Source organism: Triticum urartu, chromosome 1 (assembly GCF_003073215.2).
Source record: "Triticum urartu cultivar G1812 chromosome 1, Tu2.1, whole genome shotgun sequence".
Taxonomy (NCBI): Eukaryota; Viridiplantae; Streptophyta; class Magnoliopsida; order Poales; family Poaceae; genus Triticum; species Triticum urartu.
Window position 1 is genome coordinate 517,105,390 of NC_053022.1, and position 64,912 is coordinate 517,170,301.

The following is a 64,912-nucleotide window of genomic DNA, read 5'->3' on the forward strand; positions in this document are numbered from 1 at the left end:
AATAGTGTTTGCTGATGTCAGCATGACGTCAGCAGTCAACAGGGGGTTGACTGGGTCAAACTGACGTGTGGGTCCCGTCTGTCATAGACACATCACCCTAACTAACAGATTAGTTAGGTTAATTATATATTTTAGGTTAATCACATTTAATTAGTTTAACTAAACATGATTAATTAAGTTGATTATTTAGTTAATTATTTAATTTTATTATTAATTAATTATTTATTATGTATTTTTTAAATTCTTTTTTTTATAAATGATCTGGGGGCAGGGGCCTAACGGGCGTGCGGGCGCACGGGTGTGGTGCCTGTGCCCGAGTCCGACCACGGGCGCGGCCGTGGAGAGGCCGGCCGGCCGGAGCGCGTGGGCGACAGAGGACAGCGGTGGCGGTTAGGGGCGCGAGGGGCCGGTGGCCAGGGGAGGGGCGGAGCGGCGCCTCCTGCAGCACACAGTTGCGGAGCGAGGGGGAGACATGGCGAGTCGTGGGCACGGGACAGAGGCGAGGCCGCCGTGGGCGCGAGCCAACAGGGCTCGCGGACGGCGCGTACAGAGGGCAGTGGTGCGGCAGCTGGGCGCGGGGAGCGGGGCGTGGCGGAAGGCGAGCTGCGGCGACAAGACGGCGCGGGGCAACTATGGGAGGCAAGTGCCGGCGGGGCGGCCCTGGGCCAGTAGCGGGGGAAGCAGAGGGCGACGCGGCAGGGCGAAGCAGGCGAGCATCGTGCGGGGCCGCGGTAGAGCAGAAACAAGGTCGGCCAGGCGTAGGTGGGAAGGCGGGGGCGCGCGCAACGTGCGCTGGGCACGGTAGCGATGCGGGGTTAGAGGGAGGGAGGACGGCCGGGGTTCTCACCGAGGGCGTAGGGTACGGGGCAATGGGAGTTGAGGAGGAGGACGGAGACGAGGCAAGCGACGATGGGGAGGCAGTCCGGCGAATGGCGCTCGGCGGCGGCGGTTCCGAGCGGCGTCGAGGTCGCGGGATCCACGGGCGGCAACGGGCGACGTCGGCGAGGCGCGGTCGGGGTTACGCCCCGATCCAGATCAAGGGGGAGGGGAGCGAGAGGGACGAGAGAGTGGGGAAGTGGTTGCACTGGGGGGTTAGGGTTTTGGGTTAGTGGGGGATAAGGTGGGATGGGGTGGGCCGGTCGGTTGGGCCAGGTGGGTCGGCCAGGTGGGCCGTTTGGCCCAGTTGGACCACGGGAGCCTCTTTGTCTTCTTTTGTTTTGCTATTTTGTTTTCTTTACTTTTTATTTATTTATCCTTTCCTGTTTTCTTTTATTTCTTTAAAGGTTATCGTTTTATAAAATACATAAATGGTTTTTAAATTTGTATTACTATATTTATTACTGCCACATTAATTTGAGTAAATAAATAAAATAGTTTAACATTTTATAAATAATAAAAAGCACTTATCAAATTGGTTATGTTGCTGTTTCATTCACAGTTGAGTATTTAAACACTTTATAAAAGGGTGGTTTCTCCATCATAATTTCCTATGAATTATTTGGTCCACTCCGAACATTTTAGTTTTAACATTTGAAAAGTTTTATTGTTTGCTTGATCTTGAATTTTGAATTTTGAATTTGAAACGATTTAGAACTAACAAGAGATTAGCAACAGAAATCAAAGTGACGTGGCAACATTAACATGGGATTACTATAGCCTAATTAGTTGTGAATTTGAGAAATATTTGTGTTAAAGTTTGTGATTCCCGTAGCATGCACGTATGGTGAACCATTATGTGATGAAGTCGGGGCAAGATTTATTTTTTGATTGTCTTCCTTATGAGTGGCGGTCGGGGACGAGCGATGGTCTTTTCCTACCAATCTATCCCCCTAGGAGCATGCGCGTAATACTTTGCATTGATAACTTGTAGATTTTTGCAATAAGTACATGAGTTCTTTATGACTAATGTTGAGTCCCTGGATTATACGCACTCTCATCCTTCCACCATTGCTAGCCTCTCTAATACCGCGCACCTTTCGCCGGTATTATACACTCACCATATACCTTCCTCAAAACAGCCACCATACCTACCTATTATGGCATTTCCATAGCCATTCTTAGATATATTGCCATGCAACTTTCCACCATTCCGTTTATTATGACACACTCCATCATTGTCATATTGCTTAGCATGATCATGTAGTTGACATCGTATTTGCGGCAAAGCCACCATTCATAATTCTTTCACACATGTCACTCTTGATTCATTGCATATCCCGGTATACCGCCGGAGGCATTCATATAGAGTCATATTTTGTTCTAAGTATCGAGTTGTAATTGTTGAGTTGTAAGAAAATAAAAGTGTGATGATCATCATTATTAGAGCATTGTCCCAGTGAGGAAAGGATGATGGAGACTATGATTCCCCCACAAGTCGGGATGAGACTCCGGACAAAAAAGAAAAAAAAAGAGGCCAAAAAAAGAAAGAAGGCCCAAATAAAACAGAAAAAAAATAAGAGAAAAAGAGAGAAGGGACAATGTTATTATCCTTTTTCCACACTTGTGCTTCAAAGTAGCACCATGATCTTCATGATAGAGAGTCTCCTATGTTATCACTTTTATATACTAGTGGGAATTTTACATTATAGAACTTGGCTTGTATATTCCAATGATGGGCTTCCTCAAAATTGCCCTAGGTCTTCATGAGCAGGCAAGTTGGATGCACACCCACTTAGTTCTTTTGTTGAGCTTTCATACACTTATAGCTCTAGTGCATCCGTTGCATGGCAATCCCTACTCACTCACGTTGATATCTATTGATGGGCATCTTCATAGCCCGTTGATACGCCTAGTTGATGTGAGACTATCTTCTCCCTTTTTGTCTTCTCCACAACCACCATTCTATTCCATAATATAGTGCTATATCCATGGCTCACGCTCATGTATTGCATGAAGACTAAAAAAGTTTGAGAATGTCAAAAGTATGAAACAATTGCTTGGCTTGTCATCGGGGTTGTGCATGATTTAAATACTTTGTGTGGTGAAGATAGAGCATAGCCAGACTATATGATTTTGTAGGGGTAACTTTCTTTGGCCATGTTATTATGAGAAGACATGATTGCTTTGTTAGTATGCTTGAAGTATTATTATTTTTATGTCAATATTAAACTTTTATCTTGAATCTTTCAGATCTGAATATTCATACCACAATTAAGAAGAATTACATTAAAATTATGCCAAGTAGCACTTCACATTAAAAATTATCTTTTTTATCATTTACCTACTCGAGGACGAGTAGGAATTAAGCTTGGGGATGCTTGATACGTCTCCAACGTATCTATAATTTCTGATTGCTCCATGCTATATTATCTACTGTTTTGGACATTATTGGGCTTTATTATCCACTTTTGTATTATTTTTGGGACTAACCTATTAACCGGAGGCCCAGCCCAGAATTGCTGTTTTTTTGCCTATTTTAGGGTTTCGAAGAAAAGGAATATCAAACGGAGTCTAAACGGAATGAAACCTTCGGGGACGTGATTTTCTCACCGAACATGATCCAGGACACTTGGACCCTACGTCAAGAAATAAAGGAGGAGGCCACGAGGTAGGGAGCGCGCCTACCCCCCCCCCCCCAGGCACGCCCTCCACCCTCGTGGGCCCCCTGTTGCTCCACTGACGTACTTCTTCCTCCTATATATACCTACGTACCCCCAAACGATCAGATACGGAGCCAAAACCCTAATTCCACCGCCGCAACTTTCTGTATCCACGAGATCCCATCTTGGGGCCTGTTCCGGAGCTCCGCCGGAGGCGGCATCCATCACGGAGGGCTTCTACATCAACACCATAGCCTCTCCGATGAAGTGTGAGTGGTTTACCTCAGAACTTCGGGTCCATAGTTATTAGCTAGATGGCTTCTTGTCTCTTTTTGGATCTCAATACAATGTTCTCCCCCTCTCTTGTGGAGATCTATTCAATGTAATCTTCTTTTTGCGGTGTGTTTGTTGAGATCGATGAATTGTGGGTTTATGATCAAGATTATCTATGAACAATATTTGAATCCTCTCTAAATTCTTTTATGTATGATTGGTTATCTTTGCAAGTCTCTTCGAATTATCAGTTTGGTTTGGCCTACTAGATTGATCTTTCTTGCAATGGGAGAAGTGCTTAGCTTTGGGTTCAATCTTGCGGTGTCCTTTCCCAGTGACAGTAGGGGCAGCAAGACACGTATTGTATTGTTGCCATCGAGGATAACAAGATGGGGTTTTTATCACATTGCATGAATTTATCCCTCTACATCATGTCATCTTGCTTAAGGCGTTACTCTGTTTTCATGAACTTGATACTCTAGATGCATGCTGTATAGCGGTCGATGAGTGGAGTAATAGTAGTAGATGCAGGCAGGAGTCGGTCTAGTTGTCTCGGACGTGATGCCTATGTACATGATCATACCTAGATATTCTCATAACTATGCTCAATTCTGTCAATTGCTCAACAGTAATTCGTCCACCCACCGTAAAATACTTATGCTCTTGAGAGAAGCCACTAGTGAAACCTATGGCCGCCGGGTCTATCTTCATCATATTAATGTCCCAATACTTAGTTATTTCCTTTGCTTTTTACTTTGCATCTTTATCACAAAAATACCAAAAATATTATTCTATCATATCTATCAGATCTCACTCTCATAAGTGACCGTGAAGGGATTGACAGCCCCTTATCACGTTGGTTGCGAGGAGTTATTTGTTTTGTGTAGGTACGAGGGACTCGCGCGTAGCCTCCTACTGGATTGATACCTTCGTTCTCAAAAACTGAGGGAAATACTTATGCTACTTTGCTGCATCATCCTCTCCTCTTCAAGGAAATCCAATGCAGTGCTCAAGAGGTAGCACCAGTCTGTTTCCAGTAGAAGCACTCAGTCTCAGGCTTAGGTCCAGACTTGGGTTTCTTCTCTTGAGCAGCAATTTGTTTGTCGTTCTTCTTGAAGTTCCCTTTCTTCTTCCCTTTACCCATTTTCTTGAAACTGGTGGTCTTGTTAACCATCAATACTTGATGCTCCTTCTTGATTTCTACCTCCGCAGCCTTTAGCATTGCGAAGAGCTCGGGAATTGTTTTATTCATCCCTTGCATGTTATAGTTCATGACGAAGCTCTTGTAGCTTGGTGGCAGTGATTGAATAACTCTGTTAATGACAATATCAACAGAAAGATTAACTACCAGTTGAGTCAAGTGGTTATGGTACCCAGACATTCTGAGTATATTTTCACTGATAGAACTATTCTCCTCCATCTTGCAGCTGTAGAACTTATTGGACACTTCATATCTCTCAATCCGGGCATTTGCTTGAAATATTAACTTCAACTCCTGGAACATCCCATATGCTCCATGACGTTCAAAACGTCGTTGAAGTCCCGGTTCTAAGCCGTAAAGCATGGCACACTGAACTATCGAGTAGTCATCAGCTTTGCTCTACCAGACGTTCATAACATCTGGTGTTGCTCCTGTGGCAGGGTTGGGACCTAGCGGTGCTTCCAGGACGTAATTCTTCTGTGCAGCAATGAGGATAATCCTCAAGTTACGGACCCAGTCCGTGTAATTGCTACCATCATATTTCAACTTTGCTTACTCAAGGAACGCATTAAAATTCAACGAAACAACAGCACGGGCCATCTATCTACAATAACATAGACATGCAAAATACTATCAGGTACTAAGTTCATGATAAATTAAGGTTCAGTTAATCAAATTATTAAAGAACTCCCACTTATATAGATATTCCTCTAATCATCTAAGTGATCACGTGATCCATATCAACTAAACCATGTCCGATCATCACGTGAGATATGATAGTCTCCGTCGTATCTACTTTTCCAAACACTTTTGCCCTTGTTTTGGACTCTAACTTGCATGATTTGAATGGAACTAACCCGGACTGACGTTGTTTTCAGCAGAAGTGCCATGGTGTTATTTTTTGTGCAGAAATAAAAGTTCTCGGAATGACCTGAAAATCAACGGAGAATTATTTTGGAATATATAAAAAATACTGGAAGAAGAATCCACGTCAGGGGGGCCTCCACCTGTCCACGAGGGTGGGGGCGCGCCTGCCCCCCTGGGCGCACCCCCTGCCTCGTGGGCCCCCTAACGCTCCACCGACCTCAACCTTGACTCCATATATTCACTTTTGGGGAGAAAAAAACTAGAGAGAAGGATTCATCACGTTTTACGATACGGAGCCTTCGCCAAGCCCTAAACTCTCCAGGGAGGGCTGATCTGGAGTCTGTTCGGGGCTCCGGAGAGGGGAATCCGTCGCCATCGTCATCATCAACCTTCCTCCATCACCAATTTCATGATGCTCACCGTCGTGCGTGAGTAATTCTATCGTAGGCTTGCTGGACGGTGATGGGTTGGATGAGATTTATCATGTAATTAAGTTAGTTTTGTTAGGGTTTGATCCCCAGTATCCACTATGTTCTGAGATTGATGTTGCTATGACTTTGCTATGCTTAATGCTTGTCACTAGGCCCCGAGTGCCATGATTTTAGATCTGAACCTATTATGTTTTCATCAATATATGAGAGTTCTTGATCCTATCTTGCAAGTCTATAGTCACCTACTATGTGTTATGATCCGGCAACCCCGAAGTGACAATAGTCGGGAACTCGGGACCACTCCCAGTGATGACCATAGTTTGAGGAGTTCATGTATTCACTATGTGTTAATGCTTTGGTCCGGTACTCTATTAAAAGGAGGCATTAATATCCCTTAGTTTCCAATAGGACCCCGCTACCACGGGAGGGTAGGACAAAATATGCCATGCAAGTTCTTTTCCATAAGCATGTATGACTATATTTGGAATACATGCCTACATTACATTGATGAACTGGAGCTAGTTCTGTGTCGCCCTAGGTTATGACTGTTACATGATCGATTGCATCCGGCATAATTCTCTATCATCGATCCATTGCCTACGAGCTTTCCATATATTGTTCTTCGCTTATTTACTTTTCCGTTGCTATTGTTATCATCACTATAAAACACCAAAAATATTACTTTTTCTACAGTTACCTTTTACCACCGTTACCACTACTATCATATTACTTTGCTACTAAATACTTTGCTGCAGATATTAAGTTATCCAGGTGTGGTTGAATTGACAACTCAACTGCTAATACTTGAGAATATTCTTTGGCTCCCCTTGTGTCGAATCAATAAATTTGGGTTGAATACTCTACCCTCGAAAATTGTTGCAATCCCCTATACTTATGGGTTATCAAGACTATTTTTGGCGTTGTTGCCGGGGAGCATAGCTCTATTCTTTGAGTCACTTGGGATTTATATCTGCTCATCATTATGAAGAACTTGAAAGATCCAAGAACCAAGATATATCCCTCAAATACGAGGGGAGGTAAGGAACTGCCATCTAGCTCTGCACTTGATTCACCTTCTGTTTTGAGTAAGCTTGCGACACCTAGACCTGCTTCTGCTATTAATTCTGATATGTCGCATGTTATTGATGATGCCACTTCTACTATGCATGATACTTATGATGAAACTACTTCTATGCTTGATACTACTGTGCCACTTGGTGAATTTCTTGATGAACAACTTGCTAGGGCTAGAGAGAATGAAATTATTGAAACTGATAATATTGATGAAAGTGATGATGAAGATTCTCCCCCTAGATATGAATTACATGTTGTTCCTGAAGGTTATGTTATGGATGAAGAAACTGCTAGAGTCTTTCTTGCCTGTAATGATAGAAGTGATCTTAAGAAACTATTAGCTAAGCTTAAACAAAAAACTTTGAACGCTAGAATGAAATATGATCCTGCTTATGCTACTTCACCTATCTTTGTTACTAATAAGGATTATGAATTCTCTGTCGACCCTGAGATAATTACTTTAGTTGAATCTGATCCTTTCTATGGCTATGAATCTGAAACTGGTGTGGCACATCTTACTAAATTAAATGATATAGCTACCCTGTTCACTAATGATGAGAAAACTCGCTATTATTATATCCTTAAATTATTTCTATTCTCATAAAGGGTGATGCTAAGATATGATTTAATTCTCTTAATCCTGGTTGTGTGCGTAGCCCCAGGATATGATTTATTACTTCTCTGCTAAATATTTCCCCGCTCATAAGAAACAAGTTGCTTTAAGGGAAATATATAATTTTGTGCAAATTGAAGAAGAGAGTCTCCCACAAGCTTAGGGGAGGCTTCTCCAATTACTTAATGCTTTGCCTGATCATCCTCTCAAGAAAAATGAGATACTTGATATCTTTTATAGTGGACTAACCGATGCTTCCAGAGACCACCTGGATAGTTGTGTTGGTTGTGTTTTTAGGGAAAGAACTGTTGATGAAGCTGAAATTCTATTGAATAATATATTGTCTAATGAAAATAATTGGACACTTCCTGATCCAATCCCTGATCCAATTCCTGAACCAACTCCTGAGCCAACTCCGAAGAAAAGGGGTATTCTATTTCTCAGTCCTGAAGATATGCAAGAGGCAAAGAAGTCTATGAAAGAAAAAGGTATTAAAGCTAAAGATGTTAAGAATTTACCTAGTATTGAAGAAATACATGGTCTTAATTCATTACCTATTGAAGAAACGCACGGTCTTGATAACCCGACACAGGTAGTAAAGGTAAATTCTCTCTATAGATATGATAAAGCTGAAATCCCTCCTACTAAGTTCGCTAGCCAATGCTTAGATGAGTTTGATAACTTTATGGTTAAGCAAGAGGATTTTTAATGCTTATGTTGGTAGACAATTGAAACATAATGCTCATATGATTGAACACTTGAGTGATTATATGGCTAATGTTAAAGGTGAACTAAAACTTATTAGTAAATATGCTTCTATGGTTACCACTCAAGTAGAACAAGTACTTAAAGCTCAGAATGATTTGCTCAATGAATTAAATAGTAAGAAAAATGATAATGTTGTTAGAGTTATGACTAGAGGTGGTAAAATGACTCAGGAACCTTTGTATCCTGAAGGCCATCCTAAGAGAATTGAGCAAGATTCTCAGAGAAATAATATTGATGCACCTAGTCCTTCTAAGAGGAAGAAAAAGAAAATAATATGACTTTGCATGCTTCTAGTGAACCTGTTGTTGACAAACCTGAGAATCCCAATGATATTTCCATTTCTGATGTTGAAACACAATCTGGTAATGAGCATGAACCTAGTGATAATGTTAATAATGATGCTCATGTTGATGCTCAACCTAGCAATGACAATGGTGTAGAGATTGAACCTGCTATTGATCTTGATAACCCACAATCAAAGAATCAACGTTATGATAAGAGAGACTTTGTTGCTAGGAAGCACGGTAAAGAAAGAGAACCATGGGTTCAGAAACCCGTGCTCTTTCCTCCTAAACCATCCAAGAAAAAGGATGATGGGGATTTTGAGCGCTTTGCTGAAATGATTAGACCTATCTTTTTGCGTATGTGTTTGACTGATATGCTTAAAATGAATCCTTATGCTAAGTATATGAAAGATATTGTTACTAATAAAAGAAAGATACCGAAAGATGGAATTTCCACCATGCTTGCTAATTATACTTTTAAGGGTGGAATACCAAAGAAACTTGGAGATCCAGGAGTACCAACTATACCATGCTCCATTAAAAGAAACTATGTTAAAACTGCTTTATGTGATCTTGGAGACGGTGTTAGTGTTATGCCTCTATCTTTATATCGTAAACTTGATTTGAATAAGTTGACACCTACTGAAATATCTTTGCAAATGGCTGATAAATCAACTGCTATACCTGTCGGTATTTGTGAGGATGTGCCTGTTGTGGTTGCAAACATTACTATTTTAACGGACTTTGTTATTCTTGATATTCCCGAGGACGATAGTATGTCTATTATTCTCGGAAGACCCTTTTTGAATACTGCTGGGGCTGTTATTGATTGCACCAAAGGCAATGTCACTTTTCATGTTAATGGTAATGAGCATACGGTACACTTTCCGAGGAAACAACCTCAAGTCCACAGTATCAATTCTATTGGAAAAATTTCAACTATTACTATTGGAGGTTTTGAACTTCCTCTTCCTACTGTCAAGAAGAAATATGATATTCTTATTGTTGGGGACATGCATATCCCCGTTGAGGTAACCTAGTGTTATTCGAAAATTCTCTGGTTCCATGTTATTCGGAATGAGTTTGTTAACAAGACCTGATCAACCTTGTTAGTGGATTCCTTTTGATGAGCATGAGATGGATGAATTTAGAAAACACAACTCTCTGTACCCTCTTTTTACTTTCTGCTATTTATATTAAACAAAGCAAAATTAGTATTTTTTCTGTATGTTTTCTGAATTATCCATACAATAAAAAATACCCCAAAAATAAAAGTTCTCCAAATGCCCTGAAAATTAAATATGATTTTTTCTAGAATATTTGAGAATATCTGGCACTAAGAACACAACAGGGGGAGCAAGCACCTGGCCACAAGGGTCCAGGGCGCGCCCACCACCCCTGGGCGCACCCCCTGCCTCATGGGCCCATGGTGGCTCCCCTCCACTTATTCCAGCTACCATACACTCCTTCTTCCTCCCAAAAACATCACTAGCCAGCTCAAACCCGAGTCCAAGCTCATCTTGCTGCCATTTTCGATCTCCTTGCTCGAAGCTCCATCCACAAAACTGCTTTGGGGGATTGTTCTTTGGTATGTGACTCCTCCAATGGTCCAATTAGTTTTTGTTCTAGTGCTTTATTCATTGCATATTTTTGCTGCTTAGGTGACCTTGTTCTTGAGCTTGCATGTCAAATTTATATGGTCAAAATTAGTTTTAATGCATGATATTTTTAGAAGTAGGAGTAGTTGCTATCAATATTGTTGAGTTTGGTTCACTTTTATTTTTAAGTTACTAAAAATTTCAGATATTTTCAGAAAAAGATGAAGAGATTTTTGAGGGGCTCATCAAGCCGAAACTCGAAGGATAAGCAAAGTGAGGAGGATAAGAGGCCCAAATATAATCTCCCTCGCACCGCGGAAGTTCGGCCGTGTGAATGGCCTTGTGATAATTTCTTGAGAGCAGCCGGGATTTATGATGATTTTTATGGGTTGGCTGAGAATGCAGGCCTCACCGCCTTCCTCCACGACCAACTTGAACATACCTTGTTCCGTCGGAGGCCATTTACGCCTACCGAAACCCCACATCAGCTACAGAGCCAGAGTCGGAAACATAATTTGATCCTCACCGGCAGTCTGTTTATCAGTGGAATCCGGAGGAGATTGCCAACCAATGGCACCAGGGGGATCCTTCTCAGTACGAACCCAGCTATAACTTTGGATATCCGCCAGGCCAGCCGTGGCCATAGACCAACTTAGGCCAAAAGCCTAAGCTTGGGGGAGTATGTATTTCTCACCGACATTACATTCATGTTCACACACTCATGCTAGTTGTCGGTGCTCATACTTTTTCACTGTAATATCCATGCGAGTTTATTTTCCTTTTTATGCTTTCTTCTTGTGTGTCAAATAAACCTTAAGAAAAACAAAAAAAATAGTTGTAGCTTTTAGCTAGTTTACTTTTCATGCTGTAGTAGTAGTAATTAAAAAGAAAACCCCAAAAGATTTCTCATTCTTCTTTTGCTTGTTGGGAGCTTTCCCGTGTAAATAGTTTTTATTTCTTTTCTTGTTCTTTGGGGGTTGAGAGGAGAAGACCATAATGAAAATGTTAAAGTGGCTCTCATATGCATTATTGTTGATCTAACAAAGAGCCCATATTACCTTGTCTTCTCTCTTGAATTGAAATGCTTGCAGATTCCAGCTTAGTCCGATGCACGTGCACTATTATTATTATCCACACTATTCGGTCGTGCGAGTGAAAGGCAATAATGATGAATATATGATGAACTTATTGAGATGAGAAAAGCCGGTATGAACTCGACATCGCTTGTTTTTGTAAATATGATTAGTTCATCGTTCCTGATTCACCCTATTATGAATAAACATGTTTGCAATGAAAATTAGAGATTATAGTTGCTTATGCCATGCTTAATTAGCTAGGAGCTTATAATGGTTTACCTTGCGTGCCAACATGCTATTAAAATGGTTGTGATGTGGTATAATAGGGTGGTATCCTCTTTTGAATGATTCGAGTGGCTTGACTTGGCACATGTTCATGCATGTAGTTGAAACAAAATCAACATAGCCTCTATGATGTTTATGTTCATGGTGCATTATATCCTACTCATGCTTGCATTCGGTGTTGATTAATTTTAATGCATGTTCATGACTGTTGTCGCTCTCTAGCTGGTCGCTTCCCAGTCTTTTTCTAGCCTTCACTTGTACTAAGCGGGAATACTGCTTGTGCATCCAATTCCATAAACCTCAAAGTTGTTCCATATGAGTCCACCATACCTACCTATATACGGTATCTACCTGCCGTTCCAAGTAAATCTGTATGTGCCAAACTCTAAACCTTCAAATAAACATTCTGTTTTGTATGCTCGAGTAGCTCATGTATCAACTAGGGTTGTCTGTATCTTCCATGCTAGGCGGGTTATTCTCAAGAGGAGTGGACTTCGCTCCTCACTTACGAGAAAATGGCTGGTCACCGGGATGCCCAGTCCCATGCTTTATGCAAATCAAACCAAAATAACTGCAAACAAAACTCCCCCGGGACTTGATGTCTACTACACAACCTTCTTCTTGTAGACGTTGTTGGGCCTCCAAGTGCAGAGGTTTGTAGGACAGTAGCAAATTTCCCTCAAGTGGATGACCTAAGGTTTATCAATCCGTAGGAGGCGTAGGATGAAGATGGTCTCTCTCAAGCAACCCTGCAACCAAATAACAAAGAGTCTCTTGTGTCCCCAACACACCCAATACAATGGTAAATTGTATATGTGCACTAGTTCGGCGAAGAGATGGTGATACAAGTGGTATATGGATAGTAGATAATGGTTTTTGTAATCTGAAATTATAAAAACAGAAAGGTAACTAATGATAAAAGTGAGCGTAAACGGTATTGCAATGCTAGGAAACAAGGCCTAGGGTTCATACTTTCACTAGTGCAAGTCCTCTCAACAATAATAACATAATTGGATCACATAAATATCCCTCAACATGCAACAAAGAGTCACTCCAAAGTCACTAATAGCGGAGAACGAACGAAGAGATTATGGTAGGGTACGAAACCACCTCAAAGTTATTCTTTCCAATCAATCCGTTGGGCTATTCCTATAAGTGTCACAAACAGTCCTAGAGTTCGTACTAGAATAACACCTCAAGACACAAATCAACCAAAACCCTAATGTCACCTAGATACTCCAATGTCACCTCAAGTATCTGTGGGTATGATTATACGATATGCGTCACACAATCTCAGATTCATCTATTCAACCAACACATAGAACCTCAAAGAGTGCCCCAAAGTTTCTACTGGAGAATCATGACGAAAACGTGTGCCAACCCCTATACATAGGTTCATGGGCGGAACCCGCAAGTTGATCACCAAAACATACATCAAGTGAATCACGTGATATCCCATTGTCACCACAGATACGCACGGCAAGACATACATCAAGTGTTCTCAAATCTTTAAAGACTCAATCCGATAAGATAACTTCAAAGGGGAAACTCAATCCATTACAAGAGAGTAGAGGGGGAGGAGACACATAAGATCCAACTATAATAGCAAAGCTCGCGATACATCAAGATCGTGCCAAATCAAGAACACGAGAGAGAGAGAGAGATCAAACACATAGCTACTGGTGCATACCCTCAGCCCCGAGGGAGAACTACTCCCTCCTCGTCATGGAGAGCACCGGGATGATGAAGATGGCCACCGGAGAAGGATTCCCCCTCCGGCAGGGTGCCGGAACGGGTCTAGATTGGCTTTCGGTGGCTACGGAGGCTTCTGGCAGCGGAACTCCCGATCTATTGTGTTCCCCGATCGTTTTAGGGTATATGGAGATATATAGGCGGAAGAAGTACGTCAGGGGAGCCACGAGGGGCCCACGAGGGTGGAGGGCGCGCCCAGGGGGTGGGCGCGCCCCCTACCTCGTGGCTTCCTCGAAGCTTCCTTGACGTGGACTCCAAGTCTCCCGGGTTGCTTTCCTTCCAAAAATAAGTTCCGTGAAGTTTTAGGTCAATTGGACTCCGTTTGATTTCCCTTTTCTGCGATACTCTAAAACAAAGAAAAAACAGAAACTGGCACTGGGCTCTGGGTTAATAGGTTAGTCCCAAAAATAATACAAAAGTGTATAATAAAGCCCATAAACATCCAAAACAGAAGATAATATAGCATGGAGCAATCAAAAATTATAGATACGTTGGAGACGTATCAGGACTCTTGTTAGTTGGAGGCACTCGTTGTTTCGAGTAAGCCATGGATTGATGCTTGTTGGTGGAGGGGGAGTATAAACTTTACCATTCTGTTTGGGAACCGCCTATAATGTGTGTAGCATGGCAGATATCGAGATCTCTCGGTTGTTATGTTGACAATGAAAGTATACCGCTCAAAATATTATTCATATCTATTTCAAAACCGAGCTCTGGCACCTCTACAAATCCCTGCTTCCCTCTGCGAAGGGCCTATCTATTTACTTTTATGTTGAGTTATCATCCTCTTATTAAAAAGCACCTGTTGGAGAGCACCGCTGTCATTTGCATCCATTACTGTTAGTTTACATTGAGTATGACTTGACTGGATCCTCTTTTACCATGAATTACAATGTCAAGTCAGTCCTTGATCTTTAAAGGTGCTCTGCATTTATGTTTTGCGGTCTTAGAAAGGGCTAGTGAGATACCATCTTGTCATATCATATCATGATTGTTTTGAGAAAGTGTTGTCATCCGAGATTTATTATTATTCCTCGCTAGTTGATTATGCCATTGATATGAGTAATAATGAGGCCTAAATGTTATTGTGAATATGGTTAGTTCATAATCTTTGCTGAAAACCTGAATGCTGGCTTTACATATTTACAACAACAAGAGCAAACAGAGTTTGTAAAAGTTTTTCTTTATCACTTTCAGTTTATCAACTGAATTGCTTGAGGACAAGCAAAGGTTTAAGCTTGGGGGAGTTGATACGTCTCCGTCGTATCTACTTTTCCAAACACTTTTGCCCTTGTTTTGGACTCTAACTTGCATGATTTGAATGGAACTAACCCGGACTGACGCTATTTTCAGCAGAATTGCCATGGTGTTATTTTTGTGCAGAAATAAAAGTTCTCGGAATGACCTGAAAATCAACGGAGAATTATTTTGGAATATATAAAAAATACTGGAAGAAGAATCCACGTCAGGGGGGCCTCCACCTGTCCATGAGGGTGGGGGCGCGTGTGCCCCCCTGGGCGCGCCCCCGCCTTGTGGGCCCCCCTGACGCTCCACCGACCTCAACCTTGACTCCATATATTCACTTTTGGGGAGAAAAAAACCAGAGAGAAGGATTCATCACGTTTTACGATACGGAGCCTTCGCCAAGCCCTAAACTCTCCAGGGAGGGCTGATCTGGAGTCTGTTCAGGGCTCCGGAGAGGGGAATCCGTCGCCATCGTCATCATCAACCTTCCTCCATCACCAATTTCATGATGCTCACCGTCATGCGTGAGTAATTCCATCGTAGGCTTGCTGGACGGTGATGGGTTGGATGAGATTTATCATGTAATCGAGTTAGTTTTGTTAGGGTTTGATCCCTAGTATCCACTATGTTCTGAGATTGATGTTGCTATGACTTTGCTATGCTTAATGCTTGTCACTAGGGCCCGAGTGCCATGATTTCAGATCTGAACCTATTATGTTTTCATCAATATATGAGAGTTCTTGATCCTATCTTGCAAGTCTATAGTCACCTACTATGTGTTATGATCCGGCAACCCCGAAGTGACAATAGTCGGGAACTCGGGACCACTCCCGGTGATGACCATAGTTTGAGGAGTTCATGTATTCACTATGTGTTAATGCTTTGGTCCGGTACTCTATTAAAAGGAGGCATTAATATCCCTTAGTTTACAATAGGACCCCGCTGCCACGGGAGGGTAGGACAAAAGATGTCATGCAAGTTCTTTTCCATAAGCACGTGTGACTATATTCGGAATACATGCCTACATTACATTGATGAACTGGAGCTAGTTCTGTGTCACCCTAGGTTATGACTGTTACATGATCGATCGCATCCGGCATAATTCTCTATCACCGATCCATTGCCTACGAGCTTTCCATATATTGTTCTTCGCTTATTTACTTTTCCGTTGCTATTGTTATCATCACTATAAAACACCAAAAATATTACTTTTGCTATCATTACCTTTTACCACCGTTACCACTACTATCATATTACTTTGCTACTAAATACTTTGCTGCAGATATTAAGATATCCAGCTGTGGTTGAATTGACAACTCAACTGCTAATACTTGAGAATATTCTTTGGCTCCCCTTGTGTCGAATCAATAAATTTGGGTTGAATACTCTACCCTTGAAAACTGTTGTGATCCCCTATACTTGTGGGTTATCAAGATGGAGTAGTTTTCAATGGTGAACATCAATATGTTGATCATATCTTCTATATGATTCACGCTCCACCTTTCGGTCTCCAGTGTTCCGAGGCCATATCTGCATATGCTAGGCTCGTCAAGTTTAACCCGAGTATTCTGCATGTGCAAAACTGGCTTGCACCCATTGTATGTGAACGTAGAGCTTATCACACCCGATCATCATGTGGTGTCTCAGCACGACGAACTTTTGCAATGGTGCATACTCAGGGAGAACACTTGTACCTTGAAATTTAGTGAGAGATCATCTTATAATGCTACCGTCGATGTAAGCAAAATAAGATGCATAAAAGATAAACATCACATGCAATCAATATAAGTGATATGATATGGCCATCATCATCTTGTGCTTGTGATCTCCATCTCCGAAGCACCGTCATGATCACCATTGTCACCGGCGTGACACCTTGATCTCCATCGTAGCATCATTGTCGTCTAGCCAACTATTACTTCTACGACTATCGCTACCGCTTAGTGATAAAGTAAAGCAATTACAGGGCGATTGCATTGCATACAATAAAGCGACAACCATATGGCTCCTGCCAGTTGCCGATAACTCGGTTACAAAACATGATCATCTCATACAACAAAATATAGCATCATGTCTTGACCATATCACATCACAACATGCCCTGCAAAAACAAGTTAGATGTCATCTACTTTGTTGTTGCAAGTTTTACGTGGCTGCTATGGGCTGAGCAAGAACATTTCTTACCTACGCATCAAAACCACAACGATAGTTTGTCAAGTTAGTGATGGTTTAACCTTCTCAAGGACCGGGCGTAGCCACACTCGGTTCAACTGACACCCGCCAGCCACCTGTGTGCAAAGCATGTCGGTAGAACCAGTCTCGCGTAAGCGTACGCGTAATGTCAGTCCGGGCCGCTTCATCCAACAATACCGTCGAACCAAAGTATGACATGCTGGTAAGCAATATGACTTGTATCGCCCACAACTCACTTGTGTTCTAATCATGCATATAACATCTACGCATAAACCTGGCTCTGATGCCATTGTTGGGGAACATAGTAATTTCAAAAAGTTTCCTATGCACACGCAAGATCATGGTAATGCATAGCAACGAGAGGGAAGAGTATCGTCCACGTACCCTCGTAGACCATAAGCGGAAGCGTTATGAGAACGCGGTTGATGTAGTCGAAGGTCTTCACGATCCGACCGATCCAAGTACCGAACCCACGGCACCTACGAGTTCAGCACACGTTCAGCTCGATGACGTCCCACGAACTCCGATCCAGCAAAGCTTCATGGGAGAGTTCCGTCAGCACGACGGCGTGATGACGGTGATGATGTTGCTACCGACGCAGGGCTTCACCTAAGCACCGCTACGATATGATCGAGGTGGATTATGGTGGAGGGGGGCACCGCACACGGCTAAGGGATCAATGATCAACTTGTGTGTCTAGAGGTGCCCCCTGCCCCCGTATATAAAGGAGCAAGGGGGGAGGCTGACCGGCCCTCTATGGCGCGCCAGGAGGAGGAGTCCTCCTCCTAGTAGGAGTAGGACTCCCCTCTTTCCTACTCCTACTAGGAGGGGAAAGGAAGGGGGAGAGGGAGAAGGAAAGGGGGGCGCCGCCCCCCTCTCCTAGTACAATTCGGACCAGAGGGGGAGGGGCGCGCGGCCTGCCCTCGGCCAGCCCTCTCTCTCTCCACTAAGGCCCATAAGGCCCATTATTTCTCCCGGGGGGTTTCGGTAACCCTCCGGCACTCCGGTTTTCTCCGAAATCACCCGGAACACTTCCGGTGTCCGAATATAGTAGTCCAATATATCAATCTTTACGTCTCAATCATTTCGAGACTCCTCGTCATGTCTGTGATCATATCTGGGACTCCGAACTACCTTCGGTACATCAAAACACAAAAACTCATAATACCGATCATCACCGAACTTTAAGCGTGCGGACCCTACGGGTTCGAGAACTATGTAGACATGACTGAGACACGTCTCCGGTCAATAACCAAAGCGGAACCTGGATGTTCATATTAGCTCCCACATATTCTACGAAGATCTTTATCGGTCAAACCGCATAACAATATACGTTGTTCCCTTTGTCATCGGTATGTTACTTGCTCAAGATTCGATCATCGGTATCTCAATACCTAGTTCAATCTCGTTACCGGCAAGTCTCTTTACTCGTTCTGTAATGCATCATCCCGCAACTAACTCATTATTCACAATGCTTGCAAGGCTTATAGTGATGTGCATTACCGAGTGGGCCCAGAGATACCTCTCTGACAATCGGAGTGACAAATCCTAATCTTGATCTATGCCAACTCAACAAGTACCATCGGAGACACCTGTAGAGCACCTTTATAATCACCCAGTTACGTTGTGACATTTGGTAGCACACAAAGTGTTCCTCCGGTAATCGGGAGTTACATAATCTCATAGTCATAGGAACATGTATAAGTCATGAAGAAAGCAATAGCAGTAAACTAAAACGATCAAATGCTAAGCTGACGAAATGGGTCAAGTCAATCACATCATTCTCCTAATGATGTGATATGTTTATAAAATGACAACTCATGTCTATGGTTAGGAAACATAACCATCTTTGATCAACGAGTTAGTCAAGTAGAGGCATACTAGTGACACTCTGTTTGTCTATGTATTCACACATGTATCATGTTTCTGGGTAATACAATTCTAGCATGAATAATAAACATTTATCATGATATAAGGAAATAAATAATAACTTTATTATTGCCTCTAGGGCATATTTCCTTCAATATCGACTATCGAATCTTGGGCAAGTAACATACCGATGACAAAGGGAACAACGTATGTTGTAATGCGGTTTGACCGATAAAGATCTTCTTAGAATATGTAGGAGCCAATATGAGCATCCAGGTTCCGCTATTGGTTATTGACCGGAGACGTGTCTCGATCATGTCTACATAGTTCTCGAACCCGTAGGGTCCGCACACTTAACGTTCGGTGACGATCGGTATTATGAGTTTATGTGGTTTGATGTACCGAAGGTAGTTCGGAGTTCTGGATGAGATCGGGGACATGACAAGGAGTCTCGAAATGGTCGAGACGTAAAGATCGATATATTAGACGACTATATTCGGACATCGGAAAGGTTCCGAGTGATTCGGATATTTTTCGGAGTACCGGGGACTTACGGGAATACGGGGAAGAAGTATTGGGCCTCATGGGCCAAGTGGTGGAAGAGAGGAGGCAGGGTGCATGGCCCCCCTAGCACAAACTGACTTGGACTAAGGGGGCGGGCCCCCTTTCCTCCTTTTCTCCCTCTCCTTCCTTCTCCCCTTCCCCCTTCCTTTCCTCCTCCTCGTAGGAGTAGGAAAGGGGAGTCCTACTCCTACTAGGAGGAGGACTCCTCCTCCTGGCGCGCCCCACAGGGGCCGGCCGCCCCTCCCCCCTTCCTCCTTTATATACGTGGGCATGGGGGCACCCTAGAACACACAAGTTGATCATTGATCCCTTAGCCGTGTGCGGTGCCCCCCTCCACCATAATCCACCTCGATCATATCGTAGTGGTGCTTAGGCGAAGTCCCGCGTCGGTAGCAACATCATCACCGTCATCACGCCGTCGTGCTGACGGAACTCTCCCGTGAAGCTATGCTGGATCGGAGTTCGTGGGACGTCATCGAGCTGAACGTGTGCTGAACTCGGAGGTGTCGTGCGCTCGGTACTTGGATCGGTCGGATCGTGAAGACATTCGACTACATCAACTGCGTTCTCATAACGCTTCCTCTTACGGTCTACGAGGGTACGTGGACGATACTCTTCCCTCTCATTGCTATGCATCACCATGATCTTGCGTGTGCGTAGGAATTTTTTTGAAATTACTACGTTCCCCAACATCTATATGCTCAAGTTGTCCATAATCGGGGACATTACTAATCGATTACTTTTACACTCTGTAGAGGTTTGCACACTTTCCCCAGCAAGACTCGATCACCTCCTTTGTAGTTCTCACACTGCCTGGTGTTTGAGAAATGAAAGATGGAGACAAAGTCTTTCAAATGTGTTACTCCTTAACCATGGGTAGACCGATACACCTACAATCCCCCAGCCCAGCCATAAAGGTTTACACAACCTACTCAACAAAGACAGTCCATAATGGCTTATGGTTGCATACGTAAGCTTCTAGTGATGAAAGATTGTTTGATCCCTTTGAACCCGTGTGGCTTGTCATGAAACAGTAATCACCAGGTACTCCAGGATACTCGGGTAAATCCCTGCTTACTTTAGGGTGCCCCTCACCATGCAACCATTCCACCCAGATAATATATTAAACTAGATGATACCCCGCGCGTTGCTGCAGGACGTTGTTGTGGGATGTTTGATTGATAAGTCTTACAACTATCAATAAATTCAATTGTTTACCGAGCTTAGTTGTATCTATAATGATCAAACATGAGTTTCCTATTGTGCAATGTCCTCCCTAAAATATATGTGAACCAAGTCCATACATAAAATCACTGTTCCTAAACCGTTTGCCTGACTTGTTTTGACTCAAAATAGTAAAACATCTTAATCAAGAATGAACATGGCCAGACAGATTCTTTCTGCTACTTCTCAGATAAGCGTATGAATAGCGGAAGAAAAACTACAACCCTTTGTGGAATAGCATGGGAAAATGACTTGAGAAGGGCAAACAAAATCTGCAATCTCTAACACAAATACAACATCAAGCGATAAATTATGTGCAATTTTAGCTTACAACATGAAGTGACAAGGTAAAGATTGTGGAAGTTACAGTAACACCCTCACAAAATGACTACGTACAAATCTTTGCATATACTAACTTAAGACACCATATATAATAGTAAAAAAGCATATCTACTTAGTAGCTCAATGATACTCACTTATGAATCCCACTATGAAGATGCATAATACTTAAAATTTGCAAGCCTCGTTACCAAAAGATGGTGGACGGAGGTACTAATAAGCTATGGCCATGCAGGGGCAGCTAACATTTTCAAGACAGAACATCTAAACCCCCCTCACTCCTGCAAGAACATCAAGTCAAACTAAGAAGCATTTTATAAAATGCTAGATAACAGGAAAGATGCTTAATTAAAGTATATAACATAAATTCTCTAATCACTAAAGCTAGTAAGAGGCCTTTCAGAATATTATACCTCTTGAAGCTAGTTAAACATGCTTCAAATTTCAAAAACCAACCAAGTAGGGAAGCTCCTTGCATTATTATATCTCACAATATAAACTTCTCAATGTTTAACCATCGACGGTGGAAAACTGGAAGGGAATAGATGCACTTTCAAGATATATATATTCGCCAATTTCTAAAGTACAGGATGTTCAGATGTGCTGTGAATCACCCCTCATGGATTTTTACAAACAAAAGGCGTAGAAAATGATGGTAAGTTGGCTAAGGCCATATTAGCATATGCCTAATGGGAAGAAGGAGACAGAAAAGAAATGTGAAATATTGTATCAAATGTAGGCTGCCAACTGTCCTAACATGATTTATAGACAAATACACTATGTGATACATGAAGACTGCGATGGTCCCATAAAAATTGGAAGAATTTTTTTACGACACAGCCAAAACTGGACCCTTATTGATCAAAAACTCTAGCAAAATCGTTATGTTCCTTCATGAAAGTAAATAAGTTTATTGAACTATAAGCATGCACATTGTATGAATCAAAGAATGATGGCATGATGTGTAGATGAATTAATCAGTCCTGGTGTTTTTGCCATACCATTATTAAGTATACAACATCACCTGGTACTGCACTGGATTCTTGGTACATGGTACTGCACTGGATGCTTTTTACAACATGTACACTTGTTACTGCACTGGATTATATTTACAACACATACACCTGTTACTGCACTAGATTCTTGGTTGTAAGAGTTTGTGTGCCATCGATGTTGTTTCCTGTCAACATCCTCTAAAATAACAACTAAGGGATAAGACGAAAACCATGCTAATCCAATTTTCTTGTCGTGTTGGTCATCTGTGTGATGAACCAAGAATTAAGCAAACACAGTTACTTGCCTGTTTGTAATTGTAGTGCAACAGTACTGAGTGTGTCCAAAATCTCATGGCAAAAATTCTTAACACAGCCTCTTAAGGAAAAAACCATTACATGATCTTACGTTCTCAAATGTATATGATCATGATTCAACAACACTCGACAAAAAATTGGATCAAATTTTCGATGAACTTGGCAGAAAACTAACATCCGATATGTTTCCTCACCTTCTCTTTGGTATACATCTACGGCGGTGGGGCTTGGATGTAAAAGGGGTTGCCGCATGCCTCACTTTCGAATCCAACTCGCACCTCCCGGCCGTGGATTGTAGCGATCACAAGGGCTAGTGAGGTTGGATGCGGAATCATGGTCTTCGGGGTAGTGAAGAGCGGAAGGCATCCGCTGATTCGTTGAAGAGAGGGAGAGAGAGAGAAGTGAACTGCAGATGAAGAAACTCGATTAGACGAAGATGCAAGGCAGAAACTGTGGCCTCCTACCTTGTGAAGCGGCGCTGATCCTGAAGGGTGGAGGATACTGAGACCAACCTTGATCGTTGGGCCGGCTGCCGCTTCGATGTTGAACGGCGGCACCCTTCGTGGCGAAGGAGATCACAACGAATGGGGAGAAAAGGAAGGAATTTATTTTTCAGCAAGAAGAGGAAGGGATAGGGCCAGAGAATACGGGGAGGCGAGAAAGTAGAGACGGGTGGTGTCAATTAAAACTATTCCCTCTGTAATAAACTTCCACATGCATGCTGATTTTGCAAACTGAATGATGATGTGGCATAAAGCTGATGTGGACAATGTGCATGGTAAGAGAATAGATAGAAGTGGGGAGCAACTTCTTAAGAATGTTAGATTTATTAAATTTGGTCCTATTTACTACTCTCTCACAACTTTCATGAATCAGGAATACCACCTCGTCTAAAATAGCAAAGCTAAGGGCATCTTCAATAGGGATCCGCAAATTTACTCCCGCATCCGTCCGCGGATGGGGGGAGGGGGGCAGTCTGCGGACACGGATGTGAGAGGCTGCCATCCAACGCTGCCCATATACATCCGGCGAACAATTTGAACTAACCAGACGAAATTCGTTCAAACATGGTTGTATTTCATATAAACATGACAGATTTCATTATATTTACATCAACTAAGCGGTGCTACTCTGCCTCTGGAGGTATAATCAATGCCCAATCTAAATGGTCGCCGACGCCCGTTTCCCGTGTCCGGCCATGAACCCCAAGAACTGAAGCTTCGCCTTCTCCAACTCTTCCACGGCGCTCTCTAGCTCTGCCTCCTTATCCTCCGCCTCCGGAGCCCCGGGAAGCAAAGATGTCCGACTCCACGTTGCCTCCAAGCGGCTAATCAGCTGACAATGTTGAGCCCACCAAGCTTGACTTCAACGGGAGGGGAACAGCGGTGGCCTTCTTGGGACCCAAGCGACGGCTGCCAACCAGAACCGAGGATGAAGCCAAATGCACCATACAATCGTTAGACGCTTGCCCCATGGTGGACGTCAATTGCCGTGGATATAATACCAACAATACTAGGGGATAGGAATGTAGAGGTAATCGTGTCTACCTAACGATGCAATTGGTATTATATCCACGTAGCCGACTGTTTCATGACATTTACGGTTGGTAACTACCGTATTTAACTAGATTACACCATCGTTAGGTAACCGTCATCATTAAGTCGTCATGGGTGAGAGGTATGCTAGGTAGTTATCGATCGATGGACTAGCAGACTGCTCCATTCGTCTCCCTAGCCGATTGCCTAGTGCTCGGCTATCGGCCGGCTCAGTTTCTGACTGTAGAGACTTAGTGCGGTCTTGAGCCACCCTCCTTATCCTTGATGGGTTGATGACGATGCCCCTTGGCCCATGGTCTTCTGGGCCATATCTTGGACAGGCCATGGGCATATTGGTGGGCCATCTGTATACTTGGGACTACCCTGTATTTACAACCCCCCACACCAATATTTTTTAAGAAATCTTTTCTTGCAAAGCAAGGGATTTCCTGGGAAACATTAACCAAATGAAGAAGTGTTATCAAAGAGGAATATAAAGTTACTATTCGTTCAAAAAATATACTGAATTTCACTGAGAACATTATCAAAAAATACTATTTGAGAGAAGGATATGTAGGCTTCATTTTGAAATGGGGTGATTGCTAGTACAGAATTGGTATGTAAAACAGAATGGATGTATCTGTATGTGCTAATGTACCACTTTGCAAAATTTGATAATCTACGAAAGGACATGTGTGTTGGACTAAGGGGGGACATTCCGTAATAATGAGCAACAGAAAGTGCAGATATATTTTCCTCATTGAACAACTTCTTGAGTGAACATAAATTAAATTAAAGATGTTATTGTTGGGGAAGGTTGCAGAAAACAAAAAATTTCCAACGTTTCACCGAGATCAATCTATGGAGTCAACTAGCAATGAGAGGAGAGTGCATCTACATACCCTTGTAGATCGCGAGCGGAAGCGTTCAAGAGAACGGGGATGATGGAGTCGTACTCGCCGTGATCCAAATCACCGATGACCAAGCGCCGAACGGACGGCACCTCCGCGTTCAACACACGTACGGAGCGGATGACGTCTCCTCCTTCTTGATCTAGCAAGGGGGAAGGAGAGGTTGATGAAGATCCAGCAGCACAACGGCGTGGTGGTGGATGCAGCAGTGATCGCAGCAGGGCTTCGCCGAGCTTCTGCGAGAGGAAGATGTGTAGCAGGGGAGAGGGAGGCGCCAAGACTTGAGGTACGGCTGCCCTCCCTTCCCCCTTTTATATAGGCCCCCTGGGGGGGCGCTGGCCCTAGAGATGGGATCTCCCAAGGGGGGCGGCGGCCAAGGGGGTGGAGTGCCCCCCAAGGCAAGTGGAGGCGCCCCCCACCCTAGGGTTTCCAACCCTAGGCGCAGGGGGGCCAAGGGGGGGCGCACCAGCCCACTATGGGCTGGTTCCCCTCCCCACTTCGGCCCATGGGGCCCTCCGGGATGGGTGGCCCCACCCGGTGGACCCCCGGGACCCATCCGGTGGTCCCGGTACAATACCGGTGACCCCGAATCTTTCCCGATGGCCGAAACTACACTTCCTATATATAATTCTTCACCTCCGGACCATTCCGGAACTCCTCGTGATGTCCAGGATCTCATCCGGGACTCCGAACAACTTTCGGATTACTGCATACTCATATCTCTACAACCCTAGCGTCACCGAACCTTAAGTGTGTAGACCCTACGGGTTCGGGAGACAAGCAGACATGACCGAGACGACTCTCCGGTCAATAACCAACAGCGGGATCTGGATACCCATGTTGGCTCCCACATGCTCCTCGATGATCTCATCGGATGAACCACGATGTCGAGGACTTAATCAATCCCGTATTCAATTCCCTTTGTCAATCGGTACGTTACTTGCTCGAGACTCGATCGTCGGTATCCCAATACCTTGTTCAGTCTCGTTACCGGCAAGTCACTTTACTCGTACCGTAATGCATGATCCTGTGATCAACCTCTTGATCACACTGAGCTCATTATGATGATGCATTACCGAGTGGGCCCAGAGATACCTCTCCGTCATACGGAGTGACAAATCCCAGTCTCGATTCGTGCCAACCCAACAGACACTTTCGGAGATACCTGTAATGTACCTTTATAGTCACCCAGTTACGTTATGACGTTTGGCACACCCAAGGCACTCCTAAGGTATCCGGGAGTTGCACAATCTCATGGTCTAAGGAAATGATACTTGACATTCAGAAAAGCTACAGCAAACGAACTACACGATCTTTGTGCTATGCTTAGGTTTGGGTCTTGTCCATCACATCATTCTCCTAATGATGTGATCTCGTTATCAATGACATCCCCATGTCCATAGCTAGGAAACCATGACTATCTGTTGATCAACGAGCTAGTCAACTAGAGGCTCACTAGGGACACATTGTGGTCTATGTATTCACACATGTATTACGATTTCCGGATAATACAATTATAGCATGAATAATAGACAATTATCATGAACAAGGAAATATAATAATCATTTTATTATTGCCTCTAGGGCATATTTCCAACAGTCTCCCACTTGCACTAGAGTCAATCATCTAGTTACATTGTGATGAATTGAACACCCATGGAATTCTGGTGTTGATCATGTTTTGCTCTAGGGAGAGGTTTAGTCAACGGATCTGCTACATTCAGGTCCGTATGTACTTTACAAATTTCTATGTCTCCATTTTGAACACTTTCATGAATGGAGTTGAAGCGACGCTTGATATGCCTGGTCTTCCTGTGAAACCTGGGCTCCTTGGCAAGGGCAATAGCTCCAGTGTTGTCACAGAAGAGAGTCATCGGCCCCGACTCATTGGGTATGACTCCTAGGTCGGTGATGAACTCCTTCATCCAGATTGCTTCTTGTGCTGCCTCCGAGGATGCCATGTACTCCGCTTCACATGTAGATCCCGCCACCACGCTTTGCTTGCAACTGCACCAGCTTACTGCCCCACCATTGAAAATATACACATATCCGATTTGTGACTTAGAGTCATCCAGATCTGTGTCGAAGCTGGCATCGACGTAACCCTTTACGACGAGCTCTTCGTCACCTCCATAAACGAGAAACATTTCCTTAGTCCTTTTCAGGTACTTTAGGATATTCTTGACCGCTGTCTAGTGTTCCATGCCGGGATTACTTTGGTACCTTCCTACCAAACTTACGGCAAGGTTTACATCAGGTCTGGTACACAGCATAGCATACATGATAGACCCTATGGCTGAGGCATAGGGGACGACACTCATCTTTTCTCTATCTTCTGCCACGGTCGGGCTTTGAGCCGTGCTCAATCTCGTACCTTGCAATACAGGCAAGAACCCCTTCTTTGACTGATCCATTTTGAACTTCTTCAATATCTTGTCAAGGTATGTACTCTGTGAAAGACCAATGAGGCGTCTCGATCTATCTCTATAGATATTGATGCCTAATATATAAGCAGCTTCTCCAAGGTCCTTCATTGAAAAACACTTGTTCAAGTAGGCCTTTATGCTTTCCAAGAATTCTATATCATTTCCCATCAACAGTATGTCATCCACATACAATATGAGAAATGCTATAGAGCTCCCACTCACTTTCTTGTAAATGCAGGCTTCTCCATAAGTCTGCATAAACCCAAACGCTTTGATCATCTCATCAAAGCGAATGTTCCAACTCTGAGATGCTTGCACCAGCCCATAAATCGAGCGTTGGAGCTTGCACACCTTGTCAGCATTCTTAGGATCGACAAAACCTTCCGGCTGCATCATATACAGTTCTTCCTTAAGGAAACCATTAAGGAATGTCGTTTTGACATCCATTTGCCATATTTCATAATCATAGAATGCGGCAATTGCTAACATGATTCGGACGGACTTCAGCTTCGCTACAGGTGAGAAAGTCTCATCGTAGTCAACCCCTTGAACTTGTCGATAACCCTTAGCGACAAGCCGAGCTTTATAGATGGTCACATTACCATCCGCATCTGTCTTCTTCTTAAAGATCCATTTATTTTCTATGGCTCGCCGATCATCGGGCAAGTCAGTCAAAGTCCATACTTCGTTTTCATACATGGATCCTATCTCGGATTTCATGGCTTCCAGCCATTTGTCGGAATCCGGGCCCGCCATCACTTCTTCATAGTTCGAAGGTTCACCGTTGTCTAACAACATGATTTCCAAGACAGGGTTGCCGTACCACTCTGGTGCGGAACGTGTCCTTGTGGACCTATGAAGTTCAGTAGCAACTTGATCTGACGTTTCATGATCATTATCATTAACTTCCTCTCTAGTCGGTGCAGGCACCTCAGGAACATTTTCCTGTGTTGCGCCACTTTCCGGTTCAAGAGGTAATACTTCATCAAGTTCTACCTTCCTCCCACTTACTTCTTTCAAGAGAAACTCTTTCTCTAGAAAGGATCCATTCTTAGCAACAAAGATCTTGCCTTCGGATCTGAGGTAGAAGGTATACCAATAGTTTCTTTAGGGTATCCTATGAAGATGCATTTTTCCGACTTGGTTTCGAGCTTTTCAGGTTGAAGTTTCTTGACATAAGCATCGCATCCCCAAACTTCTAGAAACGACAGCTTAGGTTTCTTCCCAAACCACAATTCATACGGTGTCGTCTCAACGGATTTCGACGGAGCCCTATTTAAAGTGAATGCGGCAGTCTCTAAAGCATAGCCCCAAAATGATAGCGGTAAATCGGTAAGAGACATCATAGATCGCACCATATCTAATAGAGTGCGATTACGACGTTCGGACACACCATTATGCTGAGGTGTTCTAGGCGGCGTGAGTTGTGAAACTATTCCACATTTTCTTAAGTGTGTGCCAAATTCATGACTCAAGTATTCTCCCCCACGATCTGATCGCAAGAACTTGATTTTCCTGTCACGTTGATTCTCAACCTCACTCTGAAATTCCTTGAACTTTTCAAAGGTCTTAGACTTGTGTTTCATTAAGTAGACATACCCATATCTACTCAAGTCATCAGTGAGGGTGAGAACATAACGATAGCCACCGCGAGCCTCAACACTCATTGGACCGCACACATCAGTATGTATGATTTCCAATAAGTTGGTTGCTCGCTCCATTATTCCTGAGAACGGAGTCTTGGTCATTTTACCCATGAGGCATGGTTCGCACGTGTCAAATGATTCGTAATCAAGAGACTCTAAAAGTCCATCTGCATGGAGCTTCTTCATGCGTTTGACACCTATGTGACCAAGGCGGCAGTGCCACAAGTATGTGGGACTATCATTATCAACCTTACATCTTTTGGTATTCACACTATGAATATGTGTAGCATTACGCTCGAGATTCATTAAGAATAAACCATTCACCATCGGAGCATGACCATAAAACATATCTCTCATATAAATAGAACAACCATTATTCTCGGATTTAAATGAGTAGCCATCTCGAATTAAACGAGATCCTGATACAATGTTCATGCTCAAAGCTGGCACTAAATAACAATTATTGAGGTTTAAAACTAATCCCGTAGGTAAATGTAGAGGTAGCGTGCCGACGGCGATCACATCGACCTTGGAACCATTCCCGACGCGCATCGTCACCTCGTCCTTCACCAGTCTCCGCTTATTCCACAGCTCCTGCTTTGAGTTACAAATGTGAGCAACCGCACCGGTATCAAATACACAGGAGCTACTACGAGTACTGGTAAGGTACACATCAATTACATGTATATCACATATACCTTTTGTGATGCCGGCCTTCTTGTCCGCTAAGTATTTGGGGCAGTTCCGCTTCCAGTGACCACTTCCCTTGCAATAAAAGCAGTCAGTCTCGGGCTTGGGTCCATACTTTGGCTTCTTCCCGGCAGCTTGCTTACCGGGCGCGGCAACTCCCTTGCCGTCCTTCTTGAAGTTCTTCTTACCCTTGCCTTTCTTGAACTTAGTGGTTTTATTCACCATCAACACTTGATGTTCCTTTTTGACTTCTACCTCTGCTGATTTCAGCATTGCAAATACTTCAGGAATGGTCTTTTCCATCCCCTGCATATTGAAGTTCATCACAAAGCTCTTGTAGCTTGGTGGAAGCGACTGAAGGATTCTGTCAATGACCGCGTCATCCGGGAGATTAACTCCCAGCTGAGTCAAGCGGTTATGCAACCCATACATTGTGAGTATGTGCTCACTGATAGAACTATTTTCCTCCATCTTACAGCTGAAGAACTTGTCGGAGACTTCATATCTCTCGACCCGGGCATGAGCTTGGAAAACCATTTTCAGCTCTTCGAATATCTCATATGCTCCGTGTCGCTCAAAACGATTTTGGAGCCCCGGTTCTAAGCTGTAAAGCATGCCACACTGAATGAGGGAGTAATCATCAGCACGTGTCTTCCAAGCATTCATAACGTCTTGGTTCTGTGGGACGGGTGCGTCACCTAGCGGTGCTTCTAGGACATAATCTTTCTTGGCAGCTATGAGGATGATCCTCAGGTTCTGGGCCCAGTCCGTATAGTTGCTACCATCATCTTTCAGCTTGGTTTTCTCTAAGAACGCGTTGAAGTTGAGGACAATGTTGGCCATTTGATCTACAAGATATATTGTAAAGATTTTAGACTAAGTTCATGATAATTAAGTTCATGTAATCAAATTATTCAATGAACTCCCACTCAGATAGACATCCCTCCAGTCATCTAAGTATAACATGATCCGAGTTAACTATGTCGTGTCCGATCATCACGTGAGACAGACTAGTCAACATCGGTGAACATCTTCATGTTGATCGTATCTTCTATACAACTCATGCTCGACCTTTCGGTCTTCTGTGTTCCGAGGCCATGTCTGTACATGCTAGGCTCGTCAAGTCAACCTAAGTGTATTGCGTGTGTAAATCTGTCTTACACCCATTGTATGTGAACGTTGGAATCTATCACACCCGATCATCACGTGGTGCTTCGAAACAACGAACTGTCGCAACGGCGCACAGTTAGGGGGAACACTTTCTTGAAATTATTATGAGGGATCATCTTATTTACTACCGTCGTTCTAAGTAAACAAGATGCAAAAACATGATAAACATCACATGCAATCAAATAATAGTGACATGATATGGCCAATATCATATAGCTCCTTTGATCTCCATCTTGGGGCTCCATGATCATCTTGTCACCGGCATGACACCATGATCTCCATCATCGTGTCTCCATGAAGTTGCTCGCCAACTATTACTTCTACTACTATGGCTAACACGTTTAGCAATAAAGTAAAGTAATTTACATGGCGTTTCTCAATGGCACGAAGGTCATACAAAAAATAAAGACAACTCCTATGGCTCCTGCCGGTTGTCATACTCATCGACATGCAAGTCGTGATTCCTATTACAAGAACATGATGAATCCCATACATCACATATATCATTTATCATTCATCACAACCTTTGGCCATATCATATCACAAAACACTTGCTACAAAAACAAGTTAGACGTCCTCTAATTGTTGTTGCAAGTTTTTATGTGGCTGCTATAGGTTTCTAGCAAGAACGTTTCTTACCTAGGCCAAAACCACAACGTGAATTGCCAATTTCTATTTACCCTTCATAAGGACCCTGTTCATCGAATCCGATCCAACTAAAGTGGGAGAGACAGACACTCGCCAGCCACCTTATGCAACTAGTGCATGTCAGTCGGTGGAACCGGTCTCACGTAAGCGTACGTGTAAGGTTGGTCCGGGCCACTTCATCCCACGATGCCACCGAATTAAGATAAGACTAGTAACGGCAAGCAAATTGACAATATCGACGCCCACAACTACTTTGTGTTCTACTCGTGCATAGTAACTACGCATAGACCTAGCTCATGATGCCACTGTTGGGGAACGTTGCAGAAAACAAAAAAATTCCTACGTTTCACCGACATCAATCTATGGAGTCAACTAGCAACGAGAGGAGAGTGCATCTACATACCCTTGTAGATCGCGAGCGAAAGCGTTCAAGAGAACGGGGATGATGGAGTCGTACTCGTCGTGATCCAAATCACCGATGACCAAGCACCGAACGGACGGCACCTCCGCGTTCAACACACGTACGGAGCGGATGACGTCTCCTCCTTCTTGATCCAGCAAGGGGGGAGGAGAGGTTGATGAAGATCCAGCAGCACGACGGCGTGGTGGTGGATGCAGCAGTGATCGCAGCAGGGCTTCGCCGAGTTTCTGCGAGAGGGAGAGGTGTAGCAGGGGAGAGGGAGGCGCCAAGACTTGAGGTACGACTGCCTTCCCTCCCCCCTTTTATATAGGCCCCCTGGGGGGGCGCCGGCCCTGGAGATGGTGGGATCTCCCAAGGGGGGCAGCGGCCAAGGGGGTGGAGTGCCCCCCAAGGCAAGTGGAGGGGCCCCCCACCCTAGGGTTTCCAACCCTAGGCGTGGGGGGGGCAAGGGGGGCGCACCAGCCCACTATGGGCTGGTTCCCCTCCCCACTTCAGCCCATGGGGCCCTCCGGGATGGGTGGCCCCACCCGGTGGACCCCCGGGACCCATCCCGTGGTCCCGGTACAATACCGGTGACCCCGAATCTTTCCCGATGGCCGAAACTACACTTCCTATATATAATTCTTCACCTCCGGACCATTCCGGAACTCCTCATGACGTCCAGGATCTCATCCGGGACTCCAAACAACTTTCGGATTACTGCATACTCATATCTCTACAACCCTAGCGTCACCGAACCTTAAGTGTGTAGACCCTACGGGTTCGGGAGACAAGCAGACATGACCGAGACGACTCTCCGGTCAATAACCAACAGCGGGATCTGGATACCCATGTTGGCTCCCACATGCTCCTCGATGATCTCATCGGATGAACCACGATGTCGAGGACTTAATCAATCCCGTATTCAATTCCCTTTGTCAATCGGTACGTTACTTGTCCGAGACTCGATCGTCGGTATCTCAATACCTTGTTCAGTCTCGTTACCGGCAAGTCACTTTACTCGTACCGTAATGCATGATCCCGTGATCAACCTCTTGATCACATTGAGCTCATTATGATGATGCATTACCGAGTGGGCCCAGAGATACCTCTCCATCATACGGAGTGACAAATCCCAGTCTCGATTCGTGCCAACCCAACAGACACTTTCGGAGATACCTGTAATGTACATTTATAGTCACCCAGTTACGTTATGACGTTTGGCACACCCAAGGCACTCCTACGGTATCCGAGAGTTGCACAATCTCATGGTCTAAGGAAATGATACTTGACATTCAGAAAAGCTACAGCAAACGAACTACACGATCTTTGTGCTATGCTTAGGTTTGGGTCTTGTCCATCACATCATTCTCCTAATGATGTGATCCCGTTATCAATGACATCCCCATGTCCATAGCCAGGAAACCATGACTATCTGTTGATCAACGAGCTAGTCAACTAGAGGCTCACTAGGGACACATTATGGTCTATGTATTCACACATGTATTACGATTTCCGGATAATACAATTATAGCATGAATAATAGACAATTATCATGAACAAGGAAATATAATAATCATTTTATTATTGCCTCTAGGACATATTTCCAACAGTTATTGAGAGATATGGTTAGCAATAAAGTATAATGCAGTTAACTTGAGAAAAAATGTCATGAAGAAGATTTGAACTATAATTAGAAACTTGTCATTCTTTCTTTGTAGGCTGCTGGGAAAAAACAGGAAGAAAGACTTGTTCCTAATAGCGAATGACCGCCGCACAAGCCCCTAAAGTCATAACAGATTGGGCACTAGAAATGAATGAACAACCAATTTAGTCGATAGTAAGATTGGGCTCGTGATTTGGAAGAGATTAAAGATGTTTACATTGTAATTTACCTCCATTTCATGAATTGCATCGAACCCCGTTGGGGTTTTCTTGGCTGGGACAAATTGGAGCAAAATTCAAATAATCACCGAAAGTAGCCGTAATACCTGTCGATAGTTGAGGACATCGACTTCCGGCAACAGATTGCAAGAACGTTGAGTAGGAGCTGCAAGAAAGTAGATCTACTTGATCGCGGTAGAAAGGAAGAAGACGATGGGAAGAGACTAAACAGAAAGAAGACATGCATGATTGGATGCGCACATGAATGAAATATAATATTCAGGCCAGCAGTGACCGTAAGTTTCAGAGGGCAAACTGAAAATATTAGGGTCTAAGTTTTGATCGAACAAATGACGTTAACCCTAGGAGCCCACAATGAGATCAAAATTTAGAAAAGTCATTGCAGTTGGAAAACCGAAATGTGTTAAAGAATTATTTATTTAACGAACTCGTCCAACAGTTCCATAAGTTCAGATTTGGTCGTACAATTATTGCATTCTTGAATCTAAAGGTAGATTTATCACAGATGATAGCATGCATCGCAAGGCAATAAAAAATAGCAAAAACCACAATATGAAGTATCCATGGGAAAGGATGGAATGAACTTGGCAAACGACAGAAGAGGGCGAACTGACGAGTCTGAATGAAATAAAGGGAAACAAATGAAATAGAAGAAAAAGCAATAGCGTATGAAGACAATTAGAAGGTTGAAAGGAAATCACGGATACAGGAATAGACAAGCAGTAGAAGAACAGATGAAGAAGAAAAAAGATGAACGGTATGAAATAACTGTTAGAAGATAACAGGGCGATGAAGCGTAACAGAAAGTGCACGGCCTTAGAAGTACACGTGGAGTATGCATTTTGTACAGAAGAAACATGTATGATGCCTCGCATGCACATATTTAAGGGCTGTTTGGTTCTAAATAAGTCACCAATTTATAAGTCGAAAAGTGGAAAAAGTGATTTATTTTGTCAAACAGACCCAACTTATAAGTCACCCCAATTTATAAGATGGTGTTTGGTTCTCTAGTCCTAGGACTTTTTCTAGTCCCAACTAAAAAGTCCCTAGTCCTTAAAAAGTCCTTCCCTGTTTGTTTTCAAAGATTAAAAAGTCCCTAGTCCCTTCCCAGAGGTTATTAAATAACCATGTTGCTCCTAGTATATAGAAAAATAACAATTAAACAACACCATGGGGTGGCGGGCCAATGGGTGCATGGAGGGGCATTGTTGGAAAAGTCCCAAAAAGACTCTCCTTGAGAGTCTTCTTCATTTAGTCCCAAATGCCTAGTGTAGTCCCTAAAAAGCTCTTCCTGTTTGGTAAAAAAGTCTTTAAGAAGGACTTTTTCTAGTCCCTACACCAAAAAGTCCCTGGAAACAAACACCCCCCAAGTCATAAATTGCTCCATCCCAACTTAACACTTATAAGTCACCTCTTTTTGCGTGGGTCCCACTACCTTTACATAAAAAAACAAGGTGGGAAGGTGTGGTTAGATGACTTATAAGTCAGGTGACAACCAAACAGACGCGACTTATAAGTCACTGGTTTTAAGAGCAACTCCAATGGGGCGACCCATTTCGTTCGTTTGGGTCATCCGGACATAAAAACTGGCCCAACGAGGCGACCCAAACGGACGTTCGTGTCCGCCTGCTGTCTGTTTGTCCTCCGTCCCGACCCAAATTGAACGCAAAAATGGGCCACGAATGGGTCCACGGCGAACAAAACGAGCGCTCTCGTCGTCCGCTCTCGTCCGCTGCTGCCCTCTCGTGTCTGCCCCTGACCCACGTATCAGTGACACAGCACGCGCCGATCGACGGGGCGAGATCCACACCTAATCCAGCGCCGCCCACACGCGCCGTCCCACCCCTCGCCGGCGTCAAGGCCCATCTACCTCCACAACCGCTGCAACGAGGAGCGAGCCCACCGGCGCAGGCCGCCACCTACAAGATCCTCGACTTCAGCGCTAGCAAGATCCTGCGGCGGCGCGAGGGGGAGTAGGGAGCGACGCGGCTGGAAGCAGCGACGGCGCGACGGGGGTTGAAGGGAGCGACGCGGCTGGAAGCAGTGAGGCACCACGACGAGGAGCAGAGGGGCGGCACGGGGAGGTGCCCGCCGGCGAGAAGAAGGAGAGGGGCGACGCGACTGGAAGCAGAGGTGCATGTCCACTTTTGCGTCTGTGCGTTGGGAGCAGTCGTCGTCCGTGTGCGTACGCCTCATATTCGTTAGGCGGACGGGCGACCCAAACAGACAAAAGGCGGACAAAATCCATATCCGTTTGGGTCACCTCATTGGAGTTGCTCAAAGTCAGCTGACTTATAAGTCAGGTGACTTATTGGAACCAAACAAATCCTAAGAATTTCCATCCATTTTTCAATCAATTGCTGCAAAAGACGTGTGCACGTATCACGGCGCAGATCGACGGCGGCAGATGTTTTCCGCATGTGCGTGCCCCAACGCATTTTCGAAAGATGCCACGTTTCACAAGTTTAGAACAATCGCGCACGTTGTTTCAAATCGAACGCGAAAAGAGCATGTACTGTTCCCGCAGGTGTACAGTAGCTGTCTCGGCCCCTTCACGGCTGACCGCTCCCGCCGGCCCAAAAATTGCCCAACACGCGGAACGAATTGAATTCGCCAGCCGCCGTCCCGCTTCCCCACGTTCGCCGCGAGGCTAAATTTCGTATTTTGATCCTTTTCTAGAACCTATTCAAAATTTGACTCTAGTTTAAAAAAAAAACGAGATCTGACCCTTTTGCTATCGTCAGGACCTTGGCGGTAGGGTATAACAGCCTACCACCAAGATCCCTACCTGGCGGTAGGGTATAACAACCTATCGTTAAGTTCCCTGGCGGTAGGGTTGCATGCTCTACCGTCAAAAACCTCTTAAGTATTGACCACAGTGCGTGCCTCGCGGGTAGGGTTGTGCAGGCTACTGCCAGCCCGATTGGCGGTGACGATGTTTCCTACCGTCAAAGTCCCTAGCGGTAGGCTGTTAGACCCTACCACTATGACTCTAGCGGTAGCAAAAAAATCAGATCTTGAATTTTTTTTAAACTAAGATTAAATCTTGAATAGGTTTCAGAAAATGGTCAAAACACGAAAATTTGCCTCGCCGCTACCCGGGGCAAGAAAACTCCCGCCGACGCCGCGCCCGCGCCGCCCAGGAAAGCTCCAGCCCGCGTGGCCGTGTCGTAGCGTGGTAAACTTCACTTGCTCGCGAATCGCGACCGCTCCCTCCCGGCCACTGGCCGCGCACCACATCGCCCGTGTCGGTCTCTTTTTCTTCGTTCCGAAGGTCTCGGCCGCGTCCGTCGGTCGTCGCGGAAACTCGCGTCCTCGTCGCGGCCTGCAGTCAGCACCCCGGGCGGAGACGCGAGCTGTGCAGGCAGGAATCCAGACGGGATGATTCCCTCGTCGTGGGAAATCATGTGCGCCGACGTGCTCGTACTACGTACGTACTCCCTTCGTCCGAAAATACTTATCATCAAAATAGATGAAAATAGATGTATCTAGAACTAAAATACATCTAGATACATCTACTTTTATCCATTTTGATGACAAGTATTTCCGACGAAGGGAGTACATGGATGCGCGGGCATGTTCGGCTTGCCGGCCGCCCGCGTGATCATGCCCAGGCCCGACTAATTGGCCGACACGCCGAACTTCGTGCCGTGCGTAGCTGAATTCCCCTGGGTGAATAACGTTTTTCCGAGAACGAGGCGGGCGCATGATTGGCACAGCTATGATTCGAGTTGATGTGCGCCCGAACTACCCATGGAAATGCCCACGCTCTCTGTCGCGTACAAATTGGGGTGTGTTTTATGGATTCTGGTTGTGGCGTAAGGGGCTGTTTTTCTCGTGCCGCAAATGTGTTCCATGCTGTTTCTGAATGTTGCCTGCAATGGTCTTTGGTTCTGATACAGATGCTGTGGCATTTTCTTGAGGATATTTGCAAGGAAAGGCGATTTGTTATATTTCTTCATTCTATCCATATATCAAGATTTTTTTGTGATAAATTCAAATATCAAGATGATACAATCACACCCAGCCCGGCCTGTACATGACCCGATGCACACAACCAACACTTCAAACCCAACAAAAAAGAAAATATTGTTTGCACCCAAAATAAAGAAAAAGGCCAGCCTAACATTAGATAGGTACTCTACAAAAATTCCACCACCGTCCATGTTAGGAGAAAATCTCACTAATCATATGCTCCAGTCAGGTAGACGTCATCGCAAAAATTTGTATGTTCTCTTCTATAACCTATGCAGAATTGATCAAGTATGGAGTCATCTCGAACATGCATGAATAATCTGCACAAGAGATGACACACATTTTTATTATTATTGAAAACACGTCATTTCCAAATAAGCCACATAGTTAAACAATCCAATACAAGCTTGGATATTACACCACCATCGGGGTAGCACCCATCCAGGTATCTTCCCAGAATCTCCTCAAAACCACCCCTAACTGATAAAGTGTTAAATTGTAAAATAATTCCTTTGCTTTCATCACACTAGAACAAAAATATGAAGCGTCGGGGTTCCAGTGAAGTTAGGAAATGGCTTTCGAACCCACGTACTTGTTGCGAATGAATTTCTGCCACATTTTGTTTTCAGTAAAAAGTTTATATACCCAATTGTTGAGAAAGGCCAACGTTTTCAATCTCAAGATTCCAAGATGACCTGACTTTTAGGTCGATATAACACATTTCATGTTGCTAGCTGATATTTCTTTGATTTATTATCACACAGTCAGAAAAAACGAGATGACCCCCCTTCTGTGAGTGAAAGAAGTATTACGGCCTTGACTATTTTTGCGACGCATGCACGCAATTAAAAATACTTCGGCTACGATTTTGTTGTTGCAATGGTTAGATGGTCCAGATGTCTTACTTTAACCTTTTCCTCTCTCGCAAGGTGACTAGGGAAGCCATTCTCCCCTTGGCAGCTATCCCATGGATTCACCTCTTTCTCTGTCTGCCGCTCATGCGGGTGGTGACTGGGAGGGAAGGAGAAACCTGGTGTCTTGGCTTCGGGTAGTAGATAGGTTAAGGTTTTAGTCCTCACAGAGACAATGCTCAGATGAACGGTGACGCTTCTTCTTCAAGTCGGTCTTCCGTCATACTACAATCGTCCCCAAAAGTTCGTCTATTAGGACGAATTAGACGGAGCTCCGGCATGGATTCGGTTCGTTGGCGCGGCTTGGTTAGGCTTCTCGTCACGCGTATGCGATGCGAGATTTGATGTCAGATTGTTCAAATCGATTTGAGGGTTCAACAAGGATGACTGTGGCCTCGAGGGCACGTGCATAAAGACTTTTGAGCTGTCATCGACAACGCCAGACCAGCTCCATTACATGAGTGGCGACAACGGCGCGTCGGCGCCTCGTCCTAACTACGGTAGTGGTCGATGTACCTTCTATTATATTTGGGTGCTTTTGTATTTCTACTAAAATTTTATAATACTCCCTCCGTTCCTAAATATTTGTCTTTCTAGACATTTTAAATGACGATCACATACGGATGTATATAGACATATTTTAAATTGTAGATTCACTCATTTTGCTCCGTATATAGTCACTTGTTGAAATCGCTAGAAAGACAAATATTTAGAAACGGAGGGAGTAGATCTGAATACTCTTTAAAAACTGTCAGACGGCCAAGAGGCGGCCGATCGAGGGCTCACCCGGCGGCCAATGTAAATTTTGAAATGGCCCCTCCCCCAGATAATTGGCAGGCGGCCGGACTTCTCATCTTGGACGTCATCATATTCCGTGGCCGATGCTTAAGAAAAGCTTTGTCAGCAGGCAGAATCTAATCACGGATCCACGATCTGGCCAGGGGGACTGGAAGGGACGACGCTCATGTCAACTGCGTGACATGGTAGCCAGCCATGGTCACCCTCTTGTAGACAACGACACGGCGGAGACTTCGGGCCGCACAGCCGTACGCACGCCGGCCGTGTCCGGTAGCTTTAAGGTTAGATTTTTGGAATGTGCTCTGGCTTGAGAAGCAAAATACCTTCGCACGTCCCTGCGTCACCTCATTTTGTTGGGATGTTCTTTCTTTCTTGTACAAGCGAAACCATTTAGTACGGTCAGGTTGGTGAACCTCGCGGTGCAACTTGCACTTTTAAGGCCTTCTTTTTCCTGGCAGACCTACCTCTGTTGTTTTCCCTGCTTGTCATTATTTGGGGAGGCTTGCCGGTCCGTATATATATTATGGGAAAGGAAATGAGTGTGATGTTATGTGTGGGACAAGTTGCGCCTCAATCGCCCACCGGCGCAGAGTGCATGCTGGCCGGAAGGATCTAGAACGTGGATCCGGGGAAAGAGACTTCCAAAATACTCCTATAATTGCGGCAACTTGCATGCAGCTTGGAGTGGTTTGCAGAGCACTCACTACAGCTCGGCTGTTGTTTTCATGGCCCTGATGCCCTCGTGGCCTTGTTGTATGTCCTTGTACTATCATGGTATCTTACATTTTCTGTATGATTGATTTGCTTCCTCAAGTAGAAATTGGCACTTGGCAAAAATGGAAAGGAGAAAAAGCAGGAGAGGAGTGTTTAACTTCTTGGCATTTGGGCCAAAACAAGAGCAACCATTCTCGTCCACATTGCACCATATACATCTCCATAAATAGAATAAGTTCATTAACATCTTTTTAAGAAAAAATAAATCCTTCTATCGTGTCTCCGTAAAAGTAAGTAAGAGATGCATAAAAAAAAAAGAGTTCAATCTCCTGAAGAACTATTGGACTGTAATAGACAACATAAATGTTTTTTTCCAAGTTAGAAAAGACTATTTGTCAAAATCTATTAGGAACCCATGTCTATGGATTTTTATGGATCGCCCCCAGTGTTTGGCCTAGGGCTATGTAGGTGTCAGCGGCAGATAATGAGGCCCTTCTCCTGCCCTCGGGGGAAGCCGGAGTGGTTGATTAACTCATACTTGTCGATTCCCGCCACATTTATTATGGGTTTTTATCTTCTGCATGAAAGTATTCATGAGAAGATTGCCAAATATCAGTCCAGGTTCTTTTGGGAGGTAAATACACGGGCAATTATAGAACTTGCACGTGACGGTCAGTTTGATACATAAACTTGTAAATACATGTTTCTAGTCATCAAACTTGCGTGGGTGTGCAAATACGGTGCTTTCTACCGTAGTTGGGCGTATTACATGCATGCGGCGTGCCAACATTACATGGGCCCGCTGTCAGTGGCTGAGGAGGTGGGTAATCCGCATGCGTTTTTTTTTTTCAAAAAGCACCTTTGCATATCATTTTTTACACAGAAAATTCTGAAATAAAACGGAAAAAAAGATGGATCAGTATGGATGGGATTCGACCACACCTGCAATTCGCATGCATATTGCCCGCCAATCGGCTAACTGACGTTTGACGTCTAACGTGCACAATTAGCTTTATATACGAGGACCGTTCTAATTAAAATAGAAATCAAAACCAGAAAAGGGTTTGTGAAAAGGTGGAAGCCCCGGTTCGAACCATCCGGCCACAATGACACATAAAAAGATAATGACAATTTATCTTATGTATTTTGCTTTTGTTTTTTCTATGTAAGAAAACAACTTATATTCTAGATAAATTTTTTGGATAGATTGACTAGATTTCTCTTTTGAATTTGAGTATTTTCCGGAATGAATGCATGTATTTTTTACGAACAAATCAACCAATTTTCGTTAGAGTATCTGTAGCAGACCCCTTATATGTGGACCCTTGTAGTGTGTTTATAGTGTCTGTTCAGACAACTTTTTGGCGCAAAACCGTAAACTGGCGATTATTTTATGGGTTGGCGCAATATGAGGGATTTGCTAGAGATGTGCTTAGAATTCAAAAAAAAATATTAGAAAATCTAGATAAAACAAAATATAGTGCAGAATGAATGTATGTTTGTGGGCAAATTAACTAATTTTTTGTTTGAAATCAAATACTTTTAAATGAAAAAACCTAGATAAAATAAATGTAAATAATTTCCTTTGGACAAATCAAAAGAAATTTCTGTTTGAATTCGAATAACTTTAAATTTAAAAATCTTGATTAAAGAAAATATAGGTCAGAGTGAATGTACATTTTTTTGACAAATCAACCTTTTTTAAGAATTTGAATAACCCAAACAAAAGATAATATAGTCCATAATGCATTTACATAAATTTCTTTCGAACAAATCAATGGAATTTTGTTTGAATTCGAATAATTTTAAATTGGAAAACTAGATTGAAAAATATAGGCCAGAATGAATGTACGTAAATTTTCCAGACAAGTCAACTAAAAATTTGCTTGAATTCTAATAATTTTAAGTTACAAAATCTTAAAAACAAAATATAGTGCAGAATGAATGTCCTTAATTTCCTTTCAGACAAATCAGCAGAAAATATGTTCGAATTTTAATAATATAAATTTGAAAATGTTAAGAAAAGAAAATATAATTCTAAATGTGTACCTTTATTTAGCCTAAAGGATCTACACATTGGTAGTCCGTGTAAACAACAACGGTGGTGTGGTTAGACTCTAGCGCAATTACAACTAGTCGATGGTTCGAACTCCCTCAGACCTATTTTCTAGTCCAAATTATTCACAACGCACACTGACGGACAGGACCCAGCAGGATACTATTTAACATTACATGTGTGGGAGGGCTTTTGTACGAAGTTTAAAAAAACTTGAGGGTGTTTTTATAAAAAAATATCACATGCACAACGCTTCAGCCACTGACAATGGGCCCCGGCCACGCTGGCATGCCATGTAGGCAGTGAATACATCCGTGTACAGGAAATGTGATTGTATTTGCACGTCCACGCAAGTTTGATGACCAAAAACACGTATTTTGCAAGTTTATGTATCAAACTGACCGTCGCATGCAAGTTCTAGGACTCCTGGTGTATTTACCTGATGAGAAGGGCAAACAAAACTATTATATGGTCAAATGGTCCGAGTTATGCAAGCCAAAAGATCATGGGCTCTGGGCACCATCTTTACTAAACCCATGAATCTGCCTCTTCTCTCAAAGTGGATTTGGCGTATTGTCACCAATGGGGTGGTCCTTTGGGCATCCCGAAGGTCTTGCTTGGGCGGCCCTGCTAGAGTTCCTACACGAGTCTTCTTTGTCCGACGAGTCTGGTCACATGTCTTGCCATTTGGAGCCCTTCGGGGTATTTTCGACCAAGTCGGTGTATCATGTCATTGCGGCCTCTCCTGGATCAGAGGAATTGACTCAAATCTGGAGCGCCAAGATCCCCTTTAAAATCCATATTTTTCTTTGACAACTCATTCGTGGTCTAATCCCTTCGGAAATGCAGGTCTTAAAGCGCAATGACCCTGACAATGGGCGCCGCCGCTTGTGATTTGTGGAGGAAGACTCCAATCATATTATTATTTTCTTGTGCGACTGCATAATTTCTTTGGAGTTGTCTTGGGGGGGGGGGGTCGTTTTTTCATATTATACATCATTGAACTGACGCTATATGTAAACTTTGCAGTTTCTTGAAGCATTGGATGATGCTCAGTAAGCAACAGGAACGCGACACAATTAATGATCTCATCGACAAACTAAGAGTTGCGGCTGCTCGATTGTCGCCTCCAATCCCTGTTGTTTCGTAGTGGCTATCCCTTTGGTTTGCCTGGGCATATGTTTAGTTGGTGCCTCAAGAGTTGTACTATCCCCCGATCCATATTATTGTCGCTGATTTAGTAGAAGGAAATATCTTTTTTGTTTTGTTTTGTCAAACCTGAACTTGTATGGATGTTTTGATGTGATGCTTTATCTATAAAATGAGACGTAAAACCTTTTTTGGTTCATAACTAATTCAAAAAGATTATTTGAGGATGACAAACCTTGATTAAAAATTGTAATGACTAGAATTGTGGCAACACATAACTAAGTTCACATATGTTCGATACTCTTTTGTTTTTGTGAGAAAACTTCCGTTCTATTCATCTTCAATCATGACAACACAACGAACACTAGAAATACTAAAAATACATCCAGATCCGTAGACCATCTATGGACGACTATTAGCACTGAAGCGAGCCGAAGGCGCGTCACCGTCATCGCCCCTCCCTCGTCGGAGCCGGGCAAAATTTGTTGTAGTAGATAGTCCGGAAGTCGTGTACTAAGGCCCCATAGGACCAGCGTAGCAGAACAACAACCGCCGCCAATGAAGAGTAGCGTAGATCGGAAGGATCCAACCTGAAGACACACAAATATAGACGAACCACGACCAGATCCAAGCAAATCCACCAACGACAAATCAGCTGGCGAAATACCTCCGCAGGCCTATCGACGATGCTAGACACAACGCTGGGATGGAGGTTTGGTGGGGAGAACCTTATTCCATCTTCAGAGAGCTGACATAGTCTTGTCTTCCTGAGTAGGATACAAACCCTAAGAAAACTCAAAGGAAGATCTAAAAACAGAGCCCTCTCGTCGGCAAGGGTCTGATTCTCCGCGCCACCATGGCCCTAAGGCCACTGAAGACGAGACGGACCGGCAGCCATGCATGCGGAAGACAGAGAAACCCTAGGCTTTTCTTTGAGGAGGAGGCAGCTAGGCCTGCGTGAGACACGTGTATGTTTGATACTCAATAATGTACAACTTTAAGTTAATCATATTTGTATAGATTTTGAACAATTAACACAATCATATTTTTGTATGATCCTGTTCCATGGAGTTTGCGTATGGCGGGGGAATGCATTTTCTGGGGAGCCTTCTGCTTATATTTTTTTCCCAAAACAAAAGTATTTCTCAAGCTCGACGTGCTAAGATCGTTAGTTCTGATTCCTGTGAAATTTTACCACCGCTAAAATCATTGAAATTTTAGCATTTTCGATGGTTAGCTTGGCAAAAAGACTAATCTTTTTTTCATTTAAGAGTTACGTATTCGAGCAGACACCACCACATTTTTGTCTAAAAATAGGTTGTATTTGAACATGACTTGAATTTATATGTCACCCAATTGTCTTTCCCCCACCCAAACCAGCAGAACCCTAGAAAATTCCAGAAATTTCACCACACTCCGAGTCTGAAAGGGAAGGAATTGAGGAGGAACACACTGGCATGGAGCTGTTGCCTTCTCTAGAAAAAGAAGTTGGCATTGAGCTGTAAACGCACGGCAGAAACCATTTAAAAACCAGAAGAGAAAGGGAACAAAAAGGTAGGAAAGCCCTCCGGAGCCTGCCAGACATACCCACCCCCAACCGCAACCAGCTCGCATCAAATAGAGCGAAACAACAGGAAAGCGAAGCCAAGCTGTTCCCGTCCCGTTCCGTTCCGCCCACCCCCGCGCAACCCGCCTCCCTCCCCGCGCCTCCGCCCGTCCCGCCCCCCATGGCGGCCACCCCGCCGTCGTCGCGGGACCCGTCGCCGCAGCCCCGCCGTCCCGCCGCCGCCGCTGGCCGGCCCGCTGCCAGCGGCACCGGCGCCGGCGCCAGCGGCAACGGCAAGCGCGGCGGCCTCCTGCTCGGCCGCTACGAGCTGGGCCGCGTCCTCGGCCACGGCACCTTCGCCAAGGTCTACCACGCGCGCCACGCCGACACGGGCGAGACGGTCGCCATCAAGGTGCTGGACAAGGAGAAGGCGCTGCGTGCCGGCCTCGTCCCGCACATCAAGCGCGAGATCACCATCCTCCGCCGCGTCCGCCACCCCAACATCGTGCGCCTCTTCGAGGTCATGGCCACCAAGTCCAAGATCTACTTCGTCATGGAGTTCGTCCGCGGCGGCGAGCTCTTCGCGCGCGTCGCCAAGGGCCGCCTCAAGGAGGACACGGCCCGCCGCTACTTCCAGCAGCTCATCTCCGCCGTCGGCTTCTGCCACGCGCGCGGCGTCTTCCACCGCGACCTCAAGCCCGAGAACCTCCTCGTCGACGAGCGCGGGGACCTCAAGGTCTCCGACTTCGGCCTCTCCGCCGTCGCCGACCAGTTCCACCCCGACGGCCTCCTCCACACCTTCTGCGGCACCCCCTCCTACGTCGCGCCCGAGATGCTCGCGCGCCGCGGATACGACGGCGCCAAGGCCGACATATGGTCCTGCGGGGTCATCCTCTTCGTCCTCATGGCCGGCTACCTCCCTTTCCATGACCAGAACCTCATGGCCATGTACCGCAAGATTTACAGAGGGGAATTCCGCTGCCCGAGGTGGTTCTCCAGAGATCTCACCAGCCTGTTGAATCGCCTTCTCGACACCAACCCGGAGACAAGGATCACCATGGCCGAAGTCATGCAGAGCAGGTGGTTTCAGAAGGGATTTCGGCCTGTCAGGTTCTATGTTGAGGACGATCAGCTGCACAGCTTAGGGGACGGTGAGAGTGAGGAGCTGGGGCTCGTCGAACCTACCGAGCCGCCGCCTCCTCCTCCTCTTCCGCCACCGCTGCCACCACCACCGCAGCAAGAGGATGATGACTCAGGGTGGGAGTCGGATTCCTCCGTCGCATCCTGCCCTGCCACGCTGTCGTCCGAGGAGCGGCAGCGGCCTGCCGGGCGTCTCACACGGCCAGCAAGCCTCAACGCTTTCGATATCATATCCTTCTCCAAGGGATTTGATCTATCAGGGCTGTTCGAGGAGCGAGGGAGCGAAGTGAGATTCATCTCAGCACAGCCCATGGAAACCATTGTTACAAAATTGGAGGAGATTGCCAAGATGAAGAGCTTCTCCATTCGGCGCAAGGACTGGCGCGTAAGCATAGAAGGCACCAGGGAAGGGGAGAAGGGGCCATTGACGATTGGGGCTGAGATATTTGAGCTTACACCAAGCCTCTTGGTGTTGGAGGTGAAGAAGAAGGCTGGGGATAAGGCAGAGTATGATGACTTCTGCAACAAGGAGTTGAAACCTGGGATGGAGCCTCTCGTGCACCACCAACAGGGCTCGGCTCGAAATGTACCTTCTGATACGGAGTAGTTCTAAAGGTAGCTCTCTTGCTTGAAAGGAATATAAAGAAATTTTGGATTAAAAGGATGTGTCTTTTATATGTTTAAGCATGGGACCTGAGCAGAAAAATGCCATTCGTATTCCTTAGTCCCTTTGTGTTAGTATTATTCATTTTTGCAATCCAGAATTTTTTATGCTAGCGTTTACTGTGTTTGTTGTAGTTGTTACATACATATATACAGTCTAAAGGGAGTTGTGGACTTCGCTTTCTCTACATTATCAATGTTTATCCTAGCTCAAGTGCTCATGTTAAATTATGCTTTATTCATAATAATTTACAAATTTCATCTGTAATTAACTCATCTCTTAAAAAGTAATGTACCATTGGAACTTTCGTGAGTGCTAGACTTACGAGTATTATAGCTGTTGTGTAACTTCTTATCTCAGCTTTCATCAAATAACCATCACATCAAAAGCAGAATGGCCATTGGCTCGCCAATGTCCAGCTTCAGCGATATACTACCATTCTGTTTTATCAAAACAAAATAAGATCTGAGGAAGTCATGCCCTACTGATGATCGTTTCAGTTGAACAAAGCTCTGAAATTTGAATCTACTCTATAGATCAACTTGGCTTTCTTATCTTTGAAATTAGTACAAAATCGTGTTATTCCCTCTCATTCTTCTGAGTCAAGTTGGTCTTGACAGAAACCGAGCAGAAGCGAAGGGTTGCAAACAATTCAATTCCTGTTCCTGCAAGGTCACAAACATATGTTACATATCAGTGTTATTCAGAAAGAGGTGCGGTAAGTTACTTGCATATTCTAACAATCGTCTATTAATTCCAAACCTGTTGGTCCAGAAAAAGGAAAGACAAACTGAAGTTTAGTGCATATCCTTTTCTGCGTCAAACATTGCAAATGAAGAGGACCAATGGTTCTGTGCTCCTGTATAGTCGTGTATGCGAGAATAGGTAAGACACTTAGCATGTACCATGATTCTGGAGTTGGATGGGACGATAGGGCAGGAGGGGCTGCGAGGAATGTGTCAAGGTTGGAGGATGGTCAATGTAGGCCACTGGGGCTTAAGATTGGACACTGTTATATGAATAAAGTTAGAGCAGGCATCACACTGAATAAGGTGAAGTTTAGGGGTCAGGATATAAGCATTTACTAAATATTTTATGTTGCATATGCCTATTCCTAATCTATTCCATGTACATCAGAGGTTGATATGTTATTTCAGAGAGGTACAATTAAGTACAGTAGCTTCCAAGCAACTGGACACTTGATAAGTTTTCTTATGTAATCATATGAAATTTGATAACATAACTTAATTGTTATAATAATATAACTAATATAAGAACAGTATGGCGTGACAAATTACAAAGGGATAATAGCTCAACCAGGCCAAGAATTGTGACAAAAGATCTATTTTTAGCTGAATGCATACAGTTGTCACACTGAATAAGGTAAAGTTGGCCAGGTTAGGGGTCAGGGATATAAACATTTACTGAATTACTTGTGTTACATATGTCTATGCCAATCTACTCCATGTACATCAAAGGTTGATATGTTGTTTCAGAGGAGGTGCAATAAGCACCTTCCAACACTGGGGTAATAGGAGCTCAATCATACCAGTAACTGTGATGATGAATGGTTGCTGAATGCAGTGAAAAAAAAGATGGCATGGTTAATTTCTGATCTTCGATTATGGATGTGTTCTTATCCAGTTTTGAAGATGTACATACCGGCAAACTGATCGTGTGAATACCTACTATGCCACCGGTTCTTGTTTATTAATTCACTCCATCAAATAAATTTACAAGTAGATTGATTGGGAAATTGCAATGTGGCGTGAAGGAAGGGAAATGCTTCAGAAATACCAATGTTGTGCATAACAGAATGCGCATAAGGTTGTCATGCTGGCTACCTTTTCATGTTTCATTAAATAACAGAAATGTTGATTTTTTTTCCTCTCTGCTCATCAACAAGGCATGCCATCTGCATAAGGTTGTCATGCTGATTCATGTTCATTAAATAACAGAAATGTTGATTTTTCTCTCTCTGCTCATCAACAAGGCATGCCATCTGTTGTCGCTCTTTGCTGAACAAGGATCTAGGCTGCAGTTGCCAGTTAGAAAGGCTAAGCGCTGGCAATCACATAAAGACATATAGGCGTGAGTGAAATCAATAGCCTGTGGCAGTACATCCTTGGAAGTCACTGCTTCGCTGAATCGTTTGACAGTTGTGTTTGGTGATTATTATCCTATTATCTTGGATTGTGTTTATACTTAGGAGCTGTTCGGTGATCCACTAGCACCGCCAAATTTGAGGATCTGCAGAGCAGCTATTCCCCCGCTCCGGGATTTTTGACTTGTGGTCCGCCAGCTCCCGAAGCAAGAGTGTGGAGCGGAGGAGGGCCGAACAGGCCTTTAGTTTACATGAGGCTCATGTTTCCTGTAAATTCTTATCCCATTCTATTGCATCCATATGGGAAGTGCTATACACACGACGATTTCTCGCCCGAGCTGTGTCCTTTGATCGAACGTGAGAAGCAAATCTGACGATACATGACAGCGTCGGGTTGGTATCGTGTGTGAAGCAATTTCATATCCATATTCAGTTATCATTTCGATAGTGATCGAGGGATGCAGATTGATGTCTGGCACTCTTAATTTCTGTTATCTAAAAATGTGAAAAGTTGTGATGACAGGAAGATAAGATGTTGATTTGGTCTTCATATATCATACATAAAACGGATCTGACATCTTGTTATTGGTTGCAGGTTGGCCGGTTTCAGTCACACGGAGAAGTTTCTCTATCTAGTTGCGCTACCACTGGCGTTGTCTCTAAGAGTTTGGTTGCCTAGAATGGTACCCGCCAACGCTATTGGTAGGAAGGATCTTGACTTGGAACACCAGACTATAAATAGTCAGCTTCAATTTGGTTGCATAGAAATGTCGTTCTGAAGCAAGACGCGGGTTCGATTCAAACCGGAGAAAAAGTCTGAGATTCTTGCTGTACAACATACATGGTGGTCCAGTAAGGGCATCTTCAACGCTGACTCTTAAATTGCCCGCAAACGTCCAAACCACCGGACACACATTATCATCCAACGCGGCACCTTTAAATCGCCCGCAAACGTTCAGACCATCGGGTACACTTTGACCACTTCCACGTACACGTCCGACACCTTGGTCCCATCCAAAAATATCTCCCACGCGAACAAACCTCTGCTCTCTGTGCCACATTCATACCAGTTCAGAGCGGACACGACTGGTCATCGAAGCCAGCATTGAAGCGGTGCGCCGACCATGCCGCATCCAGATCGATCTCCACGCACGTTCAATGCCGGAGAGATGTGACTGGACGGTCCGACAGCTTGGTCCCATCCAAAAATATCTCCCACGCGAAGAAACCTCTGCTCTCTGTGCCACATTCATACCGGTTCAGAGCGGACGTGACTGGTCATCGGAGCCAGCATTGAAGCGGTGCACCGACCACGCCGCATCCAGATCGATCTCCGCGCACGTTTAGTGCCGGAGAGATGTGACTGGACGGGACGGCTATCGACCGCATTTGAACTGACTGCCCATTCATCTGCCTGTCGAGAAACCAACTACGGCACCCGCATTGACAGATCTCATCGCTGGCGCTTGCAATTTTATACGTAGCCACACTTGACATGATCCACCCAACTCCACGTCTGCTCCCTTTCCTCCTCCATGCACCACCTCTGTCATGACCGCGAGCTCTAGAGCAATGTGGGAGAGCCTCTCGACGGAGAAGAAGCTTGAGTTGGCCGACCTTGCGTCAGGCTGGCAGGCCCATCGTGCGTGACGAATAGAGGCCGGCTTGCCGGCGAGCTCGCCGGAGGTGAGTGACGACGACCCCATGATGGAGGAGGCGCCCACTACTAGGAAAAGGGCTAAAGATGAAATTGATACTAATGGCGCACTGTACATGTGGTGCGCCATTAGTGTACAAATACTAATGGCTCATCTACTCGAAAAGTTACATCCGAATTTAACAGGGGGAGCCCCGTTAAACATTTTCAAAATCCTCAAAAACCTAACAGAAAAAAAGATACGAGGCTTTTAAGATCTGGAGAGGCAAAAAAATTCAAACTTACTAATGGCGCACCTGCCCATGGTGCGCCATTACTATCTTCCCGCCTTCTAAATTCAAAATAAGTCAAAAAAATAAAAATAAAGTTACTAATGGCGCACCTGCCCATGGTGCGCCATTAGTATCTTCCCGCCTTCTAAATTCAAAATAAGTCAAAAAAAATAAAAAAAAGTTACTAATGGCGCACCTGCCCATGATGCGCCATTAGTATCTTTCCGCCTTCAAAATTCAAAATAAATCAAAAAAATAAAAAAAAAGTTAGTAATGGCGCACCTGTCCGCGATGCGTCATTACTATGCCGTATATATGGCTGGGCGTGGTCCTCTCCTCCTTACCTCTTTATTCTTCTCCTCCACTCCACCTCTCCTCCACTCTATCTTCTCCTCTTCTCCACTCCATCTTCCCTTCTCTCCTCCACCATACTACCCTCCTCCTCTCCGGCGACCTCCTCCTCCCTCCTCTCCCCCCCTCCCCTCCCCTCACGGTTTCTCCTCCCTCCTCTCCGGTGAGCTCCTCCTCCCTCCTCTCCTCCCATCCCCTCATGGTTTCTCCTTCCTCCTCTCCGATGCTCCGGTGAACTCCTCTCCGGCGACCTCCTCCTCCTCTCCGGCGATGTAGGCGAGCGCCTCTCCGGTGACCTCCTCCTCCTCCTCTCCGGCGAACTCCTCTCCGGCAAAAGAACACGGCAAAAGAACGTACAAGATCCAAAAACAGAAACAAAATTTGAAATAATATCGTGCCAAAAAACGAGCAAAGAATGGGCAAAAAAAATCATGATCCAAATCCAAATTCAAAATTCAAAAATAGCAATGGTGCACGGTGGGGGTTAGACGGTGCGCCACTACTATTTTCCCGCCTTCAAAATTCAAAAATACTAATGGCGCACCAGCGGCCTATACTAATGGCGCATCAGTGGTGCGCCATTAGTAAAAAATACTAGTGGCGTGATACTAATGGCGCACCAATGATGTGCCATTAGTAGGCAAAACTGGTGCGCCATTAGTAGCCTTTTTTCTAGTAGTGGCCTGATGACGAGCCGACGCCCCACGTGCGTGCCTGTCCATGCCAGCTTCACCATGGAGCAGGCGCATGCGCACTTCAATGCCATCATGGCGGAGGAGCAGCCGGTGTCGGCATTTTGGCAGGCGCAAGAGAGCGACACTACAATAATCTCCTCCTCGCGTATCATCGGCTGGCAGATGACGAAATCTATGGCGAGTACGCGAGCGAGGAAACCGTGGCGGCCATGGCCACGGAGAACTCGAATTTCGTCTCCGAGCAGCGGGCGCCCTACGAAGCCGCGCTTGCTCGCTCCGGCTGTATAGAGGCCGCGGCGCAGGCGATCGTGAACGGGAACGCCGGCAGATGCGCGGCATTCGTGTCACCCGCGCAGTTTGCGCCAGGTAGTTACGACCACCAAGCCTGCCCTGTCCACATCCATCGTTGACCTCACCTCCACCGGCGACGTCCAGGCCACACTTCCTCGCCGGCGACCCGCAGCTTCACTTCCCGAGGCTAAGGATCGTTGAGGATGCCGGACATGGAGAACAACAAGGACTTGGAGGACGGACGCTGACCAAGATTTAGACTAGGTTAATTTTCGGACGCTTTTGTTAATGAAATTTGTCAAAAAGATGTAATGAATGTGGTACGTTTTAAATGAAAATCATCCGTTTTGTTTAAATTTTGTTTGACATGTATGCGGACGTTTGAGGTATAAGGTTGTCCGTCTTATGGGTCCGGAGATGTCCTAACTAAGACTATACCACGTAACATATAGTACATGTGAAAAATAATTATGTTTATTTTTAACTTATTATATAGCACTTTATTAGGTACTGCTGAGCATCGGTGAGCACCATTACTGTTTACTTTTGCACAATCAAAACGTTGAGCAGGCATTGTCCTGCCGCTGTCAATCCTCTTATCTCGCTGTGTTGTTCGCTGCTGCCCGAGCGATGTTGTTCACCGATTGTTCCCCCCTCCATGTAGCTGAGAGCTCTGTTGCATCGGCCGGTGCTCGTCGGCCCGCTGTTCATGGACCTCCCGTTTGCCGGGGCATCTTTCCGTCCGTGCAGCCCGATGGATGCCGCCGTCCGTGCAGTTCGCTCGACGTGGCCCCGCGATGCCGTCAGGAGCAGGCAAACGGCGCTGTCACCCGCCTAACCTAACCACGGGCGGCGACCGCGCACGCCGCGAAGCTATCGGAGCCTGAAGATGTCTGGACGGATGACACTGGCGCACGACTTTCGCCAGGCCGGCCGCCCCGATGGCCAAGTCCACTTCTGGTCTCGACGGGTCCACGAGGCGAGGACGTCGCCGTCGCCGGAACGTACGCACCGCACCGATCGATGTAGCGGGCGACGAGCGGCGCACGGCCACGGCACCGCGCGCACGTCCGATTCCAACCGGTCGTGCGTGCAGTCAGGAGCGGTGCGCGCTCGGTGCGCGGGCGCATGGGCCGGGGCCGGGTGCAGTGCACGGTGGCGACGTCGTCCTGCCGCTGTCGCGCCGGGTCCGGGTGGCCGAGGCGCGGCCACGAAGAAGGCGGACGTCGCCGTCGGCACGGTGGGTGGCTCCCCTCGCCGATGGAGCGGCGAACGCGTCCGCCGGCGACACGGCGTCACGGCCACTCTACTCCACAGGCCCCGCTCGCTTTGTCCCTGCCGGTGCGGGGGGCCGACGCCGACGTCGACATACGTCGAGCCCACCCGCACGCACGCACACGCACGGGTCGCACCCCACCTTTCCACCCCGCGGCCGACGGCGACGTCCACCCCGGACGGACCCAGCCCACTTACCATTTCGCACCACCCACCCACCCACACACACAGAAAACTCCACATACGGACAGCATCAATACATGGGCCCCGTGCGTCCGCCGGGCCCACCCGTCATGGCACACGTAGCGTGCGGTTAGGGTGGGGGAAAGATCCGCGACCCCGCTCATTTATCCGTGAGCACCCCCAGCTTTCCGCTTTTATTCGCCTTTTTTTCCCTGGCTGGTCTCACTGCGCTGCGCTGGTCGTCGTCGTCTCCCTCCCTCCCGCCGATCCCCTTTATCCGCCCGTCGTCCCCCCCGCCCCGCCCCGTCTCTCGCCTCGGAAGCTTCCACGAGCTCCCGAGGAGGGAGATCACAGCCCCGGGCGACCGTCTCCAGCATGGCTCTGTGGCGGCGCAGCTCGTCCTGGCTCACGTCCTGCTCGCGCGCGCCGGCCGGCATCGGCGGCGGGAACGAGGCCAAGGTCTCGCCCGAGGTTGCGCCGGAGGACGCCGCGGAGCAAATCCACGAGGAGGCCGAGGACGAGGAGAGGTGGTCCCGCCTGCTGCCGGAGCTGCTCACGGACATCGTGCGCCGCGTCGACGCCGGCGCCGAGCGCTGGCCCCCGCGCCGCGACGTCGTCGCCTGCGCCTGCGTCTGCCGCCGCTGGCGCGACGCCGCCGTCGCCGTCGTGCGCCCGCCGCTCGAGTGCGGCAGGATCACCTTCCCCTCCTCGCTCAAGCAGGTGCGCCCGGATCCCGGCCTTCTCGCTGTCGCCGCCGCTCCGATCTGGTTCACTCGTCGGCCGATTTGCGCGTTACTCGTTGCGCGGTCTGAGGGTTTGGCCGGCGTTTGGTCCTTGTGTTGAGTCGTCCCGCTTCAGATTTGCGGCTGTTGATTGTGGAAATGGTCCTGTGGTTCCATTTCATCCATTTCAGGCGGTCTCCTCGCAAGTACTAGCATCTATAGATACGCTAGATGCAATTGCGGGGATGAATTGCAGCAGGTTCAGAGCGTTTGATGTATCTAAAAATGTTTAGATTTTGTCTAAATTACGAGTCCAGATGCGTTGAACGATTCACGTCTGGTGGGTCAACAATCTTTGTTGCTCCTTTTTGGGACTAGTGATATCTTCAGATGCAAGGATTTACTAGAAGCGAGGAACATGTCGACCTTATCCTCTCCATTTTCTTCATTTGGTTGCATCATAAGTTCACACGTTACTTTTTGGTGACCAACGCTAAGGCAGTGAGATTGTAGGACCAGGTTAGTAAAACCATGTTAGGGTGTTTGGTATGTTCATATATGGAAGTTGCTTATTGTGACCGATTGTAATCGATTCTTGCCTGTTTCTACGCGGGGGGTGGGGGGGGGGGGGGGGGGGGGTCGTATAATGATACATAAAAGCTTCACTTCTATTTAGGGGTTCTATACATAATGATTTAATTGACCTCTATATTCTCCGCACAGCCTGGACCGAGGGATGCGCCGATGCACTGCTTCATCAGGAGGAACAAAAGCACCTCCACCTTTTATCTTTATCTCAGCTTAACACAGGGTAAGTCACCATCAATAATTTTTGGCTCCTTCGTGTTTATAACTCAATTGCATTATGAAATTGACGCCGCTTCATGGGCTTCAATAGGGTTTCCACATCATGTAGTTTTAATAAGTAGCGCCAAACTGCCTAGTAATAAGCAACTAAAAGGACAAGTATATGTCTTTTTCAAGCTTCATACATGATGATGCAATCTTATAATCTTATCAATACTTGTTTAGAGTATGGAAAATAATGTAGGTAACACCGTTGCCTACTCTCCTGCTGCGTATGACTTTTGTCTTTTCGATCTTTTTACCAAAGTAGTCTTGTTTAGAAAACAGGGTGGTACTTCTTTTACTCAGTCACAACATACGCATTCACGACGAGGACCCTTATACCTACTCCAGTGTCCCACTTCCATTATTTAAAGAAGACTTGCTGAAGTCTAAATAGAATCCTAGCAAGGGAACATGACGATTCGTTAGTTGGGTGGTTGGCAAGTTATTTTTAATTGAATACATTCCTTGTAGCGATGACATCTTACCTACTTGATATGATCTCGAATTCTTGATGGTCAGCATGCAATTTCAAAGTCTAAATGTTTGACAAAACCGCCTAATATGTCGTACCTTTTCTTGTTTGTGTGTGGTGGTTGAGGGGGATGGGATCTTGACTTGTTCGAAGTTAGATGGGGTCATCTGCGTATCCGTGGTACATCTTCAATTACATTAGAATCCAGTTTATGATTTGCTAAAGCAGAGTAGGGACTGAGAAGAAGCCATGCTTAGTCCGTGTCATTCTTTCGTTTGGGTAGTATTTTCACATGACGGCATGGACAACTGGGTATAGACATTACAACTTAGGAGATTAATCAAAATTGAGACGATGATTAACCACCGCACCGGTTCATTTGACCTTTTTTCCATGGTAGCTCTCATAAATATTAGGCACAGAAGATGATTAGTAACCTTTGGTTGCAGCTTATGGCACTGTTAAATTACATGGTGCATATTTGATGGATGCCTCTGGGATTCGAGGCTTAGGTATTCCTATGTTTGATGAAGTTAAAAATGTGGATGAACCCAGCAAACAATCTAATTTTCCTCATCTGTATTTTGATTTGCTCGATTGTCAACCTCATGACACACTTTATAGACTGCAGTAATGAAAACCGCAATGTAATCTAAAGTTGTTTCCTCCATGCAGACTTATCTTTCCAGTATGCTTAGGTAGTACTCCCTCCGTAAAGATTATAAGAGCGTTTAGATCACTAAAGTAATGTTTTAAACGCTCTTATATTTCTTTATGGAGGGAGTATATCACATATCAGAATGCAGCTTCATATGTTCTTAAGTTAATAGTACTTATTCTGTTTTGACAGCCCTAACGGATAAAGGGAAGTTTCTACTGGCTGCTCGAAGATTCAGACACGGGGCACACACCGAATATATCATCTCTTATGACTCTGATGATCTATATCCAGGAAGTAATTCAGGTGTTGGAAAGCTGAGGTGAGGTCTAAATATTCTGTAACTTCAGTTTTGCTAGCTGATTGGTGGATTATTCATGACCACTGGTTTAGAAAGTAGATCTTTTTTGATTAAGTTTTAAGTGAGGTCACCAGAACTATGATGTGATCATCAAGCATTGGAATCAGGCATCATGTTCATTCATTTTAACCTCGTTTTCATTGCTGACATGTTCTTCCAAACAATCTTATTACTGTTTCAATTCAATAGTATGCAAAGTGAATTAATGAATATCCCATCTGTCAGTTTCTGCTAGTTAATTTATCAGTATGTACTATTCTGTGCATAACCGCATATGCATAGTCATGTCCTTTGGTTACATCATGTAATGAAGGAAGTGCTAGGAGATCTGCTTTATGATTTTCTGCATATCATGTTGGATTCAGCTGATAGTTGCCAAAATATGCAAATTTACACCTGATGATGGCTCATGCCAATGGATTTTGGCGACCTTTGCTATGTTAGCTTCTTCACAGCGATACTTTGCATCAGAACATTTGAATCAAAAGGACCACATGATCTTTTTGACATTCTGCCAAAATAAAGTTCTGTCTTGGCCAAGTTGAATATAGGGGTATGGATAAGCGAAGTAATGCCCATCCTGAACTCCCTTTAGCACCTCTTCCACCTAGTTATTCCTTTCGCCCCGCTGCCATGCTGCTAGGGCCATGCTTTTTTTCATTTTCTTTTGCACCAGCTACCCTTACCAACTGCTTGCCACAGTTGCATACACCATTCACATCTTCATGCATTCTCCATCTAGTAGGATGTACTGCTTCCACAGATTTTTTTTACCCGGTAAATTTTTGATCGGTAATGCTTTTCAAGGACATTTAGATGTTGGCTACTTGAGTTTAGATTGTCATCAACAAAAGAATGTTAAATTTTGAAGCCAACCAAAGCTACTCTTGGCGTGACTATTATTGGCGGACCTCAGTCATGTTTCAAGTGCATTTGATAAGTGACTGCCGATAAGTACCCAAGTATTTTGGCGCTGGCTAAACCCAATAGTTTGCAACTTTATTCAAGTCTATTTCCTGGATATTTGCTTGTTGGCCTGAACATTGTTTTATCTTCACACGTCTAGATCGGACTTCCTGGGGACAAAGTTCGTCATGTACGACAATCAGAAACCATACGACGGCGCCAAGTCCTTGAAGAGCCGATCAAGTCGCCGCTTTGCGAGCAAACAAATCAGCCCACACGATTCAGGCGATAATCTTGAAGTTGGACAGGTGTCATACAGGTTCAACTTCCTCAAATCAAGAGGGCCGAGAAGAATGCACTGCAGTATCCAGTGCCCCGTAGGTCAGGGCACCGCATCCGATCCATCCAAGGAGAAGCCACCGAGCACCTCCAGCTCCTTGTCTCTAAAAAACAAAGCGCCTCGGTGGCACGACCACCTGCAGTGCTGGTGCTTGAATTTTCACGGCAGGGTGACGGTCGCCTCCGTGAAGAACTTCCAGCTTGTCGCCCCGGCCGGCACCAGCGACCCATGGGGCGTCGGGGACGAGGAGACGGTGATCCTCCAGTTCGGTAAGATCGAGGACGACGCCTTCACGATGGACTTCCGGCATCCCCTGTCGGCCTACCAGGCGTTCGCCATCTGCCTCACCAGCTTTGGCACGAAGCTGGCCTGTGAATAAGTGCCATCTCTGTTGATGTTATCGTGTGAATCATGTGGCGGATGGCATGAACTCTTGGCTCTGTTAATCCGGGAGAAAGGGGCGGCACTGTGATACTGTACTCGCAATCTCTGCTCTTCTCTTTCTCGTCTGATGATGGATGTGGATTTGACTCTATGGCTGTGGTTGTTGTTTGTAAATGGCACTCCATTTCTTTCGGTGATTTACCCATGGAGCGTGGTGTGTACCTTCCTCCAATGCCGTTTTACCCTTCACGTAGGTAGACATGGTTTGGGGCTGCTAATCTGCATTGATAAATTAACCCTTGTACATGTCGTTATGACTACCTTCCTCCAATGCCGTTTTACCGGCAATGTATCCCTTTTGTGGTCTACATGACATTGTAATGTTCAGTAGTAACATTTGTATCGTTGTCTGATTGTTTAGTGTAGCTGCAAACGATATCATGAATGAAAACCACCAGCAACTCACCACCATGGGACCAAATGGATGCAGCTACATACCATCGGCAGCGGCGGCAATGAACACTCTTCCTATTTCCCTAACTATAATGGTCACATATGAGCACACCACATGACGGTAGTACTACGTACCGACCGACAAAGGGTGAACTTATGCACCTATAAATAAACTACGTACAATTGAGTTGTTCATGCATGATTCTCTAAAGCTTGTCAAAAACTCTCATCAGATGACTAAACCTTTTTTTAACTTCAGATGACTGAACTTGAAATGAGATTTGGACACCAAATTGATCAACACCAGAGGCAGAACTTCCAGAAAGATTCTCTCCCATAGCGCTAACATCATCAACAGCAACTGTTTCTACAAAAAAAAGCAACACAAAACAAATACAAAAAGTCAAACAAAAAAAAATTATAATCCTAAAAGAGACCAGAGATCCTTATTTTTTTGCTTATGTGTAATGAAACTCACCCTTGACAATATTATTAAATAAACACGTCTTCTGAATCTGTTATTCTTTGGAAAAAATGAAAACTAGCTATGATGTAGGGTGGAACCCTAGATGGCCGATCTTTCACGAAAGGAGCGGATCCCAAAGAGAAACACGAGGACCACGAGGGGATACACGAGGGGAAACACGAGAGAATCACTTAAACCAACAAGATTCGATTACACATGCGCTAGATCCAAATAACACAAAGAGGTACACGATGATCCAAGGTCAACAAAGGACGATACAAAGTAACCGGTTCTTCTCCTAGAAGGAGGTCTTGATGGGGCCGCCCAAGAGGGGGGTCTTGAATCCAAGTCGATCTTCTCCGAAGAGGGGCCGCAGTCTCTCTCGAGAAGGAGATCTGTATGGATGAGCGAAGCTCTATCTCACATATGAGCTAAACCAACGCTACCCCTAGAAAGAGGAAGGGGATGAAGTATATATAGTCTAGGGGGGGGGCGAGAGGGTACATGGGCTTCGGCCCTTCACTGTTCACAGACAGGCGAGGCCGGATGTCCGGGCGTCGGGCCGGATGTCCGGGCTGGGGAGCCGGATGTCCGGGCTAGCGGTGAAGACTTCTGCGGGCTCTGGATAGACGAGGCCGGATTTCCGGGCAGATGGCCGGATTTCCGGGGCTTCGGGGAAGGCCGGATGTCCGGGGCGCGGGGCCGGATGTCCGGGCCCTGTAGTCTTTTCTGGCTGGGCTGCGGCTGCTGTGGTGGCATCTCCAGGGGCCGGATGTCCGGGGCCTTGGCCGGATGTCCGGGGCCTGGAAGGTGAACTTGCCCATTTCCGTTGGTTCTCTTCATTCGTGGACTTGGCGGCTTGTCCTTCTTCACGTGCATCTTCGGGAGGCTCCTCTTGACACCTGATCATGCATAGCATATCGGACTTAGGTAGTAACCATGTCTCGAGTGGATCATATGTGATATCACTAAGGAAAGAAGTCACCTCGTTCTCGAGAGCTCTGGCTCGTGCTCGTGTCATGGGTCCTCTTGGCTCTTGATGCGACGATGGTAGGTCCATGGGGATGATCATGGGATGCTCCGCATCATCTCCCCTCCCTTGGGAAAGATCCGACCTCGGATCGAAATCCTCATCACCATGGTACGGGGAGAGATCTTTGATGTTGAAGATGTCGCTCACGGAGTACTTGTCGCGTGGGATGTCGATCTTGTATGCATTGTTGTTGTAGCGTGCAAGCACCTTGAAGGGTCCATCCGCTCGTGGTCGTAGCTTGGACTTGCGTTCATTGGGGAAGCGATCCTTGTGAAGGTGTAGCCACACAAGATCTCCAACATGGAACATCATGGGTTGCTTGTTGGCGTTAAGCTTGGTCGCGAGTCGTTGTACTTGGCGCTCGATGGTGTTCCTTGTATCTTCATGCATCTTCTTGAGGAAGTTGGCTCGTGCACTCGCGTCCATGTTTGTGCGCTCTTGTAGCGGTAGAGGTAGAATGTCCAATGGGGACAATGGGTTGAATCTATAGACGACCTCGAAGGGGGACTTGCCGGTAGTCGAATGTCTTGCTCGGTTGTAGGCGTACTCGACGATGGGTAGGCACTCTTCCCACTCCTTGATGTTCTTCTTTATCAATACTCGTAGTAGGGTGGAGAGCGTACGGTTGGTGACCTCCGTTTGGCCGTCGGTTTGTGGATGGTATGCCGAAGAGAACAAGAGCTTGATTCCAAGATTGGCGCATAAGGTCTTCCAAAAGTAACTCAAGAACTTGACGTCGCGGTCCGAGACAATCGTCTTTGGCACTCCATGAAGGCGCAAGATTTCCCTACAAAACAAATTTGCAATATGTGAAGCATCGTCTATCTTGTTGCAAGGAATGAAATGAGCCATTTTGGAGAAACGGTCCACAACAACAAAAACGGAATCCTTGCCATTTCGAGTTCTAGGCAAACCAAGCACAAAGTCCATGCTAATATCTTCCCATGGTTGATATGGAATTGGAAGTGGCGTATAGAGGCCATGATATTGGGCTTTAGACTTAGCTTTGCGACATGTAGAACAACGGTTGGTGAAGCGATTGATGTCGCGATGCATCTTGGGCGAAAAGTAGTTCTTGGAGAGCATAGAAAATGTCTTGTCGCGTCCAAAGTGTCCCATGAGTCCGCCTCCATGAGATTCCTGCAAAAGCATCAAACGAAAAGAGGACTCGGGGATGCAAAGTTTGTTAGCTCTCATAAGATATCCATCTTTGATGTAGTATCGATCCCAAGAAGTATGCATCAAACACTTGGCATAAGGTATGGCGAATGTAGGATCATGTTCATACAAGTCTTTGGTATGCTCAAAACCAATGACATTCAACTCAAGGTTAGTGACAAGCATGCATATACGGGAAAGCGCATCCGCCACAACATTTTCTTTACCCTTAATGTACTTGATGACATAGGGAAATGACTCAATAAATTTACTCCATTTAGCATGACGCTTGTTCAACTTAGTTTGACCCTTAAGGTATTTAAGTGTTTCATGGTCGGTATGGATGATGAACTCATGTGGGCGAAGGTAATGTTCCCATTCATGCAAAACTCGCACTAAAGCATATAGCTCTTTGTCATAGATGGGGTAATTGAGTTGCGCTCCGGATAGTTTCTCACTAAAGTATGCAATGGGGCGCTTCTCTTGCATTAACACGCCGCCCATGCCATTACCACTAGCATCGCAATGAATTTCGAAAGGTTTGTCAAAGTTGGGTATGTTGGGGAACGTAGTAATTTCAAAAAATTTCCTACGCACACGCAAGATCATGGTGATGCATAGCAACGAGAGGGGAGAGTGTGATCTACGTACCCTAGTAGACCGACAGCGGAAGCGTTATGCACAACGGTTGATGTAGTCGTACGTCTTCACGGCCCGACCGATCAAGCACCGAAACTACGGCACCTCCGAGTTCTAGCACACGTTCAGCTCGATGACGATCCCCGGACTCCGATCCAGCAAAGTGTCGGGGAAGAGTTCCCTCAGCACGACGGCGTGGTGACGATCTTGATGTACTACTGTCGCAGGGCTTCGCCTAAGCACCGCTACAATATTATCGAGGACTATTGGTGGCAGGGGGCACCGCACACGGCTAAGAATATGATCACGTGGATCAACTTGTGTGTTCTAGGGGTGCCCCCTGCCCCCGTATATAAAGGAGCAAGGGGAGGAGGCCGCGGCCCTATAGGCGCGCCAAGGAGGAGTCCTCCTCCTAGTAGGAGTAGGACTCCTACTAGGAGGGGGAAGGAAGTGGGGAGGGAGAAGGAAAGGGGGGCGCCGCCCCCTCTCCTAGTCCAATTCGGACCAGGGGGAGGAGGCGCGCGGCCCACCCTGGCTGCCCTTCTCTCTCTCTCCACTAAGGCCCATATGGCCCATTACTTCTCCCGGGGGGGTTCCGGTAACCCTCTGGTACTCCGGTTTTCTCCGAAATCACCCGGAACACTTCCGGTGTCCGAATATAGCCGTCCAATATATCAATCTTTATGTCTCGACCATTTCGAGACTCCTCGTTATGTCCGTGATCACATCCGGGACTCCGAACTAACTTCGGTACATCAAAACTCATAAACTCATAATATAACTGTCATCGAAACCTTAAGCGTGCGGACCCTACGGGTTCGAGAACAATGTAGACATGACCGAGACACGTCTCCGGTCAATAACCAATAGCGGAACCTGGATGCTCATATTGGCTCCTACATATTCTACGAAGATCTTTATCGGTCAACCGCATAACAACATACGTTGTTCCCTTTGTCATCGGTATGTTACTTGCCCGAGATTCGATCGTCGGTATCTCAATACCTAGTTCAATCTCGTTACCGGCAAGTCTCTTTACTCGTTCCGTAATACATCATCTCGCAACTAACTCATTAGTTGCAATGCTTGCAAGGCTTATGTGATGTGCATTACCGAGAGGGCCCAGAGATACCTCTCCGACAATCGGAGTGACAAATCCTAATCTCGAAATACGCCAACCCAACATTTACCTTTGGAGACACCTGTAGAGCTCCTTTATAATCACCCAGTTACGTTGTGACGTTTGGTAGCACACAAAGTGTTCCTCCGGCAAACGGGAGTTGCATAATCTCATAGTCATAGGAACATGTATAAGTCATGAAGAAAGCAATAGCAACATACTAAACGATCGTGCTAAGCTAATGGAATGGGTCATGTCAATCACATCATTCTCCTAATAATGTGATCCCGTTAATCAAATGACAACACATGTCTATGGTTAGGAAACATAACCATCTTTGATTAACGAGCTAGTCAAGTAGAGGCATACTAGTGACGTTTAGTTTGTCTATGTATTCACACAAGTATTATGTTTCCGGATAATACAATTCTAGCATGAATAATAAACATTTATCATGATATAAGGAAATAAAAAATAATTATTATTGCCTCTAGGGCATATTTCCTTCAGTCTCCCACTTGCACTAGAGTCAATAATCTAGATTACACAGTAATGATTCTAACACCCATGGAGCTTTGGTGATGATCATGTTTTGCTCGTGGAAGAGGCTTAGTCAACGGGTCTGCAACATTCAGATCCGTATGTATCTTGCAAATCTCTATGTCTCCCACCTGGACTAGATCCCGGATGGAATTGAAGCGTCTCTTGATGTGCTTGGTTCTCTTGTGAAATCTGGATTCCTTTGCCAAGGCAATTGCACCAGTATTGTCACAAAAGATTTTCATTGGACCCGATGCACTAGGTATGACACCTAGATCGGATATGAACTCCTTCATCCAGACTCCTTCGTTTGCTGCTTCCAAAGCAGCTATGTACTCCGCTTCACATGTAGATCCCGCCACAACGCTTTGTTTAGAACTGCACCAACTGACAGCTCCACCGTTTAATGTAAACACGTATCCGGTTTGCGATTTAGAATCGTCCGGATCAGTGTCAAAGCTTGCATCAACGTAACCATTTACGATGAGCTCTTTGTCACCTCCATATATGAGAAACATATCCTTAGTCCTTTTCAGGTATTTCAGGATGTTCTTGACCGCTGTCCAGTGATCCACTCCTGGATTACTTTGGTACCTCCCTGCTAGACTTATAGCAAGACACACATTAGGTCTGGTACACAGCATTGCATACATGATAGAGCCTATGGCTGAAGCATAGGGAACATCTTTCATTTTCTCTCTATCTTCTGCATTGGTGACATTGAGTCTTACTCAATTTCACACCTTGTAACACAGGCAAGAATCCTTTCTTTGCTTGATCCATTTTGAACTTCTTCAAAACTTTGTCAAGGTATGTGCTTTGTGAAAGTCCAATTAAGTCGTCTTGATCTATCTCTATAGATCTTATATGCCTAATATGTAAGCAGCTTCACCGAGGTCTTTCATTGAAAAACTCTTATTCAAGTATCCCTTTATGCTATCCAGAAATTCTATATCATTTCCAATTAGTAATATGTCATCCACATATAATATCAGAAATGCTACAGAGCTCCCACTCACTTTCTTGTAAATACAGGCTTCTCCAAAAGTCTGTATAAAACCAAATGCTTTGATCACACTATCAAAGCGTTTATTCCAACTCCGAGAGGCTTGCACCAGTCCATAAATGGATCGCTGGAGCTTGCACACTTTGTTAGCTCCCTTTGGATCGACAAAACCTTCTGGTTGCATCA

The 64,912-nt window shown here is 45.3% G+C and overlaps 2 protein-coding genes across 5 annotated transcripts; both read left to right on the top strand.

Moving 5' to 3' along the window:
- Positions 1 to 45,013: 45,013 nt before the first annotated feature.
- LOC125524732 (CBL-interacting protein kinase 19-like) lies at positions 45,014 to 49,766 on the top strand. 4 transcript variants are annotated; one of them, XR_007290931.1, is made up of 3 exons: positions 45,014 to 46,739; positions 47,409 to 47,506; positions 49,488 to 49,766. XR_007290931.1 is itself a non-coding variant. In XM_048689780.1 (2 exons), the coding sequence occupies exon 1, from the start codon at positions 45,166 to 45,168 to the stop codon at positions 46,729 to 46,731; it is 1,566 nt and encodes a 521-aa protein (XP_048545737.1). In that variant the 5' UTR covers positions 45,014 to 45,165; the 3' UTR covers positions 46,732 to 46,739; positions 49,488 to 49,766. The 4 variants fall into 4 exon arrangements, 2 of the variants coding, with proteins under 2 accessions (XP_048545737.1, XP_048545728.1); XR_007290929.1 differs by having other exon boundaries at positions 47,409 to 47,501; XM_048689780.1 differs by lacking the exon at positions 47,409 to 47,506.
- A 4,083-nt stretch (positions 49,767 to 53,849) lies between these two features.
- On the top strand, positions 53,850 to 58,715 carry LOC125524756 (tubby-like F-box protein 9). Its single transcript, XM_048689789.1, has 4 exons — positions 53,850 to 54,336; positions 55,062 to 55,149; positions 56,513 to 56,642; positions 57,748 to 58,715. The coding sequence occupies exons 1-4, from the start codon at positions 53,992 to 53,994 to the stop codon at positions 58,304 to 58,306; spliced, it is 1,122 nt and encodes a 373-aa protein (XP_048545746.1). The 5' UTR covers positions 53,850 to 53,991; the 3' UTR covers positions 58,307 to 58,715.
- Positions 58,716 to 64,912: the final 6,197 nt, after the last annotated feature.

Excerpts from the sequence above, each read along its gene's own strand:
- LOC125524732 (XM_048689780.1), top strand. The coding sequence starts at position 45,166 with ATGGCGGCCACCCCGCCGTCGTCGCGGGACCCGTCGCCGCAGCCCCGC.
- LOC125524756 (XM_048689789.1), top strand. The coding sequence starts at position 53,992 with ATGGCTCTGTGGCGGCGCAGCTCGTCCTGGCTCACGTCCTGCTCGCGC. Across the intron at positions 54,337-55,061 it reads TCCCCTCCTCGCTCAAGCAG|CCTGGACCGAGGGATGCGCC; the intron begins GTGCGCCCGGAT and ends TTCTCCGCACAG. Across the intron at positions 56,643-57,747 it reads TCAGGTGTTGGAAAGCTGAG|ATCGGACTTCCTGGGGACAA; the intron begins GTGAGGTCTAAA and ends TCACACGTCTAG.